The sequence below is a fragment of the Trifolium pratense genome, linkage group LG4 (assembly GCF_020283565.1).
Source record: "Trifolium pratense cultivar HEN17-A07 linkage group LG4, ARS_RC_1.1, whole genome shotgun sequence".
In the NCBI taxonomy this organism is placed as follows: domain Eukaryota; kingdom Viridiplantae; phylum Streptophyta; class Magnoliopsida; order Fabales; family Fabaceae; genus Trifolium; species Trifolium pratense.
This window is the reverse complement of record NC_060062.1, coordinates 26,770,875-26,842,963: the sequence shown is the minus strand read 5'-3', so window position 1 is coordinate 26,842,963 and position 72,089 is coordinate 26,770,875. Positions and strand designations below refer to the sequence as shown.

The 72,089-nt window shown below is 35.5% G+C and overlaps 1 protein-coding gene and 1 pseudogene across 1 annotated transcript; one reads left to right on the top strand and one right to left on the bottom strand.

The window, feature by feature from the left end:
* Positions 1 to 26,507: 26,507 nt before the first annotated feature.
* On the bottom strand, positions 26,508 to 51,875 carry LOC123922383 (annotated as a pseudogene).
* Positions 51,876 to 68,401: 16,526 nt separating this feature from the next.
* Positions 68,402 to 68,791, top strand: LOC123922382. The gene has a single exon (XM_045975104.1). The coding sequence runs from the start codon at positions 68,402 to 68,404 to the stop codon at positions 68,789 to 68,791; it is 390 nt and encodes a 129-aa protein (XP_045831060.1).
* Positions 68,792 to 72,089: the final 3,298 nt, after the last annotated feature.

The following is a 72,089-nucleotide window of genomic DNA, read 5'->3' as shown; positions in this document are numbered from 1 at the left end:
GTGCGCTATTGAATATTTTGCTATAAAAAGGAAACATCTTCATCATAGAAGTATTTGGAAAAGAGAGAAATTTATTTTTGAGATATTGTCAATTTACTCTGATTTCAAAGTTTTTCATATGCGCAATTTTCTCTCTAATTTCAAAGTTTTAGGACAATTTTAAATTATATTTTATTGATAAAATGACCACAACATAGTCTTCTCCATCATTTTTTGGAATGATCATGTTTTAAAAGAAAAAAGTTACCTCTACCCAAATTATTTTGAAACTTTTAGAGAATATTCATCTCATAAGATTTAGGGGGAGTTTTTCTAAATTTTGAGAAATTTTGTTTCTTTAGAACTTGCAATATCTTTGAGGTCAAAATTCTTTTTTTTAAATTGAGAATGTATAACATTATCTTTTAAAATCAAATATGTTTACATGTGATTTAACCATTATTCATGTTGTGATTGCAATATTTGATTAAAATGATTATTGATGATCATACATGCTATGTGCTTTAATGTTTAAATGCAAACTTGATAAGTTTGATATATGAATGAACTTCTCAACTTCATGCTCTATGTATGCAATGTTTCTTAATTTGAATCCTATCATTACCCCCAATACTTTTTGATAGATGACAAAAGGGGGAGAGATATATATGATGGGAGAGAAATGTTAGATGAAACTAATTAATGAAGAATGTTATGAATTAACCTCTTGCATGTATTTAGGGGGAGTTTAATTAGAATGATAAGAATTAAACCCTTGCATGTGTTTAGGGGGAGCTTAATTGCATATCTACGAACATTCTTGCATTTGTTATTATTTCCATCCATAAAATATAAGATTTATTCAAAAGGTTTGTCATCATCAAAAAGGGGGAGATTGTTGAGGCAAAATCCATTTTAGTGTTTTAATGACAACAAACCTTATGGAATAAATGTTAAGTTTTATGAATGGTGATCTACTGATGTTTGCACTTGAGTTTTTGTTGAAAGATAGGTAATGACAAAAGTGGACAATCTAGAAGCCACTCACATCAACAAGTGCATTTTATATACTCAAGCAATGAAAGAATCAAAGTAGCATCAGATGATCATAACAATAGCATCACAAGCTTCATGAAGATTTTTAAAGGATGTTGTTTGAATCATAAGAAGTTTCATTTGAAGATTCAAACAAGAAAGCAAGTTTCATGGTTAATAGTCTTCCTCATCACCACAAGGTTCACAATGAGCTTAAAGATTCAAGGAAGAATATGAAGATCATAGTTGATGGAAATACTTGCATCACAAGCTACACAAGAACATATTTGATGTTATCATGTCAAAACTCACATTGAGTTTTGTTACATGCTTTGAGGATTTACTACTACAATTAACATCAATGGAAATTATGCATATGTTGAAGATCTTCAAAACCTACTCAAAGTTTCATCTTAGCTTCTCAAGACAAGAATGATCTAAGAATGATTTTCCATGAATTTACAAAGGAGCTTATGCACCACAAGGCATAAAAGTTTCAATCATTGTCTAAGCTAGAACAAGCAACAATGTGTGCAAAACATCAAGAGGAATTGTGGAAAGTTTTGCAGCAACATGAAGATCCCTCTTTAAGAAAATCTTGAGATACTGTTTCAAGAATGATCTGAGAACATTCTTAACAGACAGACTGCACTTTTGAATATAAGCACATTTTGGATTAAGTGCTTTCTGATTTTATAAGTCAACTTTGGACAAAACAAATTAGCACTTTACAAAGGAAATATGGATCAAATCTCTACAGAAGATAATATCTTTTTGGATCAACACTTTTGATGGAAAATGAGCATATACCTTTCCTAGTCATAATTCATGCAATGAATTATAAGTTTGATCTTTTATGGTATTGATCATCCAATGAAAATACCTGATCATATATCATAGGCCAATCAGATTGCAACAACACATTATGAACTATGAGTTGTGATGTACTTGCAAAATGACTATGTTGGAACATTCTTCAATGGTGTTGTCATACAAGTACATTTTTGTCTCACATGCCTTTGTACTAATCCAGCTGGTTTATTCCCAAGCTAATGCTATCTCTGAAGTGTCCTCAAGCCTATTTGAACAGCTGCACATCACAAGGAAGGAAGGATGAAGGTTCATCACAATTGGCTGGTGCAGTCAAGACTGTTTCAAGACTGATGCAAGACTGATCCTGCACACAGTTTTTCAAAACCATTTCCAACTGTCATAAGTCCTTTTCTGAGCATCCAAACGGCTATATCTGATACATGACAGTGGAAGGAAGTAAGAAACAACTCATATGTACTTGGTAACAGCTCACACACATTTGGATCTTATGGATCAAAGCCAAATGGAAATCAAGACTGGTTCAAGACTGATTCAAGAACGTTCCTGCACACAGTTTTGCAAAACCATCTCCAACTGTCATGAGTCCTTTTACTGAGGTTCCAAACGGCTATATCTGACCTCTGACATTGGAAGGATGCAGGAAACAACTCATTTGTACTTGCTTACAGCTCACACATATTTGGCTCTTGTGGATCAAAGCAAAATGAAGTTCAAGACTGTTCCAAGACTGAACAGAGAACCTGTCAAATATGCAGAAGTTGTCTGCTGCTTGTGGAGCATTGAGTAACAGCTCTTTTTTGCCCTCTAACTGATATACTTGAAGGCAAAGCTTCAACCTCAAGCAAGCATCTATAAAAGGCAAGCAAATCCAAGAGAAAGAGCAAGAGTTCAAGCTACAAATCATCAAATACTTGTTTTTGTCTACAAGTCCTAAAGCTCTTCTTTCATCACTCAAACTCAGGCTCTTCATTTACATCATATTCTGAGTTTATTGAGTGTTTCTATTTGCTTCTCAAACAACCTTTGAGTTTCTACAAGCAAATTTCTCAAGAGACCACTTTTCAACATAACCCACTTTTAAGTGGTTATATCTTTGTCTCTCAATTTTACCACTCACACTCCAGCTCTCTATCAACCTATTGGATCACAATATTACTGAGTGTATTGAGTGTATTTTGTATAAGCTTCTCAAACTAGTTTTGAGTTTTTGTATAAGCTTAGATCCAGAACAACTTCCCTTTGTAAAAAGAAGATTGGCTCAAGTCAATACGTAACTATTGATTGAGTGACACCTCTGTAAGGTTGAGGTAGATCAAGCTTGTAGGGATTGGAGGTTTCTGATCGTGGTTTAGATCAAAGAAGATTTGTATTTGAGATCGGTAGTATCTCGAGATCATAGTGGAAAACTCACAGGCGTGGGGACTGGACTATAGCCCAGGATTTGGGTGAACCAGTATAATTTTTGTGTGTGAATCTCTCTTACCTTTAACTATTTATTTACTGCAAACACACATCACACAAACCACTTAATCTACATTCACTTTGAATTCTCACGCAGCAGAGAACATTCTCAGAACAAGCTCACGCAGCAGAGAACATTCTCAGAACAAGCTGTTTTATATTCCACTAACATTTATCCAAGTATACACTTGAGATTAATTTTGTAGAGTGCAGGATTAATTTTAAAAGGGTCACAATTCAAACCCCCCCTTTCTTGTGACTATTTCTTCCACTTCACCTCCTCTGTTAATATTCACCGTAGTTTGTATTTCCTATTTCCTGCTATTCCCAAAGAGATTTGGATCCTGACACAAAACAACCCAATTTATTATTTTTGTTAAAAATATATCTTCAATCTCTGTCCAAAAAAAGTTATTCTCTCACAAAATGCATTACTAGTACACTACTGCATGATTTACATCAGCAATATATCTATGTGGAGATGAGATGAGTAGTTCAACTGATTAAGCTACTTAAGCTAAGGGTTAAGAAATATGAAATCCAGGGCTCAAATTCTAACAAAGAAAAAAAAAAACATAACATTATAATACTAATAGTTAACTCTACTTATTAAAAAAACAATATATCCATGCGCACCGAAAAAAATAACAAAGAAACGTGAGATTTTTGTAAATTCACATGTGAACTAATTGTAGGATATTTTATATAATAATTTATTTTAAAGTTAATTTATATATATTTATTATTGTTTGAAGTTCAACATTGGCTAGAGATATGACATAGATAACATTTATAAGTGTAGTGCAAACCTTAGCTCTGAAGCTAGCTTTTGTGGTTGACTATATGCCTCCCAAATTTAAATATGGTATCAGAGCATATCCTAAATCCAATTGTTGTTTGTTGTGAAGACCTCCCATATTTGGGCCACCCATTATTGTTGATTTCACGTTCCAGCTTGTTAAGTCCTAAACGTTAGGGGATGTTAGAAGTCCCACATTGGCTAGATATATGATATAGATAGCCTCTATAAGTATAGTACAAATTTCAATTCTGAAGCTAACTTTTGTGGTTGAGTATAGACCTCCCAAATTCTAATAATTATTAATATTATTACTCATTATTTACATGTTTCCTAATTAAATGGTTGCTTAGTCATTTTTTTTTTTTTTGATAAGCTGGTTGCTTAGTCATTAGCCGTTGTTATTAGTTGCTACTAATTAGTGCCATAAAAAATCCTGATTAATAGGATTTATCGGTTATTCTTTGTATAATAATTAAATTTGCAACATTAACTTGGTTTATAAGAAGATAATCATGTCCATATAGAGGAAATAAGCTTAGCTGGGCTTAGGAGAAGAAAATAGAAACCGTGAGTTAGAGAGAAAGAAAACAATGTGTGTAAATAATATAATATAAGTTCATTTAGCATCCAAAAGTAGTTCGTTGAAACCTTGCTAATTCACGTGTAGTGCTAGCAAGAAGTAATTGTTGTATCCTGAAAGGTATTAGCTATGAGACCAACTGCACCGGTAACTTACTGGTGAAATATGTAAGAGTTTTAAATTAATATTAATCACATAAATCATGCTCAATAATAAAGATTATGTTGGATATTTGAATTGGCTTAATTTTGCTAAAACAAATATACTAACAAGATGTTGGAAAACATGTTACAACATCATATTTATTCAAGGAAATCTCGCGCATTTATGAGAGCATCTGCTATATATGGAAATCCACTTAAAGAGCACGCTCAATGAAGATTTGATCTGATCAGGAGCTTTAAGGATAAGACAAACTTAATGGAATAGCTGGATGACTTATCCTATCTTATAAAGTCCTTTAAACACTTTTGGAAAGTCTTGATATATCCTTAATGAAGATTGAAAAAGTATCAGATCATCCTTTATGATTCTCAAGGAGCGTCTGAGCATTTGTGAAGAAAGAGGAGCGTGCCTAATCATTATATATACGAAGACCAAGCTCAAGACTATGTATCTCATTGAAAAATATTAGTTACACATATTGAGTCTTTGTTGAGTATTTTATTGTTTGATTGTAATTCTTGCTTGTGGATTCTATAACACGAGTTAAGAAGTAAGTTTATTATTTTAAGGTGACTCCTAAGCTTTGAAGTACGGAGTTTACTGTAACGACCCGATTTTTAGTAAATCGATATTTTATATATTTGCATATATTTTGGGTTAGTGTTAAATATTTATTTACGCGACCTATAATTATTTATCGCGAACGTAAGTTTGTGAGCGAAACCTTTGCCATGTTAGTGGGCTTGGGGCGTGTGATAGAGCTTAATGGGCCTAAGCCAATTGGGCTTGGTTCATGACCGATAGAGAGTGGTATAAGTAGCAAGTCAAACTAAGGAATAGTATCACAATTCATTTTTCATGAGAAGTTAGAGTTTGTGAGCTTAGAAGCAAGAGCAAACCCTAGGAGAGCAAGGAGAAGAACACGAGCAAGGAGAAGAGGTTTAGAGGCCAAGAATCATCATTCAATCTAAGGTGAGAGTGGTTAAGCATAAGCTTGGGTGATCCAAGAGAGGGGAGGTGTCTAGCCTCCATTCCCAAACTCTCTCACCCAATTTCTTTGGGGTTTGGGTGAAGTTTCTTTATCATAAACATGTCTTTTCATCTTAGTATGCTTAATGAACATCTAGGAGGGAATATGTATATGTTTGATGATGGTTTTGCATGTTTATGCAACTTTGCTTATTTTGCAAGAAATTGACATGATTTTGATTGTTTGATGTATTTGGATGTTTGGAAGGGATGATTAATGTTCCTTGATACCATATATGCTTGAATTAGCTGTTTATAAGAATTTATAACATGTCTAGATGTATTTTTGAGTGGATTCAAGGTTAAACCGCCTTATTGAAACTCAAGAACAGATATTTTTCTGGTGTAGTTCGCTAAGCGACCAGTAGTTCGCTGTAGCGAACATGTTCGCTGAAGCTCGCCAATGCTCGCCATGAGCAGGTGACTTCCTGGTGAGGTTCGCCATGTCTCGCTAAGCCCTCGCTTAGCGAAGGCCTCAGTGACAGCTATTTTTGCTGATGTTTGTAAAGTGTGTATATCCATGTATTTGGTTTTGCTTTGGTTTGGAATTATTATATGTTTAATAATTGTGTTGTGTGATGGCATTTATATAAAATGTCAAAGAAGTATATGTATTTTTGTATATCGGGTTGTCCGATAAAGAAGAATATCAGTTTGTCTGATAAAGAAGTTTAATGGATTATGTTATCCATGTAGTGAGCGGTAGCTTCGTGCTAAGTGATTATCATATGTTTGGTAAATGCATGGCATTCATAAACTCATGCATTATTTAGGGATATCAGACTTGTCTGATAAAGAAGGATATTGGACTTGTCCAATAAAGAAGAATATCAATGGTAAGTTCCTTGATAAAGAAGATGGTACCACATGCATTAGTCGTGTCTAGGTTGGCATGACATTGAATGTTTGGCATTAGTCGCATTTGAGTAAATGTGCAATTATGTGTTATGTGTTATGTGAGTTCTTTGTGTTGTCCGAGACGACGTGAAACTATCTGGTTGTGTAATTGTGTTATGTGTTATCTGGTGTATTGCTTATTGAGGCATGTGTGTGAGTTAGTAATACGTGATAGGTTGAATATAGGTGCGTTTCTATATTCGTATGTATGTGATTATGTTTACTAACTCTCTACCTATTTGTTATGTGCTGGACCTTTGGGGGTTCAGGTATTCAGGTCGAGGTTTTCGACGAGCTTTAGCTGTAGATCGTTTTGGTGTGGTGCACTTTTGGTGAGGAGCTAGTGTAGGCTACCTTTGTATAGTTTTGTTAAGCTTAGTTGGGTTGTGATGTATATTAGTGCTCTGGTATTTTGTAACATCGAGTCGGGGATCGTTTGTATTCCGTCGTATATCGATGCGAACATCTTAACTTATGTTTTATGTAAATGAATTATCTTTTGAACTACTTTGTTCATTGCTTTGAAAATCCTTTATTAAAATGTTTTCCGCTGCGACGTTTCGTGTCACGTGCACGATCGTTTTATAAAATGTTTTCCGTAGCGCTCCGGCTACTTATCTTTGAAAAGTTTTTAAGATCACGTTTTTAAGGGTAGTTAGTTCGGGGTGTTACAAATAGTGGTATCAGAGCAGGTCGGTTCATGTGAGCCATTAGGATTTTCTTTCTCTTGTATGAAGCATGTGTTGGGTACACTGTTAATACATTCTAACGTCGAGTTGTGATTCGTTCAGGAATCATGGCTGCTGCTAGGACCAACGCTCAGATTGCACAAGCTTTGACTGCTTTGACTACATTGGTGGTAAGGGATAATGACCCGGGAAGGGATAGTGAGAAAAGATTGGAAAGGTTTATGTCGCATAAACCAACTCTGTTTACCGGAGGCTATAACCCGGAGGGGGCTATCAAGTGGTTAGACGAGGTTGAGATCATCTTTGAAGCAATGAGTTGTTCTGAGGAGAACAAGACTACTTTGGGAACTTATGCCCTTAGAGAGGAGGCAATCGTTTGGTGGAGGAATGTGAGACTCAGGATAGGAGTGGACGGTGTTGCTATCGTTTGGGAAACTTTCAAAAGGGAATTTTTAAGGAAGTATTTTCCGGCTGATGTGAAGAATAAGAAAGTGATCGAGTTCATGGAGCTCAAGCAAGGAAATTTATCGGTCGCCGAGTATTCGGCTAAGTTTGAAGCTTTGTGTGTGTTTAGTCCACACTACAACACGGTGGAAGCCGAAGAGGATAAGTGTGTCAAGTTCGAGAGTGGACTTCGTCCGGATATCAAGCTTTTGATTGGATTTTCTGAAATCAGGGATTTTCCGACCCTTATGACCAAGGCAAGGATATGTGATGAAGATAGCAAAGCCAAGACCAACTACTATAAGGTTCTGAATGATAGGAAAGGAAAAGGTTTGGATCGTGGTAAGCCGTATGAGAACAAGGGCAATGGAAGTGGAAAGAAGAAGCAAGGAAGTGGAAGTTGTTACAAATGTGGAGAGCGGGGTCATATGTCATATGATTGCCCGAGGAAAAGCGACAAGTGTTTCAATTGTGGACAGTTTGGGCACAAGGCCGATGCTTGTCGGGTGAAAGTGTTTTGTTTCAATTGTGGCGAGGAAGGTCACAAGAGTCCGGTATGCAAGAAACCGAAGATGCCGCGTTGAGGGTTCGTTCTCTGTTTTATCTCTTAGGTAATTTCGAGGGCGAAATTCTTTTAAGGGGGGTAGAGTTGTAACGACCCGATTTTTAGTAAATCGATATTTTATATATTTGCATATATTTTGGGTTAGTGTTAAATATTTATTTACGCGACCTATAATTATTTATCGCGAACGTAAGTTTGTGAGCGAAACCTTTGCCATGTTAGTGGGCTTGGGGCGTGTGATAGAGCTTAATGGGCCTAAGCCAATTGGGCTTGGTTCATGACCAATAGAGAGTGGTATAAGTAGCAAGTCAAACTAAGGAATAGTATCACAATTCATTTTTCATGAGAAGTTAGAGTTTGTGAGCTTAGAAGCAAGAGCAAACCCTAGGAGAGCAAGGAGAAGAACACGAGCAAGGAGAAGAGGTTTAGAGGCCAAGAATCATCATTCAATCTAAGGTGAGAGTGGTTAAGCATAAGCTTGGGTGATCCAAGAGAGGGGAGGTGTCTAGCCTCCATTCCCAAACTCTCTCACCCAATTTCTTTGGGGTTTGGGTGAAGTTTCTTTATCATAAACATGTCTTTTCATCTTAGTATGCTTAATGAACATCTAGGAGGGAATATGTATATGTTTGATGATGGTTTTGCATGTTTATGCAACTTTGCTTATTTTGCAAGAAATTGACATGATTTTGATTGTTTGATGTATTTGGATGTTTGGAAGGGATGATTAATGTTCCTTGATACCATATATGCTTGAATTAGCTGTTTATAAGAATTTATAACATGTCTAGATGTATTTTTGAGTGGATTCAAGGTTAAACCGCCTTATTGAAACTCAAGAACAGATATTTTTCTGGTGTAGTTCGCTAAGCGACCAGTAGTTCGCTGTAGCGAACATGTTCACTGAAGCTCGCCAATGCTCGCCATGAGCAGGTGACTTCCTGGTGAGGTTCGCCATGTCTCGCTAAGCCCTCGCTTAGCGAAGGCCTCAGTGACAGCTATTTTTGCTGATGTTTGTAAAGTGTGTATATCCATGTATTTGGTTTTGCTTTGGTTTGGAATTATTATATGTTTAATAATTGTGTTGTGTGATGGCATTTATATAAAATGTCAAAGAAGTATATGTATTTTTGTATATCGGGTTGTCCGATAAAGAAGAATATCAGTTTGTCTGATAAAGAAGTTTAATGGATTATGTTATCCATGTAGTGAGCGGTAGCTTCGTGCTAAGTGATTATCATATGTTTGGTAAATGCATGGCATTCATAAACTCATGCATTATTTAGGGATATCAGACTTGTCTGATAAAGAAGGATATTGGACTTGTCCAATAAAGAAGAATATCAATGGTAAGTTCCTTGATAAAGAAGATGGTACCACATGCATTAGTCGTGTCTAGGTTGGCATGACATTGAATGTTTGGCATTAGTCGCATTTGAGTAAATGTGCAATTATGTGTTATGTGTTATGTGAGTTCTTTGTGTTGTCCGAGACGACGTGAAACTATCTGGTTGTGTAATTGTGTTATGTGTTATCTGGTGTATTGCTTATTGAGGCATGTGTGTGAGTTAGTAATACGTGATAGGTTGAATATAGGTGCGTTTCTATATTCGTATGTATGTGATTATGTTTACTAACTCTCTACCTATTTGTTATGTGCTGGACCTTTGGGGGTTCAGGTATTCAGGTCGAGGTTTTCGACGAGCTTTAGCTGTAGATCGTTTTGGTGTGGAGCACTTTTGGTGAGGAGCTAGTGTAGGCTACCTTTGTATAGTTTTGTTAAGCTTAGTTGGGTTGTGATGTATATTAGTGCTCTGGTATTTTGTAACATCGAGTCGGGGATCGTTTGTATTCCGTCGTATATCGATGCGAACATCTTAACTTATGTTTTATGTAAATGAATTATCTTTTGAACTACTTTGTTCATTGCTTTGAAAATCCTTTATTAAAATGTTTTCCGCTGCGACGTTTCGTGTCACGTGCACGATCGTTTTATAAAATGTTTTCCGTAGCGCTCCGGCTACTTATCTTTGAAAAGTTTTTAAGATCACGTTTTTAAGGGTAGTTAGTTCGGGGTGTTACATTTACCGTGTGTGATTCACTTGAAGCTTTTAAGCAAAAGTGAAGTGTTGTCTTGGCAAGTTGTCGCCACATCTTTCCTAACATTGTATAATCAACACAGGTTGTGTTGTGTGAGTGGAAGTGAGATGGGATCTCATGTCTAGGAGTTCCTAGGCAGAAGTTGCATGAGTAGTGTCGAGGTTATAAGGCGTAAACCAAGGGTTTGCTGGAGGTCTTAGTTTAAGGCGTAAATCCTAGGGTTTGGTGGAGGTCTTAGTAACTAGAGCTATTAGTGGATTTCCTTCCTGGATTGGTATCCCCCAGAGTAGGCAGTTGGCTGAACTGGGTTAACAATTACTTGTGTCATTTATTTATTTTCTGTCAGTTTTTATATGTTATATAAGATGTGCCAACAATAGAAACAACGTTAATCATAAAGTAGTTGTTGGAACATCTTAGGCAACATCATTCTAGTGATACCAGAATTTCAGATTAAATTCATAATCTTACTTTAGTGCGGAAGCCAAACAAACATATGAGCATGTATATAAAACAGGATCTACGACATGTTGATTTATAAGGATTATAAGAATACCTGAGTAGATGAACCGTTAGATAGACGTAGAACAAACCGATCCTGAAACGTAAAGAGAGAGACGGACGACAAGTATCCGTTGGCTAGTGTCGTTCTTCCTCAACCGGTACTCCTTATGCCTTGAATTCTCTTCAGATGGGGAGAAGAGGTTATTTGCTTGTGTACGGTATATTGGGGACCATAGCCTATATATAGTGTGATGGCCAATTAGGGTTCCCATTATTCCGGAATTGGCCATCCTGGCATCCACTCATATTTTCGTCCATATCCACTAATTAGTTCATTAATTAATATCTTAATAGAAATCCATTCAGCCTTTTAACTTTATCTGATCACTTATCAACTAAGGCTCTTATTATGATAAATAGCTAATATAATTAATTTAAATATAAATGCCCACATAACAATTATTGGAATATAAAATATTCCAACAATCTCCCACTTGGGCAATGTATATTGATAATTATATCATAGTTCTTTAGGCGCGCTCTGAATGTTATTTATCTTTTAGATTTCAACTTTACAATCCGGTCTGTAACACCCTAACCCATACTACCCTTAAAAACGTAATTTTAAAAACTTTTCAACAAGTGTAAAGGCAGAGTGCCACGCGGTAATTAAAACACAAGCATATACACAGAGCGTCATGAAGTTTAACATGAAAAGCAACAGCGGATTCAATCAAACCAAGCATGCATATATATACATAAGCCATATTCATCCCTAAGGATGTCACTTATACAAGAACTAGCATATCAAAAAGGTAACACCGATATACGATGAAAGCCAAGCGAAATCCCAGACTCGATGTTACATTACCAGAGCATTTACTATTTACAACCTCTAGTCAAAAGCTAGTACTAAAAGGAGAAATCTATGCTAAGTCTTCTCACCAAAAGATACTTCAACAACCAGCTAAAACAGCAGTCTAAACGTCGGCACAGTCCTCAGCCTGAATATCTGAACCCCCAAAGGTCCAGCAAATAACACAAAGCAGAGAGTTAGAAAACATAATCGCATAACATACGAGCATAAGAAAGGTCTTACACTTTCGAACTACATCATACATATTCTAACTCACGCCAAAACATCTCACTAAACAATTATCAATTAATAAAGTTCAACACAATTCAACCAGATAATGTCACATACCATTTATCAAATATATGCGCATTTACCCTAAGGTATCTAATGCCAATCAATTCACTGTCATGCCATCCCTAGACATAACTAAATGCATGTGGTACCAAGGTGTCTCACCAACGGTGGACCAAGAACAGTTTTATATCTTGCTGGATATGTCGGAACTTACCGAACCATCTTATCTCCCTTGGATAAGCCAACACAGTTTTATATCCTGTTGGATAGCAACTCTGGACTCATGGATTCATCTAATCCGATCCTCGGCTTCATTATGGACACATAATCCATTTTCGTTATTGGAACCCAAGTTTCCAATGTTCACATACAATCATGAATGCATGTATGTATACACATATCAACCATATGATATTCTCTAGCTCGAAGCTACTCTTTTATGAATGCGGGAACACAATCCTAACACATTCACTTAACATTACAAATTAATGCCAAAACATCACATTGCTCACTTTAAGCTACAACTTATTGCATACACGTTTATCAATCATATAACGATTAACAATAAGCATTAACAGTATCAACATGTATCAACAATCATGTAATGATACCCTTAAACCATGTTACAAGTGTCTAATTACACTTACAAACATTAACAAAAATTGTTGTCACAGAGGCCTTCGCTGAGCGAAGGCTCAGCGAGACATGGCGAACCTCACCAGGAAGTCACCTGCTCATGGCGAGCATTGGCGAGCTTCAGCGAACTATTCGCTGAGCGAAGGCTTAGCGAGCCTACGCGAACCTCACCAGGGGATCACCTGCTCATGGCGAGCATTGGCGAGCTTCAGCGAACATGTTCGCTACAGCGAACTCCTGGTCGCTTAGCGAACTACACCAGAAAGAATATCTGTTCTTGAGTTTTCTAAGGCGGTTTAACATTGAATCAGCTCAAAAATTCATTCAAACATGTTATAAATTCTTATAAACAGCTATTTCAAGCATATATGATATCAAGGAACATTAATCATCCCTTCCAAACATCCAAATACCTCAAACAATCAAAATCATGCCAATTTCTTGGATTTTAAGCAACTTTCATAAACTTTTCAAACATGATTCAAACACATACATATCTTTCATGAAATCAAGCTAGTGATTAACACATACAAAGTGATGATGAAGAACATCACACTCACATACAAAAGCTTAATCAAAAGTCTAAAAGAAATTGAGTGGGAGAGTTCGGGAATGGAGACATAGACAATCTCCCCTCTCCTTGCCACTCAAGAATCATGAATTCTAATCTCTTACCTTAAGTTTGGTGATGATTCCTAGCCTTCTCTTGCTCAAGCTTTCTCTCTTGATCAAACCCTAGCCCTTGCTCTATTCTTGCTTCTAAGACAAAAGTCATGAAATGAGCTAAGTCTCATGACAAGGTTTCTTTAAATACCTCTCCCTAAAAGTCATGAACCAAGCCCAAGTGGCTTAGGCCCATTGCCTCTCACGCCCATTAAGCCCAAAACAAAGGTTCTCGCGTCTAATAACTTACGCTCGGCTAAATAATTATTCGTCGCTCACTAAAATAATAAAAGCCAATTAATAAATAAAATAACATTTAATAAAATATACGAATACGAAAAATGGGTCGTTACAATCCTACCCCCTTAAAAGAATTTCGCCCTCGAAATTACCTAGAAACAGATCGGGATAAGAATCTCTCATCTTGCTTTCCAACTCCCACGTTGCATTCTCACCAGCCGGTCCTCCCCACACGACTTTCACGGATGCAATCTCTTTGTTTCTCAACCTCTTCACTTCTCTTCCTTCGATTCTCAAAGGCACAGTCTCGATGGTCAAGTTATCCCTCACTTGAACATCGTCCGATTCAATCACGTGTGTCGGATCAGACACATACTTGCGCAACTGTGATACATGGAAAACATCGTGCAAATTCGCCAATGATGGCGGTAATGCAATCCTATACGCAACTTTTCCAACTCGCTTCAAAATCTCAAACGGCCCAATAAACCTCGATGTTAACTTCCTTGACTTCAACGCACGTCCTACTCCAGTAGTCGATGTAACTCGTAGGAATACATGATCCCCCTCTTGGAATTCAATGTCCTTCCTCCTCTTATCATGATAACTCTTCTGTCGACTCTGAGACGCTTTCATCTTCTCACGAATCATCCGAATCTTCTCCGTTGTTTCTTGTACAATCTCTGGTCCAAGAATTGCACCTTCTCCAGTTTCATACCAACACAGAGGTGTCCTACACCTTCTCCCATACAAAGCCTCAAACGGTGCCATTCCGATACTAGAATGGTAACTGTTGTTGTATGTAAACTCTACCAACGGCAAACAAGAATCCCAATTCACGTTTTGCTCCAAAACACAAGCCCTCAACAAATCCTCTAAGGATTGTATCGTCCTCTCCGACTGACCATCTGTCTGAGGATGATAAGCTGAACTCAACCTCAACTTCGTTCCTAAAGCTTCTTGCAAGCTTTCCCAAAATCTAGAAGTAAATCTCGGATCTCTATCCGAAATAATACTTGTTGGAATACCATGTGCTTCACAATCTGCTCCACATAAATCTCGGCCAACTTAGGCACCAAAGTACCTTTCCTGATAGCAATGAAGTGAGCACACTTCGTCAGACGATCTACCACTACCCAAATCACCTCGTTACCTTTCTTGGTCTTCGGTAAACCTCCCACAAAATCCATTGCAATGCTATCCCATTTCCATTCTGGTATAAACATTGGTTGTAACAAACCAAACGGCTTCTGATGTTCAATCTTCGATTTCTGACAAGTTAAGCATGAATAAACAAATTCAAAAATTTGCCTCTTCATTCCCGGCCACCAAAATAACTTCCTCAAATCCTGATACATCTTGGTTAGTCCAGGATGAATACTCAAACCACTTCTGTGACCTTCTTCCATGATCATTCTTTTCAATTCGGGTACATCCGGTACACAAACTCTTCCGTGAAATCTCATGACTCCACTTTCGTCAATCTTGATATTGGTCTCCTTGCCTTCATTGATGAGTACCATCTTCTCCATCAATTTCTTATCCGATTTCTGACGTTCTTTAATATCCTCGAGAAAAGGATTCGTCAACTTTAACATTCCAAGCTTCACACTTGAAGAAGTAACCTCACACACAAGACTCAAGTCTCGGAATTCCTCAATCAACTCTAACTCTCTCACCATCAATGATGACATATGCAAAGTTTTCCTACTTAATGCATCGGCCACCACATTGGCTTTTCCGGGGTGATAACTCAATCCAAAGTCGTAGTCCTTTAAGAATTCGAGCCATCTTCATTGCCTCATATTCAACTCCTTCTGGTCGAATAAGTATTTCAGACTCTTGTGATCACTAAACACTTCAAACCTCGATCCATACAAGTAGTGTCTCCACACTTTCAAAGCAAACACCACTGCGGCTAACTCCAAATCATGCGTTGGATAGTTCCTCTCGTGAACCTTCAGTTGCCTTGAAGCATATGCTACCACATTACCCCCTTGCATAAGCACTCCGCCAAGTTCTAACTTCGAAGCATCGCAATACACGACGAACGACTCTTTGGCATCGGGTAAAATCAACACGGGTGCAGTAGTCAATCTTCTCTTGAGCTCTTGGAAGCTCTTCTCACAAATACCATCCCAAACAAACGCTTGATCTTTCCTCGTCAACTTGGTTAACGGTAAAGCCAACTTCGAAAAACCTTCGATGAATCTTCTATAATAACCGGCTAAACCAAGGAAACTTCTAATCTCTGAAACAGATTCCGGCGTTCCCCACTGTGACACAGCGTCAACCTTCGCAGGATCTACCGCGATTCCTCCACTTGAAATTATATGCCCTAGGAAACTCACCTCTTTCATCCAAAATTCACACTTTGACAACTTGGCATACAACTTCTTCTCCTTCAAGACTTGCAAAACAATCCTCAAGTGCTCTTCGTGCTCTTCCTCGGATTTTGAGTAAATCAAAATGTCGTCGATGAACACCACCACGAATCTATCAAAAAATGAATGGAAAATTCGGTTCATATACTCCATGAAAACTCCGGGTGCATTGGTCACACCAAACGGCATAACTGAATACTCGTAGTGCCCATACCTCGTCCTGAATGCAGTCTTAGGTATGTCTTCCGTCTTCACTCTAATCTGATGGTATCCAGATCTCAAATCGATCTTACTAAACACGCAAGCTCCAACTAGTTGATCCATCAAATCATCTATCCTCGGAAGTGGATATTTATTCTTGATCGTCACTTTGTTCAACTGACGATAGTCTATACACAATCTCATGCTTCCATCTTTCTTCTTTACAAGCAATACCGGCGCTCCCCATGGCGAAACACTCGGCCGAACAAACCTCTTCTTAAGCAGCTCTTCAAGTTGCTTCTTCAACTCATTCAACTCTGACGCTGACATTCGATACGGCGCCATCGATATCGGGCTAGTTCCAGGTACTAGGTCGATAGAAAACTCTACCTCTCGCTTTGGAGGCACGTCAGATATATCATCCAGAAACACATCTGGGAATTCACAAACGATCGGTAACTCTTCTACCTTAGCTCCTCCTTCGAGTTTCAATGATGCAAACATCATGAACATCTCGGCATGTTCTTTCAACGCTTCCGATACTTCTTTCCCGCTCATCAATTGCAAGTTCTCCTCCGGCTTCGGAAAAACAACGGCCTTCTCACGACAGTTGATATGAATCCGGTTGAACATTAACCAATTCATACCAAAAATTACATCCATACCACTAAGTGGAATACACACTAAATCCATTCCAAAGTGCCTATCAAAAATGGTTACGGGGCAATTACGACATACTTGTCGAGTAATTACTGAACCATTAGCAGGAGTTTCTATTTCCATCCTACCCGTCATATCCGTTAAAGGAATACTAAGACGCTTCGCACAATCCAAAGAAATAAAAGAATGTGTCGCTCCCGTATCTATAATCGCAATTAAAGGAGTGTCATAGATGAAACACGTACCTCTAATGAGATTGTCCTCATGGCTAGCATCCTCTCCACTCAAAGCAAACACCTTGCCCATCACCTTCTTGGGCTTCTTACAAGTCGGACTCTTGTGGCCTTCCTCTCCACAGTTGAAACACACCACTTTTCCTCTGCAAGCTTCGGTCTTGTGGCCCAGCTTTCCACAATTCTTACACCTATCCCCTCTCTTCGGGCAATCATAAGACATATGACCCCGTTCTCCACAGTTGTAACAATTTCCATTCACCGGCTTCTTACCACCACTTGTATTCCCCTTACCGCGGTTGTCATAAGGTTTTCCGCGCTCTTGTCCTTTCCCTTTTCGGTCGTTCGCAGCTTTGTAGTAGTTCACCTTTGCCCTACCATCTTCATCACAGATCCTACTCTTGTTCACAAGGGTCGCAAAATCCCTTATCTGTGAAAATCCAATCATATGTTTAATGTCCGGGCGTAAGCCACTCTCGAATTTCACGCACTTGTCGTTCTCCGCTTCCAAAGTGTTGTAATGCGGACTAAACGCACACAAAGTCTCGAACTTGACGGCATAGTCAGCTACCGTCATATTCCCCTGTTTCAACTCCATGAATTCCACCACTTTCTTGTTCTTCACATCAACAGGAAAATACTTAACCAAAAATTCTCTTTTAAACATTGCCCATGGTATAGCCATACCACCGGGTCCTAGCCTCAACTTGGCGTTCTTCCACCACACGTTCGCTTCCTCGCGCAACACATATGTTCCAAGGGTTGTCTTCCCTTCCTCGGAACAATCCATTGCTTCAAAAATTATTTCAAGTTCCTCCAGCCACTTGTGAGCTCCATCCGGGTTGTAACCTCCGGTAAATGTTGGCGGTTTCTGCTTCATGAACCGTTCCAACCTCATCTCTACCTCTCTTCCAGGTTGATGATCTCTAACTACTATGTTGGTGAGTGCGGCCAAAGCCTCCGCAATCTGGGCATTCGTTCTCGCAGCAGCCATGATTCCTAAACGAATCACAACTAGACGTTAGAAAGTACTAACAGTGTTCCCTACACATGCTCATACGGGGAAAAGAAAAGTCCTAATTGGTTCACACGAACCGACCTGCTCTGATACCACTATTGTAACACCCTAACCCATACTACCCTTAAAAACGTATTTTTAAAAACTTTTCAACAAGTGTAAAGGCAGAGTGCCACGCGGTAATTAAAACACAAGCATATACACAGAGCGTCATGAAGTTTAACATGAAAAGCAACATCGGATTCAATCAAACCAAGCATGCATATATATACATAAGCCATATTCATCCCTAAGGATGTCACTTATACAAGAACTAGCATATCAAAAAGGTAACACCGATATACGATGAAAGCCAAGCGAAATCCCCGACTCGATGTTACATTACCAGAGCATTTACTATTTACAACCTCTAGTCAAAAGCTAGTACTAAAAGGAGAAATCTATGCTAAGTCTCCTCACCAAAAGATACTTCAACAACCAGCTAAAACAGCAGTCTAAACGTCGGCACAGTCCTCAGCCTGAATATCTGAACCCCCAAAGGTCCAGCAAATAACACAAAGCAGAGAGTTAGAAAACATAATCGCATAACATACGAGCATAAGAAAGGTCTTACACTTTCGAACTACATCATACATATTCTAACTCACGCCAAAACATCTCACTAAACAATTATCAATTAATAAAGTTCAACACAATTCAACCAGATAATGTCACATACCATTTATCAAATATATGCGCATTTATCCTAAGGTATCTAATGCCAATCAATTCACTGTCATGCCATCCCTAGACATAACTAAATGCATGTGGTACCAAGGTGTCTCACCAACGGTGGACCAAGAACAGTTTTATATCTTGCTGGATATGTCGGAACTTACCGAACCATCTTATCTCCCTTGGATAAGCCAACACAGTTTTATATCCTGTTGGATAGCAACTCTGGACTCATGGATTCATCTAATCCGATCCTCGGCTTCATTATGGACACATAATCCATTTTCGTTATTGGAACCCAAGTTTCCAATGTTCACATACAATCATGAATGCATGTATGTATACACATATCAACCATATGATATTCTCTAGCTCGAAGCTACTCTTTTATGAATGCGGGAACACAATCCCAACACATTCACTTAACATTACAAATTAATGCCAAAACATCACATTGCTCACTTTAAGCTACAACTTATTGCATACACGTTTATCAATCATATAACGATTAACAATAAGCATTAACAGTATCAACATGTATCAACAATCATGTAATGATACCCTTAAACCATGTTACAAGTGTCTAATTACACTTACAAACATTAACAAAAATTGCTGTCACAGAGGCCTTCGCTGAGCGAAGGCTCAGCGAGACATGGCGAACCTCACCAGGAAGTCACCTGCTCATGGCGAGCATTGGCGAGCTTCAGCGAACTATTCGCTGAGCGAAGGCTTAGCGAGCCTACGCGAACCTCACCAGGGGATCACCTGCTCATGGCGAGCATTGGCGAGCTTTAGCGAACATGTTCGCTACAGCGAACTCCTGGTCGCTTAGCGAACTACACCAGAAAGAATATCTGTTCTTGAGTTTTCTAAGGCGGTTTAACATTGAATCAGCTCAAAAATTCATTCAAACATGTTATAAATTCTTATAAACAGCTATTTCAAGCATATATGATATCAAGGAACATTAATCATCCCTTCCAAACATCCAAATACCTCAAACAATCAAAATCATGCCAATTTCTTGGATTTTAAGCAACTTTCATAAACTTTTCAAACATGATTCAAACACATACATATCTTTCATGAAATCAAGCTAGTGATTAACACATACAAAGTGATGATGAAGAACATCACACTCACATACAAAAGCTTAATCAAAAGTCTAAAAGAAATTGAGTGGGAGAGTTCGGGAATGGAGACATAGACAATCTCCCCTCTCCTTGCCACTCAAGAATCATGAATTCTAATATCTTACCTTAAGTTTGGTGATGATTCCTAGCCTTCTCTTGCTCAAGCTTTCTCTCTTGATCAAACCCTAGCCCTTGCTCTATTCTTGCTTCTAAGACAAAAGTCATGAAATGAGCTAAGTCTCATGACAAGGTTTCTTTAAATACCTCTCCCTAAAAGTCATGAACCAAGCCCAAGTGGCTTAGGCCCATTGCCTCTCACGCCCATTAAGCCCAAAACAAAGGTTCTCGCATCTAATAACTTACGCTCGGCTAAATAATTATTCGTCGCTCACTAAAATAATAAAAGCCAATTAATAAATAAAATAACATTTAATAAAATATACGAATACGAAAAATGGGTCGTTAAATGGTCCACCTCACACATTAATAATGGGACCACCGCGGCTCTAGTCACTGATGTATAACGTGACGGAACCCCGACGACCACCACATCAATGTGCTTGATGACATAGATCGATATGGATGAGTGGCATGGAAATTACATGCAATATGATCTCTAAATCATGTCAATTTCCAACTAGTCCAACTAAAAACTTTAGTGAGATCAAACTGAAGTTTGCAAATTCAATATTTGCACAAAAGGTACAGAACCGGTTATAACAATAATAACCTTAAACTTCATTTCTGCAGAAAACTTTAATAAAGTGTCAAAACCAAAGTTAGAACATAACGAAGGAGAGACTCCCACTAATCCAAGACATCCTTAGTGACAAAAATAATATGAAAGACCTTAGGTGTCACGTCTTTGATTAATGAGTCAGCTAGCATAAACTTTATCTCTATATGTTCTATCATTCAACAACAACTAATAAGTCAAGAAACTTTATAAAATAGATGTTGAAACATTATCCGACCGATGTATGTCACAATATAACTTGAGTTATCTTTCAAAATCTTTTACTTTATGCAACCAAGTGACATGAATACTTACAGTCATTTCTTGAGTTAGATTGTCCATTATATATAGACATTTAAAAGGATCGGAGTTGAACATCCATATGATCTCTAAATTGTTAAATCTCCGATATGTGAGCACAAATTATTGTCCTCTATAACAATCTTTATGGTTGCCTCATTTCAACAATTCAAATTTTTGAATTGCTCAAGTATCTGCCAAATGATCTTATTATATACACTATTTCCGGATGCGTATAAGTAAGATTATACATAAGTTTCTCAATGCTAAAGCATATAGGAAAATACTTTATTTTCTAAATTTCCAGATTTTCTTTTGGATAATGATTGAGACTAAACAATCTCCCTTTGTGATTAAGGCAATCCCTTAGTTTATTGACTTTCATGTCGAATTTACTTTCAACTTTATTGATACAACTCTTTTGTGATAACCGAATAATACATTGAGAAATCTAAGTATCAAAGTGCCTAATACAAAAGAGATGTGCCCAAGATCTTTTGTCACTAAACTTTTGTTAGTGATTTCTTGGTTTCACACAACAATCATATATCAATGTTGACTAAATAAAATAAAATCGACTCATTAAACTTATTAGAAATATAAGCATACTCCCACTGAATCTGTATAACCCACAACTCTCCATAATATGTATCTCAAAACCAAATGAGACAATCACCTTATGAGACTTTTGTGTAACAATATTTCTTAACAAATAAATGGATTTCTTTTGTTTGCACATTATCTACTTTGTGTCTATTGACATAAAGTTTAACCTGATTGCACTTTATTGTGTTTCTTAATGTTGCCATTAAAAAATCACTTTCTTGATATCCATATTATTTAGCTCCAAAAACTATAATAAATAACAAGTGTCGTGACTGTCCTAATGGAGTTTTCAAAACAAAACGAATATGATTTCTCTTTTCCGTCAATACTTTATGACACTTGATACTTTAATTCTTGAAGGTATTGAGTTTGATCTTAATGAATTAATCTCTTAACTTTAATTGAGAGGAAGAACGCTAATGTCCTTATGAGGATCCAAATTTACTATATAAATAGTAACTATATGAATTGATTTAGAACCAATTCTTCCTCACTCAATTTTGTTCTTTTACCATATCTCTCCCCCAAACTCAATATCTTCAAGAGACTTGTAGTTTTTGTCTCAAAATGTTCCTTAACTTGGGACCAAAGTTTATATTTCTCAAGATTTTCAACAATTATAGATTGTCACAAGTCATAACTGAATTGATTATAATAATATTTGAATTTAAAAGACAAATTGAATCTCTCGTTTAAAATAATAATAATAAAGAATTTATAACATTAAAGCAAAACTTAACTCACATGATGATTCACTAAATTGTCTTTTAAATACAAATATAAGTTAGTAACAACCAATCTAACAAATAGTTAAAAAACCATCAATCTTCACCGACTTATTTCCCCGTCAGATTGATATGTCTTTCAACATCATTGGAAATTTGTCAGCTTAGATCAAATTTTCTTATTATTCTTTATTTGCCTTTATCCTTTGAGGTATTTACATAACGAGCACTATTTTATTTTCTCTTGCTTCAATTGTTTCTTTATTGCACACTTTATGAAATGATTCTATTAAAGAATCATTTCTAACTTTAATAGTTATAAGACTAATTGTGCAAATAAAACACTAAATGCTAAATTTTCGACCAAGTGACCTGATTGTCGAAACCACAACGCTTTAGCAAGATAAAGTTACATAATGTGCTCCGAATATTTTCTCTACTTAATAATCTGAATGAAATATTATCTCTCCAATGAGAGATTATTTTTCGCCTTATTGCTTTAGAAGCACTTTAATTTAAGCAAAGAAAACCATGACAAAAATTATGTCATCTTAAATAACATCTCAAATGTCTCTGGAATTGAAAACTTTAAGATCACACAACCTTTATGATTTGGAGTATACTCACTTTATGAACTTGAGTCTCACTTTAAATTTACCTAATAGTGAGAGAATTTGGGTTTCTCCATTTTTAAGTAAGGTGTAGATCCAAGAACATAATGTTCTTCTTTATTCCTAAGAGTTAGAAAATTCTAACATGATTTTGCAGATATGTAAACTATATTAGTTTATAGAGAACAAAAAAAAAAAAAATTACTTACCAAAATACCTAGTGCACCATTGCTAGTGGTATTTCGTGACAATGATCAAACACTGACAATCAATATTGACAAACAATAATTCCTTATAATTGTCACATGCTTACCATTATAAGTGTCAATGCAATCCACTAAATAATTGTATGGATTACCAGCACCACTTTATTAGACATGTCAATAAATTATTATAGAGACATGTAAAGCTTTATTTGTAAATTAAAATACTCAAACAAGATACCAAGCGCACCATCAATCCCCAATCTTCGGATTGTAAGAATTAATTGCAAGCGGTACTCTCAATGCAATGATCAAACATTGGTGATAAGTCCTGTCAAATAATAGTCACCTTCGGGCATCCTATTATCCACATGGTAAATAACTTTATAATCACCACACATTTACCATCACAAGTATGCAATTATCCGGTCAAGTTGTGTCTTGCTTCGGCCCGACGACAGCTCACATGAATAATTTCACACTACATCTTTTGTAAGTTCAATCAAATCAAATCTACGCAACAGAGGTTACTTCGGCAAGATGTTGTTTCAACCAACTCAATTGTCATTACTAGATAATTTAATAAATTAAAATGGGAAAGTTCTTTAATTTACAAGGCACTACCCACAGAATGTAGGCCATTTTTCTTTATGATGTCGCTTGATTAAATGACATCCCTTATGTGAGAATAAAATCTCACTATTAAACAAACATTAGCATGAAATAAATTTGAAAAACATGGAAAAAATTATTGTAGAAACTTAATAACAATAACGTCAGACATCATAATCATGCTATAGTCCAAATATTCAATTTTAAATCAAATGAAAATTACATCTTTATGTAGCAAAATAATGTCATGCTAGAACTAGTTCACATATATATTCAATGATTCTTTAAATAAATAAATAAAATTCTATAATTATATTTTCCAAGACAAAAGGAAACAAAAAACTTCATAACTCTATATTTAAACAAATAATTATAGAATCTATACTTCCAAAAAATTTAAAGAATCGAAAACTTTAATTTTGTACATTCCAGATTGGATCATAATATTTTGAGAATCATTATCAATTGTCTTTTAACAATAATTGATCTTCTACAAAGAGGTATATATAATAACCAAATGTATAACTAAATCTTCATATGCCTTATTTCTCAAAATAAACTTTAAGTACAAAAAAATTGTGAGAACTAATAATTTCAAATAGAAATTCAAACTGCATGTTGATATTTGAAAATTAGGCCAAATTAAGATAAGTTTAATTATCAAATCATCAAAATCAACTCGACTTCAAAATGATATTCGTTATAATATAATTTAGACAATCCAGTCAAGCAGAAATTTAATATAATTTCAAATCCTTATTTTTAGGAAACAAAAGTACCGTATTTGTTATAAACCGAAAAATTATAGCAAACTTTATAGGCATGTCTGACTAAAAGATTAGATTTGAAAATTTAAACTCACCAAGTCAAATCTAAATCATTATTTTTAGTAACAAACTGTTTATAAAAAAAAAACTTCAATCCAAATTATTTGTTTACTAGCAATGACAAACTATGGTTGCTATAAACATTGCTACAAAATTGGTCGAATGAGCTTACAGAATACTCCTAAATGTTACCCCTAAAACTTTATTAGAACCAATTTAATGGTAAAATAAAACGAAATTAAGTAGCCAAACCGTGTTTGGTGTATATCCAACAAATTTTAATCATGATGATATACATATATTTAACCAAATATAACTACAACAAACTTTTTGTCAAAAAACTACAACAAACTTAACAAAAATTAAGGATCACCGAAATCAAATGAAAGGGAAGCTTTATTATTTTGGATTCAGATAGTGATGTAAGCCTTATTCACATCCTTATATTCTACAAAATTTCACATACTAGATAAAGCTTGATTTTAATTAAAATTCTAAAAAAAATCACCCGAATTCTTAATTTGCTATAATTGCTGACTGAAACCTTTATTCATGAAAATATTTTATAGTTTCAAATTTTCCAGAAACAATAGGAGATCAACTAAAAGGGTATGTGAAATTTGATTTTACTTTAAGGCCAAATATTTCTTATTCAAACCAACCGATAACAATTAATATCAATTCCAGATGGATCCAAGAAAAATAAAACGAATTCGTTTGCCGTCAAAAGTTGAAAAGAACTACAATAACATTCTTCAAAAGCTCACGGTTGCATGGAATACCAAATACGAATACAATTCAACCAAAATAGCAAACAATCCTAATAAATCAAACAAGAAGACCTGCTCTGATACCAATTGTAAGAGTTTTAAATTAATATTAATCACATAAATCATGCTCAATAATAAAGATTAAATTCATAATCTTACTTTAGTGCGGAAGCCAAACAAACATATGAGCATGTATATAAAACAGGATCTACGACATGTTGATTTATAAGGATTATAAGAATACCTGAGTAGATGAACCGTTAGATAGACGTAGAACAAACCGATCCTGAAACGTAAAGAGAGAGACGGACGACAAGTATCCGTTGGCTAGTGTGGTTCTTCCTCAACCGGTACTCCTTATGCCTTGAATTCTCTTCAGATGGGGAGAAGAGGTTATTTGCTTGTGTACGGTATATTGGGGACCATAGCCTATATATAGTGTGATGGTCAATTAGGGTTCCCATTATTCCGGAATTGGCCATCCTGGCATCCACTCATATTTTCGTCCATATCCACTAATTAGTTCATTAATTAATATCTTAATAGAAATCCATTTAGCCTTTTAACTTTATCTGATCACTTATCAACTAAGGCTCTTATTATGATAAATAGCTAATATAATTAATTTAAATATAAATGCCCACATAACAATTATTGGAATATAAAATATTCCAACAATACTCATATGCTCAATTGATTTGCAGCTCCAGTCAAATTCGATAAGTTCTTCTTTTCTCAATTTTATTTTATAGTTTGTATTATTTAATTGCACTTACAATTCTTTATACTCCATGAGATAATTCCATGTCATATTTTTCCAATAGTAATCAATTAGTGAAATTTCAACAAAGTAAATCATAAGGTGAAAACCCAAATAAAAACAAAGAGCTATAAATCTTAATTAAAGAAATGTATTTTATTTTTTTTATATTATTGGGGGAATATAAAAAGAATGTGCCGAATCTCAAGATAAAATTACAGAAAAGAAAATGCAATTGTTAAACAGCGGTAACTTTTGCATGGTAAGAATTTGTAATCTTTCTTCTCATTGCTTCAATTCTTCCAAGAATTCCTTTCACAGCTACATCAAATGCATCTTCAAGTGTCTCTAATCTAGAACTTGGATATCGATACAAAATCCTTGGAATAATTCTTATAATCTCTTCTCTCATAGCCAACACCTCACTTTTTGACACATTGAACAATCTCTTGTTAATCATTACCCTCTTCCTCTTGACATCTATTTCAGGTATGAAAACCGAGTAGCTAGAACCTTTTTTAGGTAAATGCCACAAATATTGTTTGTATGCAGATTGTGGATGAAAGAAAACCGGTATGCAACCCGCCAAAATCGAATCAAAAATTGATCTCCTAGTAAAAGAATCTCCCAGAGGTTGTAAACAAAAAACTGAATTCTGAAAAATATCCATAACATGAACCGGATCGCCACAATGTTTTTTATTTTGACCAAAATAACATCCAACAAGTTTGCAACTCTTAGAAGATTCACATTGTTTGATTAACTCATTTCTAATAGAAGATGTTAAATTAGGTCTTGGTGCACCAGCAAATGAAAACAAGTAATCCCTTTTCTTGTTTCTCATTTTCCTTTGCCACTCAATAATCTCATGATCATTTTTAGGATGAAAATAAGTTGGATATGGAATTGGAAATTCATTCTCATAACCACTTGATTCAATTAACAAAATTGACATGTTACTTGCTTCTGGCAAAAACATTAACTTTGTTCCCCAATCTTCATTATTATCACTTCTTCTTCTAAAATCATAACCAATTCTTCCACCAACCATAAAATAATCTTTTCCAGACATTTTTCTCCATTGAGGTGTTAGGATATTGGTTAGCTTGTATGATAAGAAATTGGCTGCAGCCTAAGCCAAGCCATGCCTGCTGGCCTGCAGATGTGCGCGCGCGCCTAAGCCTGGCCTGCCTTCCCTTGCCTGCAGGCTTGCACAGCCAACTGGTTGGCTTGGACTGCAAGCTGTTGTACTTTGCCTATAAAAGGCTTTATGATCAATGAATAAGATGAGCTGATTACCCTAAAAAACAACAATTGGTATCAGGTTCTCTCCTCTAGGGACCTGAAGAGAGAGAAATTGCAATTTCCTAACCAAAATCAGTTACAACCACTTTTGCAACCGTTTTACGATTCTTCTTCTTTCTTCCTCATCTGAAGCTTCTTCTTTTCATCAATGGCGGAAGAAACGAAGTACAATCACACAAAAGTTCCTAAATTTGATGGTTATTACGATCATTGGGCAATGCTGATGGAAAATCTCATACGATCAAAGGAACTTTGGAGCTTAATTGAACCAGGCATCACGGTGGCGCCACCTGATGCTACAGCTGAGCAATTGCAAGCAATTGAAGCACTCAAATTGAAAGACTTGAAGGTAAAGAACTACCTCTTTCAATCTATTGATCGTTCCATTATGGAAACGATTCTTGTTCGCAACACATCCAAAGACATTTGGGATGCTATGAAACGCAAGTACCAAGGATCCACGAAGGTGAAACGTGCTCACCTGCAAGCATTGAAACGTGAGTTTGAAGTTCTTGAAATGAAAGAAAATGAATCAGTGGAGCAGTATTTTTCAAGAACTCTTGTTATTGCAAATCGCATGAGTGCACAGGGTCAAACTCTGCAAGAAGTTGAAGTTGTTGAAAAGATCTTGCGATCTATGTCTTCAAAATTCAATTATGTGGTTTGCTCCATAGAGGAATCAAATGATGTTACAGCTATGTCCATTGATAGCTTGCAGAGTAGTTTGATTGTGCAAGAACAAAGGATGAAGAGACAGATTGCAGTTACAGATGAGCAAGCTTTGAAAATCTCCAATCCTGAGAGAGGTGCTGGTAGAGGGAGAGGAAGAAACAATGGTGGTAGAGGTCGTGGCAGAGGAAGGCAAAACAAAGAGTTTGTTGAATGCTTCAAATGCCACAAGCTTGGACACTATCAGAGTGAATGCCCTGAGTATGAAGGTAATGTTCACTATGCTGAATACAATAGTGTAGAAGAAATGTTGCTTATGTCTAGAACCAATCAAGAATCAAAAGTTAATGCAATTGAACCATGGTATCTTGATTCTGGGTGTAGTAATCACATGATAGGTCATCAAGATTGGTTCATTGATTTTGATGATAGTTATAGAGATTCAGTCAAACTTGGAGATGACTCAAGAATGGCTGTGATGGGAAAAGGTAGTGTGAGGTTAAAGATTAATGATCTAGTTCATGTGATTACCAATGTGTACTTTGTTCCTGGTTTGAAAACCAATCTCATTAGCATAGGACAATTGCAGCAAAAGAGAGTCACAGTTATCTTTAAAGATGATGTTTGCAAGATCTATCATGAAGAAAAGGGTTTGCTGTTCACTGCTGCTATGTCTAGCAATAGAATGTATATGATTTCTGCAACTGTTATCAACCCTAGATGTTTGATGTCTGCAAAGCAAGAATCAACTGTGCTGTGGCATGGAAGGTATGGTCACTTGCATTTCAAGGGATTGAATACCCTATCCAAGAAGCAAATGGTGAAGGGACTACCAGACCTTGAAGAAATATAAGATAATTGTGTTGATTGCTTAGCTGGTACGCAATCCAGAGACTCTATTCCAAAACAAGCAAATTGGAGAGCATCTGCAAAACTAGAACTGGTTCATTCAGACATCTGTGGCCCTATTACTCCTCAATCAAATGGAGGAAGTATGTACTTCATAACATTCACAAATGATTTCAGCAGAAAAACCTGGATATATGTGTTAAAAGAAAAGTCTCTTGCTCTTGAATGTTTTCAATCTTTTAAGGCCCTTGTTGAGAAAGAAGCTAAATGTGCTATACAATGTCTTAGGACAGATAGAGGTGGTGAATATACCTCTAATGCCTTTAGTGACTTCTGCAGTAAGGAAGGGATTAAAAGACAGCTGACTGCAGCTTATACTCCACAGCAGAATGGAGTATCTGAGAGGAAAAATAGAACATTGCTGAACATTGTTAGAAGTATGATTCATGCAAGAAATGTTCCAAAGAGATTTTGGCCTGAAGCAGTTAAATGGGCAACCTATGTGATGAATAGGAGTCCTACACTCAGTGTGAAAGATATGACACCAGAGGAAGCATGGAGTGGGAGGAAGCCATCTGTGCATCATTTTAAAGTTTTTGGATGTGTGGCTCATGTTCACATTCATGACAGTCAAAGAAAGAAGTTAGATGACAAGAGCAAAAAGTGTGTTTTGCTTGGTGTTAGTGAAGAGTCTAAAGCATACAAGCTTTTTGACCCTGTTGAAAATAAAATCATAATCAGTAGAGATGTGATCTTTGAAGAATCAAAGAGCTGGAATTGGAACAAACCAAAGAAGCCAGCTAGAAATGATAATGACTGGGAAGAGATTGAATCAGCAGATGGAAGTATTGATGAGGATCCAGTTGGTACTGATGAACAAGCTACAGCTATCAACAATGAAAATGTGGTAAATGAAACATCTAGTGATAGTGAAGCTGAGAGAAGTTCACCTCTTGGTCCAAGAATAAGAAAACCATCTGTAAGATTGAATGACTATGTAACTGGTCAAGCTGCAGAAATTGATGAAGATGAGTTGGAACTGCATAATCTTGCAGTGATTAACACTAACAATGATCCAATTACTTACAATGAAGCAGTGAAACATGAAGTTTGGAGACAGGCAATGGATGTTGAAATGGAGTCAATCAAGAATAATGATACCTGGGAGCTCACTACTCTACCAGCTGGCTGTAACTCCATTGGTGTGAAGTGGATATATAAGACAAAGTATAATGAGAAGGGAGAAATTGATAAGTACAAAGCAAGATTGGTGGCTAAGGGATACACACAGAAACATGGCATAGACTATCATGAAGTCTTTGCACCAGTTGCAAGATGGGACACTATCAGATCCATTCTAGCATTTGCAGCTAATAATGGATGGAAGATTTATCAATTAGATGTTAAATCTGCTTTCTTACATGGTGAATTGACTGAGAACATCTATGTAAGTCAGCCATTAGGGTATGTCAGTAAGGATAAGTCCATGGTGTATAGATTGAAGAAAGCCTTGTATGGATTGATGCAAGCTCCAAGGGCTTGGTACAACAAAATTGAGTCTTACTTCAATGCAGAGAAGTTTGAGAAATGTCTCTATGAGCATACCTTATTTGTCAAGTATGGTATGAAGAATGAGATTTTTTTGGTAAGTTTGTATGTAGATGATTTGATCTACACTGGAAACAATCAAAAGTTAATGGATGAATTTAAGTCATCTATGAAGAAGAAGTTTGCTATGACAGATTTGGGAAAGATGAGATTCTTCCTTGGTGTAGAAGTTAATCAAGATAGCCATGGAATTTTCATTACTCAGCAGAAATATGCAGCAGAAATCTTGTCTAGGTTTGGTATGGAACATTGTAATCAAGTGAATAGCCTTATAGTTCCTGGTTGCAAACTAGTTAAAGATGAAACTGAGCAAGGGACAGATGCAACTGTCTATAAGCAAATGATAGGGTGTCTAATGTATCTACTAGCCACAAGGCCTGACTTGGCTTATTCAGTATGTTTGGTGGCAAGGTTCATGGAAAGACCAACTAAGATGCATGTTACTGCTGTGAAGAGAATTATGAGATATCTGAAAGGTACTTTAGGGTTTGGAATTTTGTACAGGTCTAATTCCAAGTCTGATTTGTGTTTGAAAGGGTGGTGTGACTCAGATTATGCTGGTGATTTAGATGATAGGAAGAGCACTACAGGTTTTGTGTTCATGTTGGGAGGTAGTGCTATTTCTTGGTCCTCTAAAAAACAGCCAATTGTGACTTTGTCAACCACTGAAGCAGAGTATGTCTCAGCTGCAGCCTGTGCCTGTCAAGGAATTTGGTTGAAGAATGTGTTGAATTACTTGAAGATGAAGCAATCAGAGTGTATTTTGATCCATTGTGACAACAGCTCCTCAATTAAGCTTTCAAAGAATCCAATTATGCATGGAAGATCAAAGCACATTGATGTTAGGTTTCATTTCCTTAGAGATCTCACTAAGGATGGAACTATAGAGTTGGTTCACTACAGAAGTGAAGAACAGTTGGCAGACCTGCTCATTAAGCCTTTGAAGCTGGATTCCTTTTGCAAGTTAAGGGAGGGCTTAGGGATGTGTGATGTTAATAGCTTGATACATTGAACATTTGTTTTGTGTTTTGTGTTTGTATGTGTTCAATTAAGGGAGGGTATGTTAGGATATTGGTTAGCTTGTATGATAAGAAATTGGTTGCAGCCTAAGCCAAGCCATGCCTGCTGGCCTGCAGATGTGCGCGCGCGCCTAAGCCTGGCCTGCCTTGCCTTGCCTGCAGGCTTGCACAGCCAACTGGTTGGCTTGGACTGCAAGTTGTTGTACTTTGCCTATAAAAGGCTTTATGATCAATGAATAAGATGAGCTGATTACCCTAAAAAACAACATGAGGTTGTTGTGATAACCATTTTGTTGGGTTTTTGAGATTGGCTAAAATTTTGCAAACGTCAACCAGCCAGATGCTGGATCGCGATGCTGTAGCATCATCGTACAGCATCCTGATACTCTGTTTTGCGCAGAATTTCTTTTTCAAATCAAAGGAAGATTTAAGTCGTTTTTATATTTAAGCACGTGCGACTATTCAAGACGTGACTTGTTCTACAAGTTTTCCTGAAGGCGGTTTGAGAATTATTATTGAAAACAAAAATATAACTTGTTATATTTTTGAAAATAATAATTTATATTTTTTTTGTTTGGCCACACATGAAACAAAACAAATTATATTTCTGGAAATAATATAGGGTTGACCGCAATTTTTACAGCTGTGTTTGTCTGAAGACCTAGCTTGGACATCAAGACAATTGAAGACTATAAATATGTGAAGTCTCAAGCCATTCTACTCATGTATTCTAAACCGTGTTTTTTACAAAGTGTGAGTTTTTAAGGTTTAGAGTTTGTGTCTCTTGTGAGCCTTTCTTGTGTCGATTTGATGCAAGTTTAGGACTGGGTTTTGGTTGTTTATTGTAAGCTACTCTTAAGCTTTGAAGCACGGAGTTAGTGTGTGTGATTCACTCATAAGCTTTTAAGCAAGAGTGTGGTCTAGTTTCTAGGAGAGTGTCTCCATCATGATTATTATTATTGACAGCAACATAGTACGTGTTGTTAGACGAAATTTGGGACGGGGTCTCATTATCTAAGAGGTTCTTAGGTAGGATTGCACGGGTAGTGTCTAGGTGATAAGTCAAGTACCGGGTGTTGGTCGAGGGCTTTGAACTAGAGCTATTATAGTGGATTCATTCCTGGATTGGTATCCCCCAGAGTAGGTGACGTTGCACTGAACTGGGTTAACAACTATCTGTGTTATTTATTATTCTGCAATTTATTTATTTATTTACTGTGTTCTGCGACTGTCTTGCTGCAACATATGCTATAGCATCTTGTGCAATATTGTGTTCACTGCGTGCCAGATTTCAATTGGCATCAGAGCAGGCACCCTTTCTGGTTATAGGGTGAGCTCCAGGGAGAATGTCTGGCAACATGGACAAAGAAGGAGGGCTTGTAAGCAGACCACCGCTTCTCGTTGGTGTCTCCAACTATGATTATTGGAAATCACGCATGATTGCTTTTCTAAAATCTATGGATAGCAAAACTTGGAAAGCTGTTCTGAAAGGATGGGACCCCCTTGTGGTCATGGACAAAGATGGAAAGCCAACACTTGAACTAAAAGCTGAGGAGGACTGGTCTAAAGAAGAAGATGAGCTTGCTTTGGGAAACTCAAAAGCATTATATGCATTATACAATGGGGTAGACAAACACATCTTCAAACTGATCAAAAAATGTGTCTCAACAAAGGAAGCTTGGAAAATTCTTGAAACTGTTCATGAAGGTACCCATAAGGTAAAAATGTCTAAGTTACAGATCCTTACTACTCAGTTTGAAAATTTACGTATGAAGGATGAGGAAACGATTCAAGATTTTCATATGACTATTCTATATTATGATAATGGCTTAACTACACATTTGGTCCCTTACGTTTATTTTAGGTTTCAAGTTAGTCCTTTCCGTCAATTTTGTCACATGTGACAGTCAATTTGCACATGTGGACTGACACGTGGCACTTGGACACACTGACACGTGTACTGTTCAAACGGTGTTAGTGACAAAATTGACGGAAAGGACCAAATTGAAACCTAAAATAAACGTAAGGGACCAAATTGATACTTTTTAAACGTAAGGGACCAAATTGAAACCTAAAATAAACGTAAGGGACCAAATGTGTAGTTAAGCCTATGATAATCAATTTGATTCTTTGGGGGAGAAAATTCCCGAAGAAAAGTTAGTAAGGAAAATGCTCAGATCTCTTCCAAAGAAGTTTGATATGAAGGTCACAGCTATGGAAGAAGCCAAAGACATATCTCAGATGAAGCTGGATGAACTGGTTGGATCACTCCAAACTTATGAAAGTACTGCAAATGAAAGAATTGAAAAGAAAAATAAGAGCCTTGCCTTCTCATCTAAAAATAATGAAGAAGAACTGGAGGATGAAGAAGAATCTAATGAGAGTATCTCTGAGGCTATGGTGTTATTGGGAAAATAATTCAACAAAGTTCTGAAACGAATGGATAAAAGTCCCAGATCAAATTTCAAAAATAATGCTCCAGGCACTATGCGCAGCAATGAAAATCAAGGAAAACCAAATAGTGATGAAAAATCAAACTTAAACAGGAACATTCGATGCCATGAATGTGAAGGATATGGTCACATCAGACCTGAATGTCCAACATATCAGAAGAGAACAAAGAAAGGGCTAACTGTCAGTTGGTCTGAGGATGATGATTCAGAAGATGATACAACATCTATAACTAAACATATCTCAGTCTTAACAGGTATTGTTACATCTGATACAGAATCTGATGATGGAGAGGTAACCTATGAAGAGCTTGCTGACTCCTACAAGGAACTTTGTCTTAAGAGTGAAGAAATATGCAGGGTCATTGAGAAACAAAAGGTAACCATCAATGAGTTAAAAGCAGAAAAATTTGAAAATATATCAAAGATGGAGGAACTTCAAAAGAAGGTAAATTATCTATCCTCTGATCTTGAAGAAGCTAAGGAAGTCATTGAAAAATTAAATGCTGACATTTGGCGACTGAGAAAATTCTCTGACATGCTGTATAAAGATGATGATCATCTTGACAAACTTCATAAAGCTGATGGTCAACTGGAAGAAATCTTAGAGAAAAATGTTCGAAAGCCTAAGAATATTGGGCTTAGCTATGAGAATGTCAACAAATTCACAAAATACAGTCCTGACCTCATGTACATGGATCCTAGAGAAACTCAGAAGCAAAGGATGCCTTACCAGAAGCCGCAACATCATCAGCAGCATCTCCTGTCAAGAAACAGAAGAAAACACCATTCTTGGAGATGTCACTACTGTGGTAGAAAAGGGCACATAAGGCCTTTCTGCTACAAACTATTTGGGTACCCTAACAGACGTCCTCAACATAAACCTGTTTCCACAACTCCCTCCACTCAACAAGAATGGAAACCTAAAGTTGAACATGAGAAGAAAAGTGATACAACTCAACCTGAGAAAGAGATTACTGCTCTAATTGCTCACACATCACTTAGAGCCTCATCAAGGGAAGACTGGTACTTCAATAGTGGCTATTCAAGACACATGACCGGAATAAGTAAATTTCTTGTCGGTATAAAGTCTTATTCAACCAGCTTTGTAACTTTTGGTGATGGTGCTAAAGGAGAAATTGTTGGGATAGGGGAGCTCAAAAGTAATAGCTTGCCTAAACTAAACAATGTGCTGTTAGTAAGTGGATTGACTGCAAATTTGATAAGCATTAGTCAACTATGCGACCAAGGAATGAAAGCAAACTTCACCAAGTCTGAATGTTTGGTTACAAGTAACGAAGGTGAGATTTTGATGAGGGGTGTCAGATTGATGACGAATCGTCACACTCTCTAATCCAGGCCTATTTTAGCAACATTGGATGCATTTTAGTAGGTTTTTAGCAATAAAGATAAGAGAAATCTAACCATAAGCTTGATTACTTGTTTTGCAAGAAAACAGGAAAAATTGCAGGAAATGGACGTTTTTAACTACGCTGGGGGCGTAGCCCATCACGCGCCGCGTGATGGAGCTCACAGGGAGCCAAGATTTTTACTCCGATCACGCGCGGCGGGATACCTGACCACGCGCGGCGTGAAGCCTTGTTCAAGAAGAAGATTGCTCTCTGACTTGATCACGCGCCGCGTGATACCGTTATCACGCGCGGCGTAGTTGATGGATCTGCAACCACGCGCGGCGTGATAGATCTGGCGCGCGGCGTGGTTGCGTTCAGTATATATGGTTTCTGCATAATTCTGTTTGAGGGTTGGAAAATTCTGCAAATTTGATCTACATTCTGGGTTTGGAACTTCAAGATTGGGATTCAAGACTCCAGAGGATAGCTCCAAGCACATCGATAGCATGGATTCACAAGCCATGACATTGAAGCTAAGACGCGAACAAAGGGAGATGAGGAGCTAAGCTTCTTTGGAGGTAGGATCTAGGATAGTCTAGGATGTAGATAGATCAGTTGTAATCTGCTATATGTGTAAGAATCTACTCTGTTCATAGTGTTGATTTAATGCAATTCGATGTTTAATGCTTTATAATCCTTCATTAGTGTTGTAATGATTTGAGTTAAGTCACGTGCGAGAGTATTGATTTAATTTCTGAACTGAATTGCATTGAGCGCTCGAGTGTTTCCGGTCGAGAGATTGAGACATAGAGCGTAGCGAACGATTGACGCGCGTTAATATCATTCGTTGTAGGTAGCTTCCGCCCGAGAGATCGGGGGAGTATCGACAACGAATAGAGTGGATTTTGACAAGAGATTGCGATTCACTAATTTGTCGATCTAGTTGTGAACACTTGAGTAGATTCCTATGATATAGTAGATTGCATGTGGTTTAGCTATAGACTAGGCGATTCCGATGATTCTACCTCGCTTTTCCATTATATCAAAGCACGTTTTCTAACAATTCATCACTCAACATACCCCCAATTTATGTGTAATTCTTGCATAATGTTTATGAGCACTATTGGACTGGTTTGATCACACAATCCCTGTGGATCGATATTTTTATTACTACGTGGTAATTCGTTCACTTGCGAAAATTATCCATCAAGTTTTTGGCGCCGTTGCCGGGGATTGTGATTGATTCGACAAGGCAATAGTGTTCATATTTTCTGTGTTTCCTTTATTTTTTCTGTTTGATATTTTTTCTACCGGAGCGTTCTACTTGTGTGTTTCATTGTGCATGCGGAGAACAGGTCCCACGGAGCTACATTTCGATCCCGAAATTGAAAGGACAGCTCGCGCAATTCGGAAGGCAACAAGGGAAGCTCAAGCTTCAAGGGGAACAGCTTTGCCAAGAGATACACCGGACTGTCAAGGACAGACTTCAGCCACAATGGAAGAAGAGCAGGTTCCACCGGTTCCGCAACCGCAAAGGCGTACCCTTGGTGATTATGGGAGGAGAGACAATGACGCGTTGGCAAATCAAGGCTTTCAGCCGGCGAATCCTGTTTCATTCGACATCAAGAACACGGTCCTCTCCGCCCTAAAAGAGAATCCTTATTCAGGATCGGAAGCTCAATGCCCGAACTTACACTTGTCTCACTTCTATGAAGCCTGCGACTATACCGATCCACCGGGGGTGAGTGAATCAGACAAAAGACTGAGGTTATTCAAGCATTCTCTCACCGGCCGTGCTAAAGATTGGTTGGACACGATACTCGCCGGAACGATTGAGACTTGGAGACAGCTGGAGCGGAAGTTCTTAGATCGTTACTTTCCCATTCACAAGTTTCTAGAAAGAAGGGCTGAAATTAGCAACTTCGAACAAGCGGATGGTGAAACGTTGTATGATGCTTGGGAGAGGTTCAAAGTTTGTCTTAAAAGGTGTCCGAATCACGGTTTCGATGGCCACAATCAGATGCAAATGTTTACCCAAGGTTTGAGGGCTCAAACGCGAATGATACTTGACGCATCAGCCGGTGGTTCGTTGAAGAACCGTGACGAAACTGAAGCAAGAGAATTGGTGGAAAGCATGGCTCAAAACGAGTATAGAGCTACTAATGATAGAGGAGCCAAGAAGAAAGGCGGAGTGTTGGAATTGGATACTCAAACAGCACTATTGGCGCAGCAAAAGCTAATGACTAGCCAAATGGAAGCAATGATGAAGCTGCTGTCCAATCCACAAGTTCAATCTTCTCCAATAGGTAAAATTGACAATGTGCGCTGTGATTTTTGTTTGCAGGACCACCCAAATGGCGGATGCTTCCCGGAGGGTTCAGAGGAGGCTCGCTACTTAGCCAATTTCCGGAAGCCGTACAACAACAATAACAACGGTTCCGGGTGGGGGAACGGTATGCAAGGTCAAGGTGCACCGCAACAGCAGCAAAGGCCTCCATCAAGGATGGAAGAGACTATAAATCAGTTCATGCTCATGACCCAAAGCAACTTTGAAGCGATGAAATCGAGTCAAGCAACCTCTAACAAGAATCATGAAGCTTCTATAAAGAATCTTGAGGTGCAAATGGGTCAGCTGTCAAGACAGTTTTCTATGTTGCAAAACCAAGGAGGTTTCGGTGGAAACACTCATGATAATCCTAAAAATGAAACTTGCAATGGAATCACTTTGAGGAGTAGAGAGATACCTGAACGGCCAGCTGTGGAGAAGCCCTTGAAAAAGAAGGTCAATGAGGGAGAGGTTGAAAATAAGCAAGAGGTTGTAGTTGAACACGAGAGACATGAGGGAGAAGTAGGAAATGAAAAGATGTCTAAGGAAGTGGAGATTAGTAAGGATGAGGAAGAAGAAGTTGAAAAACAGAGGGAGATAAAAGAAAAAGAGAGTAAGAAGATTGAGAAAGGTAAAGGAGTTGATGAATCGCCATATGCTAGGATGCCTTTTCCTAGGAGAAAGAAAGTTAAGAATCTTGAGCGAGAGAAGGAGTTCAAGAAGTTCATGAAGGTGTTGAACAAGCTTGAGATGGCTATACCATTGGTTGAGGCATTGGAGCAAATGCCGAGTTATGCAAAGTTTTTGAAGGAGCTGCTCACAAAGAAAAGAAAACCATTAGATGATGAAATGGTTAGTATGACGGAAGAATGCAGCGCCCTCATTCAACGGAAGCTACCTCAAAAAAAGAAAGATCCGGGAAGCTTTACAATTCCTTGTTCCATTGGGGATCTTACTATTGGAAAGGCTTTGTGTGACTTGGGTGCAAGTGTAAATTTGATGCCGTTATCAATGATGAAGAAGATACCGGGAGCCGTAGCAAAGCCGACAAAGATGAGTCTCTCTTTGGCGGATAGATCCATCGTGTATCCGGAAGGCATCTTACATGATGTGCTGGTTCGAGTTGGCGGATTTGTGTTCCCAGTTGACTTTGTTGTCTTAGACATGGAAGAAGATAAGAATTGGGAACCCCTGCTGCTAGGAAGACCATTCTTAGCTACCGGACGCGCCCTTATCGATGTGGAGTTGGGAGAACTAATGCTCCGAACTGATGGTGAACAAATCCTTTTTAATGTGTTTGAAGCTATGAAACAACATGACGATGACACTCAATGTTTCAGAATTGAATTGGTTGACGAGGTCATTGAAGATATTTTTAAGGTTCAACATTCCTCCTCCACTCTTGAAAAAGTGTTAGTTAACTCCATGGATAATTTGGAAGACGAATGGGAGCGAGAAATTGAGTTATGTCTTAGCAATTTGAATGCTAATTGGATTGATGAAAGTCCTAAGTTTGAAAACCTCCTTGAAGTGAATAATACTGATCAAATGGAAGACGAAAGGAAAGCTCCCGAACTGAAGCAACTCCCTTCACATCTAAAGTATGTGTTCTTAAGTGATGATGCTTCGTTTCCAGCCATCATTAGCAGCAAACTCACTCATTTGGAAGAGGAAAAACTGTTGAGGGTCTTAAAGTCCAACAAAGCCGCAATGGGGTGGACTATCTCTGATCTAAAAGGAATAAGTCCCACTTTTTGCATGCATAAAATCAAGTTGGACGCTGAGTTTAAACCAGTTGTGCAACCTCAACGAAGACTCAATCCTACCATGAAGGAAGTTGTGAAGAAAGAGGTGCTGAAACTCTTGGAGGCCGGCATGATATACCCTATTTCCGATAGTGCTTGGGTATCCCCGGTCCATGTGGTGCCAAAAAAAGGGGGAATGACTGTGGTGAAAAACGATAAGAATGAGTTTATTCCATCTAGGACTGTTACGGGATGGCGTATGTGCATCGACTATCGCCGACTCAACACCGCTACCAGGAAGGATCACTTTCCCTTGCCATTCATGGATCAGATGTTGGAACGGTTAGTGGGGCAGGAGTTTTACTGTTTCCTTGATGGTTACTCAGGTTACAATCAGATCACCGTCGATCCGGAAGATCAAGAAAAAACCGCTTTTACTTGTCCCTTTGGGGTGTTCGCATATCGAAGAATGCCATTTGGATTATGCAATGCCCCAGCAACATTTCAAAGATGTATGCTTGCCATCTTCTCCGATATGATGGAGGACACAATGGAGGTATTTATGGATGACTTTTCGGTTTTCGGTAAGTCCTTCGATTTTTGTCTTTCTAATTTGAATGATGTGCTGAAAAGATGTATAAGTACCAATTTGGTTTTAAATTGGGAAAAATGTCACTTCATGGTAAGAGAAGGGATTGTTCTCGGCCACAAAATCTCCTCAAAGGGGATTGAAGTAGACCAAGCCAAAATTGAGGTAATCAAAGAGCTACCTCCACCGTTAAATGTAAAGGGGGTAAGGAGTTTTCTCGGACATGCCGGGTTCTACCGGCGGTTCATTAAGGATTTTTCAAAAATTGCAAAACCCTTATCATCTTTACTAGTCAAGGATACGGTGTTTCTTTTTGATGAGGCTTGTGTGACTGCGTTTAATTGTCTTAAAACTAAGTTGGTCACTGCTCCCGTGATCGTTGCGCCACAATGGGATCTCCCTTTTGAATTGATGTGCGATGCAAGTGATTACGCGGTTGGAGCGGTCCTAGGCCAACACCATAACAAACTTTTCCATGTGATATACTACTCTAGCAAGGTCCTTAATGAGAATCAAATTAACTACACCACAACGGAGAAGGAATTGCTAGCAGTGGTATTCGCTTTGGAAAAGTTTCGTTCCTATCTAATTGGGTCAAAAGTGATTGTTTTTACAGATCATTCAGCTTTGAAGTACTTGTTGACAAAGGGCGATTCCAAGCCGCGATTGTTGCGATGGATGTTGCTCTTACAGGAGTTTGATTTGGAAATTCGAGACAAGAAGGGGGTAGAGAATGTGGTGGCTGACCACCTCTCAAGGCTAAGCAACCCGGATGTTACTAATAAGGAAGAAGCTATTAAGTGTGAATTCCCGGATGAAAAATTACTTGCAATATCTGAGTTTCCATGGTTCGGTGACATTGCCAACCTCAAAGCTAGTGGATTCATTCCGGAAGAAATGACGGCACAACAGAAGAAGAAGCTCTTCGCGGACTCGCGACATTATTTCTGGGACGACCCATTTTTGTTCAAGATGAGTAGTGATGGCATGATTCGTCGATGTGTGGCTGATAGTGAGATCCGAGGTATTATGTGGCATTGCCATAACTCACCTTGTGGAGGGCATCATAGTGGCCCAAGAACAGCCGCGAAGGTTTTACAATGTGGATTCTTTTGGCCAACGATCTTTCAAGATTGTATGGAGTTTGTAAAAGCTTGTGATGCGTGTCAAAGATCGGGGAGTGTTTCTAAAAGAGATGAGATGCCTCAGCATGGCCTAACTGAAGTCGAACCATTTGATGTATGGGGGATCGATTTCATGGGACCATTTCCTTCGTCCCAATCTAATGTGCACATTTTGGTTTGTGTGGATTATGTTACGAAGTGGGTCGAAGCTACAGCCTGCCAAGCCAATGATTCAGCCACTGTGGTGCGGTTTCTCAAAAAGAACATATTTACAAGGTTCGGGGTACCAAGGATCTTAATCAGCGATGGGGGAAAGCACTTCATTAATCAGCATCTTGAAAATTTGTTGAGGAAGTATAATGTTAAGCACAAGGTTGCTACTCCTTATCATCCTCAAACTTCCGGACAAGTTGAAGTGTCCAATCGTCAGTTGAAATAGATTCTTGAGAAGACGGTTTCTTCATCAAGGAAGGATTGGTCACTCAAACTCGATGATGCATTATGGGCATACCGTACTGCATTTAAAACCCACCTCGGGTTTTCCCCGTATCAGTTGGTTTATGGGAAAGCATGTCATTTACCCGTAGAGCTTGAGCATAAAGCATACTGGGCTGTTAAGCAACTGAACATGGATGCCACACTCGCCGGTAGAGCTCGGTTGTTGAAGCTCAATGAGTTAGAGGAGTGGCGCGAAAGGGCATATGAGAATGCAGTACTGTACAAGGCAAGGACTAAACACTATCATGATGCGAAATTAGTTCCAAAAGAGTTTCACGAAGGACAGTTGGTGTTACTGTTCAACTCCCGATTCAAGTTATTCCCCGGTAAACTCAAGTCCAAGTGGTCTGGTCCTTTTATAGTTAAGGAAGTGTTTCCACATGGGGCTGTGGAAATCTTCAAATCAGGGGAGGAGAATCAGAGTTTTAAGGTGAATGGTCAAAGGTTGAAAGTTTATCGTGGTGGAGAGCTCGTTCGGCACAATGTGGCTCTTTTCTTCCAAGACCCTTAGGGGCATGGAACGTCAAGCATCGGGACGTTAAACAAGCGCTGGTTGGGAGGCAACCCAACGGTTTCTAATGTTTAGTTGTTTGTTTTGCAATATGTAGGAAGGTGCGCAGCATTCGGCAGCAAACAGAGCAAGAACAGAGGACTGTTGAAGTGAACTACGCTGGGGGCGTAGTGCAATCACGCGCGGCGTAGTATAAGTTGAGGAAAGGGGTGCCTCTGGAGTATCGATCACGCGCGGCGTAAAGGCTTTCTACGCGCGGCGTGATGAAGGAAATACAGTCTGGTGTTTGGTTGTAGGCCTCAGATCCATCCATCTAATCTCTGCTCTGCTGCTACTTTACTACTCTTTCTATACCTTTTACTTTCGTTTATTTTACTTTCGTTGGTTTGTAATAATATTTTGATGTTGCTTGGATATTGGCTGGATGTTTTATTTGTGTACTCTGAATTTGAATTTTGTCTTGTATTATTGTGGAATGGTTTTTACTTCTAGAGTTTGTTTCAATATTTTGGCATGTTCCTTCTAGTTACTTGAGTATCAATTGCATGATTTTCTCCGTGTGTGATTTGTGAAACTTGCAGTGCAATAGCTTGTTGCACTCATGTGATCAAGAGGCAAAGGAAGGGAACGCACACTTTTTGACCGGTTCTTTGATTCGACCCAACCGAGAGGTATTGAGCCAAACACTCCTTTTCCTTCTATGTGTGATATCCACTCATGTATTGTCTCTCGATTTTGCTTGTCGTCTTTTTATTTGATTGGTACTTTTGTAGCACACACGAGGCATGTTCCTTGGTACCTTTGAGCCTTTCTATCCGCCCTTACATATAATTATCCTTTGCTTAACCAATTTGAGCTGAAAAAGAAAATGTTATTTTGCACAACCTTAAGAACATTTTTGAAAAAAAAAAAAAAAAAAAAAAAAGGAATGACTTTCTTGGAGGTTAGGCACCTAATTAGTGGTTGATGCGCATTGCTCACCGCTAAGTTTGGGGTTGCTCTTTGGAATTAGCAACAAATAAAGTTTGGGGTGAGGGTACTAGAGATTTTATAAAAGTTTTGATTGAAAAATTTCAAAAATTGCAAGGCAAAGAAGAAAAAAAAGAAAAAAAACAAAAAAGAAGAAAATGAAAAAAAAAAAAACAAGATGGATGAATGTGAAAAAAAAATATATGGAAAAGAAGTGATAGCCTTGAATTCAAAAGAATTGAAAAACTTTGTTTGATGATGTGAAATATTTCTCTAGTCCAATATATTTCAAAAGGGTTTGGTTTATGGAAATGTTCTTTGACTAATAGGGGGATCTAACTCCAAGTTTTTCTACTACTTATCCAAAATGTCACCATCCACCTTAGCCAAGCCACGTTATAACCCTAAAAGACCTCTAATGTGTGTGCACAAAGTGAACCGAATGAATTCTTAGATTACTTGCAAAATTATTGTTGACTTGCATTGATGTGTTGATTTGAGTGAATTACCAAAAACTGAAGAGTGCATGTGAGTAGTGTGATGAAATCATAGAGCCTTGGTCGAAAAGTGTGAACTACTTGAAAATGTCTTGCGGGAACGGTTGTGCAATTGAGCATTGTTTGCAGGTGGATCATTGATCATCAGGTGAGTCTCACGTATGTATGATTCGAGTGAATTTAAGGAAAATGCCAAGGTCTTGACACAAAAGCTTGAGGTAAAAGTTGTTTCCTTGAGGACAAGGAAAGGTTTAAGTTTGGGGTTGTGATGACGAATCGTCACACTCTCTAATCCAGGCCTATTTTAGCAACATTGGATGCATTTTAGTAGGTTTTTAGCAATAAAGATAAGAGAAATCTAACCATAAGCTTGATTACTTGTTTTGCAAGAAAATAGGAAAAATTGCAGGAAATGGACGTTTTTAACTACGCTGGGGGCGTAGCCCATCACGCGCCGCGTGATGGAGCTCACAGGGAGCCAAGATTTTTACTCCGATCACGCGCGGCGGGATACCTGACCACGCGCGGCGTGAAGCCTTGTTCAAGAAGAAGATTGCTCTCTGACTTGATCACGCTGCGCGTGATACCGTTATCACGCGCGGCGTAGTTGATGGATCTGCAACCACGCGCGGCGTGATAGATCTGGCGCGCGGCGTGGTTGCGTTCAGTATATATGGTTTCTGCATAATTCTGTTTGAGGGTTGGAAAATTCTGCAAATTTGATCTACATTCTGGGTTTGGAACTTCAAGATTGGGATTCAAGACTCCAGAGGATAGCTCCAAGCACATCGATAGCATGGATTCACAAGCCATGACATTGAAGCTAGGACGCGAACAAAGGGAGATGAGGAGCTAAGCTTCTTTGGAGGTAGGATCTAGGATGTAGATAGATCAGTTGTAATCTGCTATATGTGTAAGAATCTACTCTGTTCATAGTGTTGATTTAATGCAATTCGATGTTTAATGCTTTATAATCCTTCATTAGTGTTGTAATGATTTGAGTTAAGTCACGTGCGAGAGTATTGATTTAATTTTTGAACTGAATTGCATTGAGCGCTCGAGTGTTTCCGGTCGAGAGATTGAGACATAGAGCGTAGCGAACGATTGACGCGCGTTAATATCATTCGTTGTAGGTAGCTTCCGCCCGAGAGATCGGGGGAGTATCGACAACGAATAGAGTGGATTTTGACAAGAGATTGCGATTCACTAATTTGTCGATCTAGTTGTGAACACTTGAGTAGATTCCTATGATATAGTAGATTGCATGTGGTTTAGCTATAGACTAGGCGATTCCGATGATTCTACCTCGCTTTTCCATTATATCAAAGCACGTTTTCTAACAATTCATCACTCAACATACCCCCAATTTATGTGTAATTCTTGCATAATGTTTATGAGCACTATTGGACTGGTTTGATCACACAATCCCTGTGGATCGATATTTTTATTACTACGTGGTAATTCGTTCACTTGCGAAAATTATCCATCACAGATCAAAAGACAATTGCTACCTATGGGTGCCCCAAGAAGAAGCAAATATGTCAACATGCTTAATCACGAAAGAAGATGAAGTAAAACTATGGCACCAAAAGCTTGGTCATCTTAATCTAAGAAGCATGGAGAAAGCAATATCTAAAGAAGCCATCAGAGGTCTACCAAATCTCAAAATTGAAGAAGGAAGCATATGTGGTGACTGTCAAATTGGAAAACAAACCAAGATGCCACATCCAAAGCTGCAGCATCTTACCACCACCAGAGTGCTTGAGCTTCTACACATGAATTTGATGGGTCCTATGCAAACTGAAAGCTTAGGAGGAAAAAGGTATGCTTATGTTATTGTTGATGACTTCTCTAGATACACCTGGATAAACTTTATTAGGAAGAAATCAGAAACCTTTGATGTGTTCAAAGATCTATGTATTCAACTTCAAAGGGAGAAAAATAATGTTGTATTAAGGATCAGAAGTGATCATGGTAAGGAGTTTGAAAACTCAAAATTTTCTGACTTATGTGCCTCTGAAGGTATTATGCATGAATTCTCATCCCCCATTACACCACAACAAAATGGTGTAGTAGAAAGAAAAAATAGAACTATACAAGAGTCTGCTAGAGTAATGTTACATGCAAAGAAACTTTCTCATGGTTTTTGGGCAGAAGCTATGAATACTGCTTGCTACATTCATAATCGTGTCACCTTGAGATCTGGAACTACATCTACTCTGTACGAATTGTGGAAAGATAGAAAACCCACTGTTAAGCATTTTCATGTGTTTGGAAGTAAATGCTATATCTTGTCTAATAGAGAACCAAGAACCAAAATGGATCCTAAAAGTGATGAAGGCATATTCCTGGGATACTCAACAAATAGCAGAGCCTACAGAGTATATAACTGTAGAACCAAAACCATGATGGAATCTATAAATGTGGTAATAGATGATACTTCAAGTGAAACTGCTAAAGATGATGCAGAAGATGCTACAGCATTTATCCCAAGTGGTGAAGATTCTGAAACTTTTAAGGAATCCAAGAATGATACAGAGGTTACCATTTCTGAACCAATCTCTGCTACTCCAAAGAAAGGTCCTTCCACTCGTACTCAAAAGAATCATCCTACAGACCTGATTATTGGTAATCCTAATCAAGGAATTACTACTAGAAGGACACTTGACTTAGTTTCTAATGCTTGTTTTGTGTCTAAGTTTGAACCCAAAAATGTGAAGGAAGCCCTCACTGATGAGTTTTGGATAAATGCTATGCAAGAAGAGCTAAATCAGTTCAAGAGGAATGAAGTTTGGGACTTAGTTCCTAGACCAGAAAATGCCAATGTGATTGGTACCAAGTGGGTCTACAAGAACAAGTCTGATGAAAGCGGGACTGTGACCGGAAACAAAGCAAGGCTGGCTGTACAAGGATATTCACAGATTGAAGGGATAGACTTTGATGAGACTTTCACTCCGGTTGCTCGTCTCGAATCCATCAGATTACTTCTAGGAGTGACATGCATTCTAAAATTCAAGTTATTTCAAATGGATGTGAAAAGTGTCTTTCTCAATGGGTACTTAAATGAAGAAGTATATGTGGAACAATCAAAAGGGTTTGTTGATCCAAGCTTTCCTAATCATGTTTATAAATTAAAGAAAGCTCTATATGGATTAAAACAAGCACCTCGAGCATGGTATGAAAGATTAACTGATTTCCTTATTAGTCAAGGCTACCGGAAGGAAGGAAACGACAAGACTCTATTTGTAAAAGAAGATCAAGGCAAATTTCTGATAGCACAAATCTATGTTGATGACATTGTCTTTGGAGGAATGTCTAGTGAGATGGTACAGCATTTCGTGCAGCAAATGCAGTCTGAGTTTGAGATGAGTCTTGTAGGTGAACTAACCTACTTCCTTGGGCTCCAGGTAAAGCAGATGGAAGATACTATTTTTATCTCCCAAAGCAAGTATGCAAGAAATATAGTGAAGAAGTTTGGTATGGAAAGTGCTGCTCATAAAAGAAACCTGCAGCAACCCATTTAAAGCTTACCAAAGATGAAAAGGGAGTTGATGTTGATCAAAGTCTTTATAGAAGCATGATAGGAAGCTTATTGTATCTTACAGCCAGCAGACCTAATATTACTTTTGCTGTAGGAGTATGTGCTAGGTACCAAGCTGAGCCAAAGATGAGTCATCTTGCTCAAGTGAAAAGAATCTTGAAGTATGTGAATGGTACATGTGACTATGGAATCTTGTATACTCATGGTGAGAATTCTATGCTAGTGGGGTATTGTGATGCTGATTGGGCAGGTTGTGCAGATGATAGAAAAAGCACCTCAGGAGCTTGTTTCTTTTTAGGCAACAATCTTATATCTTGGTTCAGCAAGAAACAGAACTGTGTATCTTTATCTACAGTTGAAGCTGAGTACATAGTAGCTGGTAGTAGCTGTTCCCAGCTATTATGGATGAAACAAATGTTGTTGGAGTACAATGTGGTACAAGATGCTATGGCATTGTACTGTGATAACCTTAGTGCAATCAATATTTCAAAGAATCCTATCCAACATAGCAGGACGAAGCATATTGATATTAGGCACCACTTTATTAGAGACCTAGTTGAAGAAGGTATTGTGACTCTTGAGCATATTGCAATTGAAGAACAATTGGCTGATATTTTTACCAAGGCTCTAGATGCGGTCCAATTTGAAAAATTGCGAGGCAAACTTGGGATTTGCCTATCTGAAGAGTTATAGCAATTATTGCAAGTGTGGCGTGCAGTTTTCTTTTCAATTTATTTAGTAATGCACGCTATTATGGGTAATGTTGAAACATCTGAAGATTTGGTAACAATTTTGTGTCTGTTGATGATAAAGATGTTTCTTGTGGTGAGAAAGTATTTGTCAGAGAAAGTTATGTGGTGTTCTCCCCTGCTGTGTTTAACATTTGTTGGTAATGATATTAGCGCTCCAACTGAGGTCAAAGATGACTCTGTGTTGGAACATGTCAAGAAGAGTGTTCCTGAGAAAGATGCTGCACATGATGCTACAGCATCTGCAGCACGGGAAAATTTGGATAACATCGTGATACCCGAGTCTCCATATGATGTTATTGTTCCTGACAAAGAAAAGGGTTCTGAAGCAACTACTACTGATAATGTTTTTGTTCATGATATCTATGTGATTCCTTATGTTGATGATAGTGGTAAAACTATGTCTGTTCCTTTGAATGTTGATGAATCTGCTGAGAAAGATTCAAATGTTATTTATGTGGACAATCTCAACCTTACTTAGAGGACTCCTGCTTCTAGTACTAGGAGGTTAAGGAGCAATGCTGGTAAAGGTGTAGCTGTTTCTAATGTTCCTGTCAAGACTACCAAGGAAAAGAAAATCTATAGTCTTAAAAGACAGTGGAGTAAGATTACTGGGCCCTCTGAGCCAAAGAAGAAGCTTTTGAGGAGGAAGACTATTTCCTCTAGTGATTCAGAGTTTGAGGAAGACCAACATGCTACTGCATCGCCTGCAGCATCCTCAAAGAAGTCTGTGAAGAAAAAGAGGATCCCTCAAGATGTATCCCATGTACCCATTGACAACATTTCCTTTCATCGTTTTGAAAATGTTGACAGGTGGAAATTTGTGATAAAAAGAAGGCTTGCTGTGGAAAGGAATTTAAGTGAAGTTTTTTTTACAATGCCAAAAGCTTGTTGATTTGATTAATGCAGCTGGATTGATGAAAACTGCAACTGGGCTCCAACTACTCATTCCAATACTGTGGCTACAGGTTTGGCTAGGTTTATATATGTTGTAGGGACCAGATCACCTTTTGCCTTTGGTTCTTATATTCTTGATGAAACTGTTCTGCATGGTAAGTCATGTACTGTGAAGATGCCTATAGTCTTTCCTACACTGATGTGTGACATTATTCTAGCTCAACATCCTGACATTTGTACTAAGGCTGGTGTTCCTAGTAAGAGAGGTTGTGATTTGTCTTTTGATTTTAGACTGTTTGAGGGTACACATGCTGCAGACTGTGCTGCATCATCTGTCAATCAGTCAAACTGATGTTTTGCCTAGGAAGCAAATGACTGTTGACCTCAAGGTGTTTTCCAATGTCAATCCTGGTGTTCTCGATGATAATACTGAGGTAGAGGAGGAGGACTCTGATGCAAGTCCTTCTATATGACCTGCTTATGCTTTATTTGCATGCCCTTTTGGATTTTAATTTGTTGGGCTACGCCCTGATGCTCTCTGGATTGTAACATGCATAATCCATGTCTTTTGGGTCCGATACTCCAGGTTTTCTATGCCCTGATGGTTTGTATATGCACTTTATGAGTTCCTATGCTCTGATTCTCTCTGCACTCTATGTTCTCTATGATCTGATAACTCTGTGGAAATATGTATTTTGCTCCTACTATGTGATACTGACTTTATTTGTCATAATTTATGGCTAAAAAGGGGGGAGTAATATGTTGTGCATGATGTGATGCATAATGCTATAGCATACAGTATAGCATGTCTGTTCTATGTGATATGCAAGTTTTGAGGGGGAGTGAAGTTTATGCATATATTGATGGGGAGTAGGTAGAATTTATTTTTCTACTACTTATGATATGCATGCTTATATAGGAATTTACTTTTCCTATCCTCTGTGGCATTGATTAAATATGAAGGAGTTTATTTCTCCTATCTTGAATCCACTATGTGAGAGTTTATTTCTCGCTATCTGTACTTTAAGGCTAGATGTGTTATGTTCCGCTGTTGCATGCCTCTGATGCTTACGTGCTAGCTATCCTTTCATCTGATGAACTTTTTACTTTCTTTCTTAGTTGTGTGCTTATGTTGACTCGAAGGAAAGTTTAAATAGCTTAGCATCGTTCTACTTTCTTTCCTAGTTGTGTGCTTATGTTGACTCGAAGGAAAGTTTAGACTGTATCTCTCTATGCACTGGCCTAAGGTTGTTTTAGCCAAAATTTGCCAAAGGGGGAGATTGTTGGGTTTTTGAGATTGGCTAAAATTTTGCAAAAGCCAACCAGCCAGATGCTGGATCGCGATGCTGTAGCATCATCGTACAGCATCCTGATACTCTGTTTTGCGCAGAATTTCTTTTTCAAATCAAAGGAAGATTTAAGTCGTTTTTATATTTAAGCACGTGCGACTATTCAAGACGTGACTTGTTCTACAAGTTTTCCTGAAGGCGGTTTGAGAATTATTATTGAAAACAAAAATATAACTTGTTATATTTTTGAAAATAATAATTTATATTTTTTTTTGTTTGGCCACACATGAAACAAAACAAATTATATTTCTGGAAATAATATAGGGTTGACCGCAATTTTTACAGCTGTGTTTGTCTGAAGACCTAGCTTGGACATCAAGACAATTGAAGACTATAAATATGTGAAGTCTCAAGCCATTCTACTCATGTATTCTAAACCGTGTTTTTTACAAAGTGTGAGTTTTTAAGGTTTAGAGTTTGTGTCTCTTGTGAGCCTTTCTTGTGTCGATTTGATGCAAGTTTAGGACTGGGTTTTGATTGTTTATTGTAAGCTACTCCTAAGCTTTGAAGCACGGAGTTAGTGTGTGTGATTCACTCATAAGCTTTTAAGCAAGAGTGTGGTCTAGTTTCTAGGAGAGTGTCTCCATCGTGATTATTATTATTGACAGCAACATAGTACGTGTTGTTAGAGGGAATTTGGGACGGGGTCTCATTATCTAAGAGGTTCTTAGGTAGGATTGCACGGGTAGTGTCTAGGTGATAAGTCAAGTACCGGGTGTTGGTCGAGGGCTTTGAACTAGAGCTATTATAGTGGATTCATTCCTGGATTGGTATCCCCCAGAGTAGGTGACGTTGCACTGAACTGGGTTAACAACTATCTGTGTTATTTATTATTCTGCAATTTATTTATTTATTTACTGTGTTCTGCGACTGTCTTGCTGCAACATATGCTATAGCATCTTGTGCAGCATTGTGTTCACTGCGTGCCAGATTTCACATTTCATTAATTCTTTTGGTGATTCATCTCTTATTGAAATATTGAAACCTCCCCAAAGATATTTGCCAACATCAAGACCAGCATAGTATGGTACATAAATTGCTGAAGCCAATGATGAATCATTGGTTAAGCACTTGTAATTTTTCATTGTGTTGTGGAAAATTAGTTCAAGTGAAAATTGATTTGTTGCTTACCAATTTTCCTTTGATAGCACTTTTTTATTTGATTTTTCAACAATCTTAGATCCTAAACCTAAGTTTGATAAGTGAGGACACATATTTTCCCACTTCATGAGAGTGTCACACCCTTTCAACAAATCCTCGTTGAATCTAGCGGGGAGATCATAAACATAGATATATTGGCCTAAACAAGGATCTAATTTTTTTGGTGCCAACTTTGTAAAAACTTCATCAACATTGGCTTGAATCAAAGGAGGAGTAGGGGAATTAATAATATATTTTCTCCTATTCCCTTCATCATGGATCGTAGAAACATTTTTTGCTTCATTGGTTACACTATTATTTTGGTTATAAGTAGTGTTACAACAAATAATTTCACTGAAATTGGTAGAAAAATTCAAGGGTGTATTGGCTATGATCTCTACTTGCTTTGGATTATTCATGAAAGGAAGTAAGTATGTGATTCTAGTATTATTGGTAGCCAAATAAGAATAATCTCGACTAAGGAAGACCGAAAAAATAAAGAGTGTACTGAGTAATACAAACCGGAATCTAATCAAGTGTTTCCTCAACATTGATATGTCCATCTTCAACTGTTGGCCCTATTTTCAAGATGAATATGTAACAAGTTTTTTTCATGATTTTGAAAGGTAAGAGGAATTATTGTATAAGAATAAAAAGAGTATAAAAATAAAAAGAACAAAATTTAAGTAGGATTTCATTAAAAGAAATAAAAAATATAAAAATAGAATAGGGAAGATATTTTCTATTTAAAAATATTAATGAATATTCTATTATGTTTAAAAGGAGAAAGAATATCAACACAAAATTTTCACGAACGGGTAAACACGCACCAGCAATTTGTTACCATTTTGTTTGTCAAATACTCCTAACTCACAAAGCCACACAATTATCAATTATTACTTTCTCAATCAAAAAAAAAATCCAAATATCTGATATGCTTCAAAATATTCTAGAGTAAGAATCATCCCTATCGGTTCCCGTGTGCTTAGTTTAGTTGGTAAAATATTCAATTATATATGTAGGGTTGGGGTTCGAACCCCAGACACCTCATTTAACCACTTTAAAAGTTGAATTTCTAGACACTAGACTATTTGACAAAAAAAAAATCCCTACCGATCGCCATCACTGTATACTTCGCAAATAAAAAACGGTTATATTTTTAAGAAGTTTTCTCTCCCGACCCCCGTCTTTCTTTTATACCCCAAAAATCTCATTTTGCCCTTTGTGGTTTGAAAAATTTGGCCAACTTATTTCGGTTTCTACGAACCGAAATTTTAAACATGGGAAAATCGGTTTATATAAACCGAAATAACATAAATTTACCCCCCAAAAAGAAGAAAAATTTATGTGAAAATTCGTGTAGAACTATCTGTGGTAAATTTAGCATATCTCTCTGAATATAAGTCGTATGCTAATGATTTTTAAACTTGTGTAAAGAAGACAAAATTTACTACAAGATTGACACCGGAATTGTTAAATTTCATTAAGTATGGTATGAGAAAATCTACCTACAATTTTAAGAAAAGTTTCTGCAAAATGTTGTAGAGATACCTGTGGTAAATTTATCATAGCTCTCTGAATATAAGTCGTATGCTAATCATTTTTAATCTAGTGTAAAGAAGACAAACTTTACTACAGGATTGACACCGGAATTGTTAAATTTCATTAAGTGTAGTATGAGAAAATCTACCTGCAAGTCTGAGAAAAGTTTTTGCTCTGTTTCTGTACCAGTACCCATTATTTGGTCAAACTGAACCAATTGGATAGTTAACCCTAAAAAAATTATATTTGTATTCTTGACACCCTAAGTTTTCCAACGAGTGATCGTTTACTCAATTCGGACGTCGTTTAGTATTTCAAATAAATTGTGGAAGTTGAGGGTCTAATGCAGAATTTATGCAGGAAATCTGGAAAAAATTTGGAACACAATATTTCGGTTTATATTAACCGAAATTTTTTAGCATGACAAAAAAATTCGGTTCGTATAAACCGCAGTACCCCCAAGGGTAAAAACTGAAATTCAGGGGATAGAAAAGAAATGCGGGGGGTCGGCAGAGAAAACTTCTGTTTTTAATCCTATAAAATGAGGATCTTTAAAATTTAGTTTTTATTAAATTTTTAGTTTCTATAAAAAATTTCTTGCATATAATTTTAGTCCCTACTAAAACTAAATTTCTTTGTTCCCGTGAGCGTAGCTCGGTTGGCAGGGACATTGTAAATTATTGCTGGGACCGAGGTTCGAATCCTGGTACTCCCGCTTATTCATCTAAAAAGGTGAAATTCTAGCCACTATGCAATGCAACTTGACAAAAAAAAACTAAATTTATTTAATTATCATTAACCTCTTAATTTTTTGAATGATTTTTTATAGGCATGTTTAAGATAAAAGTAATAAAAATCATATCTTAAAAAATAAATTTTGAGCTCATTTTTTGTGGAGAAACTTTATATGATGTTCTAAACATACATGAAAAAAAACTCATTTAAAAATACAAGTTATATATCTTAATAATAGAGACTAAAACTAAGTGCACGATAATTTTTTAAGGACTAAAAATTTATTAAAAATTAAGTAAGGAGTAAACTTAGAAAGTTATAATTTTGTATTTAACTCTAAAAAAATTTGCAAATAGAAAATAAAATTATGAAGTCCAATTGTAATTTAATAATCATGCAAACAAGTTAATTAACAAGGTACTATGAAATACTTGCAACAGTAATTGGAGAGAGAAGCGTTGGATAAGAAACAAGGCGGATAAGAGAAAACAAGTTTGCCATGTCCTTCGCAATTACTTCGTGAAACTTACCTTCGCTACAATTAGCATTTTCCCAAAATTATTTCTACACAATAATGTCAATGAAGTACAAATATTGAGTGACCCCAGACACAACACTGAGACGTAGACCATTGTAATAATGTGGAACGTAATACTGCTCCTTCGATTTTCGTCGGCAGATGGATCCACCTAGTTTTTGGATCAATGGAAGTGTCTGATAGTGAAATATTAGATGGATGAACTACTAGCAGTTGCAGAGGAGAGTTGAAGGTCAGAAGAAGAGGAAAGACATAGTCAAGCAAGTGATGACTAACAAGCATTCTCGTACATCATGCTTCGCCAAAGAATAAATGTACCGATGCTTCGAACAAATGCATTCTCCATCTGCCCCAACACCTGCTATTTCCTAGTTGCTTTCTTTCTTTTATTTTAAAAAGTTAGATTTGAGAATGCAGATTGGGGGTGGTAAGAATTGCAAATTAAGTCATTTCGACCTTCATTTCAAAGGAAGGTTTTGTTCATGTGAAATCTCAACTGGCTGGCTATGAGGTAACAACTTTTCTTTTGAAAACTCAGAAGCACAATTACAAAGCAAAAACAAACAACAATAGCAACTTGAAGATATCTACTAAATCTTGTTTTGCTTTGTATTTCACTTTTATATGATACCAGTTATAATTAGATAGAATTTAATTTATATGCACTGTTAGTGTAAAGTTATTTTACACATGCATCTAATAATATAGTGACACATCATGTATGGTATTTAAAAACACATATGTGTCACATTCATTAAATGATGTGGCAATGCATCATTGGATGTATGTGTAAAGAATCTTTACACCGACAATGCACAACAATTAAACTTAATTAGATAAGAGTAATAATTTACTATCTTTGTACCCAAAGAAAACATAATTTACTATCTAATACTTGTTTTAGTCAGTTTAACGGAAGCAACAACCAGGTTAGAGTGGAATGAATAACCATAATTGGTATTAGATGGAGTGTCACGTGAAATTCAAATAAGTAAAAACCGAATTACACCAAGCTCCCAAATCAAAATCAAAATCAACACAGAAAAGAACAAAAGCTATTTGCAAGTAAAAACTTCCAAACACAAATCCCTGCTCTGACACAGCATCAAACAGCCCTCTGCAGAAGACGACATTGACAGCAGACCAAACAAGCTGATACATTGGTAGAGCAACACACCACAGACCAAACCTCACACCTTCTTATGTTAATAGTGTAAGATTGAAGAAACTAGCAAAGAATAACTGTAGTAGGGCTTCAAACAAATGTGTATAATGTAAAAATCTGGATTCTCAAATGATTTCCGAACAAGGCTTTGTAACTAATTAAGAGACCTCATAAAATGAAAATTTACAGAGAAATTGTTCTTAATATTGAAGAAGGTGACTCAACTATTTTTACGAGGTCACCAAAACACTCAATAACCAACTTATAAACAGAATCATAATCAATTATCAATTTACAAAAAGTATGCAGAGTCTTATAATCAGAACAATTCATTAGGAGTTATTGTTTACTCCTTCCTATTTGCTTTTTTTTTTTTTTCTTTCAACAAACTAGCAATATTCATTCCAATGACAGCTTACATGCAGGAGAGATCCTTGGGCAGGAGATTAAATCATCTATGAACTTGGGGCTCGCCATTGCTTTTGGGGTAAAGGGACAATGGATTTCCATAACTTGTAAAAGTCTGGCATTCTGCAAAATATATGTTGCAAATCGAAAATCAGCTTCCACAGGTTCATAGTCTAAAATTTTACATGTTGTTAGATGCGAGGAAACACATTCAGGAACATGATTTGGGTATTTCCAATCCTCTGTAGTTGTTGAATTCCTGCACTGGTAATCAGAGACACAATAGGATTTGTAAAAATACTCGAAGAGAATAGAAGAGAAGAACCAACAAAAATCAACAAATGTACATCGACGTGACCAACAAACCTTTGAAATAGAAAGAGTTTGAAGTTTGGGACAATTTTGGAGCATTGTCACTACGTCATCCCAGTCATGAATGCAATGATCAAACCAAAATAGTTGAAGTTTAATTAAGTTTTCAAACACAGAAAAACCTTTGTAATATGAGTCATGAATGCAATGATCAAACCAAAATAGTTGAAGTTTAATTAAGTTTTCAAACACAGAAAAACCTTTGTAATATGTATTGATTTCTTCATTGGGAAGACTTTGCCCCATTTGCACACAAAAATTAAAATAAATCCATATTATAAGATACATCCAAACAAAATTGAACACAAAAATAGGCCATGTTTGGATAAACAACATAGAGCTTGTTTGTTTCAGATTTTTCAACAAAAAAATCTATTTTTTTATCTTACTTGTGTTTGTTTCAGATTTTTTCAAAAATCATTTTAATAAAAAAATCATTTTTTTCATCAAAATGAGAATCTATTTTCAACAACTTTTATCAAAATCCATTTTGTATCACTCATTATCCTTCACCATCTTAAAAAAATAAATTTTTATGATCGTAAACAAACGGCAAATAGTTTTAGATTTTCTTAAAGAAAATCTATTTTCTTGAAAATGATTTTTTTCAAAACAATCAATCAAGGGTTTTAAGCAAAGGAAGATCAACAAAACAATCAAACATATACTCTTCAATTTGAGAACCACAAGTGTTTTGCAGATGAAAATTGTAGGAACCAAAGGGATACCTAATAAAAAGTATTTGTTTGCATAAGCTCAAGAATAAGCTAAGTCAAACGGACCCTACAAATCAAACTTTGAAATAGAGAAAGCTGAGAGATGAAACACAAATAAGAGGAACTCTCGTTGTAATAGATATCTCATTTTTATACTACTATTAAATTAATTTTATTTACTGGAATTTTATTTTCAATTTTTTTTCATTTTAGTTGTATAATTGTGCAAGTGCATTGTACTCTTGTGTGCATTTACTAGACTCTTATTTTTGTATTCATTTTCTCTCCTCTTTTACATAGGGTCTGTTTGGCAAGAGTCGCAAGACTAAAAATCTGATTTATGGTATGTTTGGAAAGACCAATAAACTTATATTATTATTAAATTAATTTTTATATGCCAAAATTTAATTTTAATGTAATATATATTCATCGTCAAAGTGTACATGTACGATAACAAAAAAGACATTTTGTGGGGTGTGCACACAAGACACCGTCTCAAAATTCGAGTTTGGTTTTCTAGAGTTTGGAATGACATCTACTATATAAGAAAAGAAGATACTAATGAAATTCTCAATTTGCCCCTTATTCATTTTTTGACACATAATCAATTCAGGGTTAATTTTTGTCTTTATCAAATCTACTATATAAGAAAAGAAGATACTAATGAAATTCCCAATTTGCCCCTTATTCATTTTTTGACACATAATCAATTCAGGGTTAATTTTTGTCTTTATCAAAAAAAGTTAGTAGAAAAATGCTAAAAAAAAAATTTCAGTAGGATTCGAACCATTAACCTTTTAGTTACACTTTTTATTACATTTACCACTAAGCCATATAAATTAATTTGTTATATTTTTGGAACCAACATATAATCAATATGAGTTAAATGGCCAATTATAACCACAAAACTCCACTTTATTTGTTACTTTTTTCACGCTTTTTTTCTTTTTATATAAAAATTCAATTTTTTGTATGTAACCCAAATTCAAATACCTCACTTTATACAAATTCAATTTTTTAGTAAATAAAAATCAATTATTAACTGGACATCGATATATCCTATACATATTTATTAAATGGGCATCGACCATCTTTCCACGTTTTTGTTAATATAGGTAGATTACACTTTTTTTTCTTTTTACCTACAAATCCAATTTTTTGTATGTAACCCAAATTAAATTACATCACTTTATTTTTATTTATTTTTTAATCTAAATTTATTTTTTGAAAAGTTTTATATGGAAAGTTTTCATCAATAAGCCAACAATACTAATTACTTAAAAAGAATAAAATATTAATATTATATTTGTCCTTTTATTTTATATTTGTCTACACATATATTTTTGAATTTTTTTTTAATATCAAATTCATTTATGGACTTCAAGCCAATATTCAATTAAGTTAATTTTTAATTCAACTAAATATATTTAAGAACAAAACTTATAAACAGTAACATAGAAACTGTTTTTTTTTTTTGTACAACCATAGAAATGGTTTTTACCGTGACCAATTGAAACATGACACATGGGTTAATTTATTCCATATCACTAATTTCAATTTTAATAAAATTCACGTTGTCAATTCGAATTTCGTCGAGCAAGTGGAAGAGAAGAGTAAAGCGATGGAGATCACCACTACTCTTTCCTTCAATTCATCCGTTCCTTTTTCACCTTCCCAACTTATGGCTTAACAATGGGAGGACTCAAACGATTTTTTAACTTTGTTGGCATTTCATCAAAGCCTCTCCATGATTGGGGGTTAATGGCATGTTTATACTGTTGTTATTGTTGATTTCACTTTCAATGATACAATCAATGTTGATAACAACTGTGAAAATTAAAAACCCAGTTTCACTTTTAGATAATGGTGAACTGACGGAGTTTAATAAATTATTAATGTCGAATAAATTAATTCAGGTGTCGCATTTTAATTGGTGAACAGTATCAACAGTACCTATGGAACTGTTTCTAAGTTTTGTCCTATATTTAATTAATTTAATATGAGAATATGGTGGGAGAAAAATGGAACCGTTTCTAAGTTTTGTCCTATATTTAATTAATTTAATATCAGAATATGGTGGGAGAAAATTTGAAAAACTCCCGAAAAAATATTGAGATTAAAACAATAAGAATTCTTAGTCATCTCGAGGGGATTGGTCTCTGCAGGGTTGTGCGGATGATACTTTTAGTTTTAAAAAAAAATTAAATACAAAGTTAAAAAATAAATGACATTTTTTTAGAAGTTTTTTTTGGAAGATATTTTGTTGTTGATATAAGGACAAATTAATTTTTTGAGAAATAAATTACCTTTTATTTTACCGGAACAAAAAAATTCACTTGTCATCAATATATTGGTCATTCTTTTGAAATAGATTGACCAATACATTATGCAAAATTTATATTTAGTCTCACGGAACTTGTGTTTTACTAATATAATTGAAAAACTCCCGAAAAAATGTTGAGACTAAAACAATAAGAATTCTTAGTCATCTCGAGGGGATTGGTCTCTGCAGGGTTGTGCGGATGATACTTTTAGTTTAAAAAAAAAGAATTAAATACAAAGTTAAAAAATAAATGACATTTTTTTAGAAGTTTTGTTTTGGAAGATATTTTGTTGTTGATATAAGGACAAATTAATTTTTTGAGAAATAAATTACCTTTTATTTTACCGGAACAAAAAATTCACTTGTCATCAATACATTGATCATTCTTTTGAAATAGATTGATCAATACATTATGCAGAATTTATATTTAGTCTCACGGAACTTGTGTTTTACTAATATATTATGTTGTCTATTTTTTTTTTAATAATTTACAGGTTATATTCATATTAATATGGGAACATAATTTTTTTGGTTATATCTACGGGCCTTATATTTTTACTCATATATTAATAAAGTTGTATATATTTTTATTAATTTTACGAGTTATACTCATATATTAATACGAGGACATCATCTTTTGTGTGAATTCTGAGGGACCTATATTTTTCTTCTTATTAATAAGGTTTCCCGTTCTTTAATAATTTATGTAGCACGTATATTTATACTCATATATTAATACCAGAACCTTTTTTGTTTTTAATTTCTACAAAATTTATATTTTTAATCATAATTTAATAAAAAAAATTAATTTTTTATAATTTTACGGGTTATAATAGATCATATATTAATACAGGGACCTAATTATTTTGTTGATTTTTACGAGACCTATGTTTTTTATTAATATATTAATAAGGTTGTCAATTCTTTCATAATTTCTACATGACATATATTTATACTCATATATTAACACAAGGATATAATCTTTTGTCTGATTTCTGCAGGGCTATATGATTTTACTCTTATTAATAAAGTTTCCAATTTTTTACTATTTTTTGTGAGATCTATATTTATACTCATATGTTAATGTTTTGTGTAATGTTTGTGAGACCTATGTTTTTTACTCATATTAATAAGCTTGCATGTTCTTTTATAATATATGCGGAACCTATATTTATACTCATATATTAACATGAAAACTGTTATGAACTATTCCTAGAGAATAACAAGAATAGAGAAGAAGAGATGAAAGGGAGAAGAGAAAGGAATAGACTATTGTATTGTTCTATTCAAGGTGTGTATTTTACATTGTGAGATAGTCATATATATAGGAGATTACATGGGCCAAGAATATGGGCCTAGACAAATGGACATCCACATCTATATTATTCATAACACTCCCCCTTGGATGTCCATCGATGATATGCCTCATTAAAACCTTACTATTAAAAACCCAGTGGGAAAAATCATAGTGAAGGAAAAAGAGTACAACATCTTTTGTGTGTGAACTGCCTCATTAAAAACCTTACCAGGAAAACCCAGTGAGATAAAACCATGGTGAAGGGAAAAAGAGTGCATAACATATTTATATCTCCCCCTGATAAATACAAATATATCTAAGAAGAAAAATGTCAAATAATCTTCAATATTAGTTGCTCCAAAGCTTTGACGATTGGTGATGACGTGTTGACAATCTTATATCTTCGTTATTATATTCTTCAAATTAGTAGTGTTTGTGATATGATCTTCATGTTGAATTGTAGCAAAAACCCTTTATTAGAAAAATCACAACCCCTTGTATCTGTTGAATAGCGTACTTCAAAACAAATCACATTCTTGATCTATTTCATATAGTGCTAAACTTTCCGCATCATTTTATTTTATGAGATTGTTATTATAGTTCTTCATCATTTACTCGAACTCTAAAATGACATTTGTTTACATCGGTGATCTTACAAAACGTAACTGATTTTATCTTTCATATAGAATCATTTTAGAACCTTCTGTATATAAACTTCATGATTCACAAAATATTCTTCAAATACTTATTTTGTAAGAAATGACAATATCTCAAGCTCTTCAGGAGTCTCTTGATCATATTTTTATCATCGACATAAATCTTAAATATATGAAATTCATTGCCAAATATTTTCTTAAAATGAACAAATTGTCATTTTCATATTTCTCACTTGGAAATATTCAACAGGAATATTATACAACATGCATATAGATGTTGCTCGAGTATATAAGGAGACTTATTCATGTTTATTAAGTCATCTCTCCAATATATGTGTCTTACGAAAATTAAATCCTTCTGGGATTTTCATATAATCATCATTATCCAGTGAGCCAGTCAAATACGTTAAAACACATATTTCACATAAATTGAGTATTTCATATGCTACTCAACTTAATTAATTACAAAGAAGTTTTGGAATTCACTTTAAGTGAATATGCTTCTTGAAAATCAATGATAGACATTTATCAATATACTTGAATAACAATTCAAACTCTAAATATTTGATTTTCATTATTTTTCTCTTGAAAATTTATTCATATCGAATTATTTTCATCTGCAGATGGAATGGACTATTGGTCCAAAAACGTTCCGCTTTGCAAAGCTAGTTTAATTTTGTATCAATTATGTCTATCTATTTAGTCAATCATTTCATTGTCTATAATCCTTAATAGACTTTGATTTATGATCCTCATTATTTCTTATCATATATAGCGCTATATTATATAAATAAACACCGTCAACGTTGATTTTCTTTCGGTTTCATCGGATTCCATTCATGACATAATTTGTCGAGATCTCTTTATTTTCATAAATTTCAGGTACCTGATAAGTTCTTATGGAACTAGAAAATTAATTATGTCAAATAATCTTTTTATATCCTCACTTGGGTCATCTTTCTTTTTAGCTCCTTTTCTTATTTGAGGATTTTTATCTTTGGAACCGACCGACCTACCACGCTACAGGGTGGTTAAAATTCATTTGCAATATAAGATTGTCCAATAGGGACATCCATTTTGATTGGAGCATTAGCAGCTGATAGTTGATTTCATAAACTTTGCAAATGATACATCTTTTGAACATCTGGTTCAATCTATTTTATATGAGGATCAAGATGAGATAATAATAACTATTTATTTCAAGTGATTCATTTGAACTTCAGGTTCATATTTTTCAGCTGCTTATTCCCTCCCCCTAATATTGGGAAAACTAATTCATCATCACTTGAAAATTATCCTTCTGGGCTATAAACAAGTCCCTATTGGCTCAATATAATTTATAAGGGATGAAGAGTTGTATCAAATATATTTTCCCAATATTCTTTAATAATTCATCGTATTGCATTATATTGGAGCAATTAGAACATACCAACACATCCAAAAATGCTTATATGAAAAATATTAGAGTATGAAACTAAACTTAATAGAAAATTAAGGGGAAGACGTTCGTATAATAACTTATTGGCTTGAGCGAATCAATATCTCAACATATATATTTAAATGTTCCCAAAATATAAAATAGAACATAGAAGTATTGATCTCATAAGTATCGATCATGTAATTAACTTTAGACGTCTAAAGAATGGATCTTCAAGTCCATTATTATTTTTGTTTGTATGAACATATTCTACAAGATGTTCGGTATAAATTTCAATTAACATACGATACTTATCAAATACTTTCTAGAATAATATATACATAATGAGCTCTCAAAAATAATCTTACAAACTTTTGGTTGTGAGTTGATAACTAACATACATGTGACCATTTAGTTGATGCATCAATTAAAATTATAGAAATTTAATTGGTCCACATGATCGGTGTATTGATTTATAAATATCACCTTATATATAAAATAAGAGACGCTCGTTTACTAAATTTATCAATTTTCTTCGGGAACTAGTAATACACAAAAAGTGTTAGATTGAATGAACTTCTGGCCATTCAATACATATTCATAGAAATTTTTCGCTTCATAATAGACCAGAAATGACCCAACTGATCTTGCCAATGATAAAATTAATATGATTTATTTGTAAACTTCTGGTTTACTTGAACATGTGCTTAAATTGCACTAATATCATAAGTACACCACAAACTAGAGACAAAAGTTGATAATATGTCTCGTAATATAGAGATAAAATATTTCTGTCGTTTCTTGTTTCAATATGATATTCATTTATGTGAATATCCTTCGGTAACAAATTTCTTTAAGACTTAAAATATAAAATACATTAGCAAAGTGCAACTTTGTTTCTCGATATAACAATGCATTGTCTCTTCTGGAACCTTCAATAATTTTCGTACTACCAAATATAAAATTTAATTTTTCATGAATAGTAGTATCGATGAATATTTTCAAGCTAAACAAATATGTTTCTACAAAAAAAATCTTTTCGGTGGAACACAATAAAAAAATAGTAATAATTTATTTGTATGACAATTAAAAGAGTAAAAATAAAGTATAACAAAATAATGTTTATGTGGATTTCAGTAGAATTAGAAATTAAAATATATTAACAATTAAAAGATTTTAAAATTAAAATCAATCAATTGATTTAAATATGTAACCGAATAATTAAAATCAATTTATGTTTGCAAGGAATAATTTGTTTTTTTTTTTAAGAGCAAAGAATAATCATTATATGAGAGGAAGAAAAAAAACGTTTGAACCATGCATTCAATCACGAGTTTAATATATCAATAATATCCATCCAATGTATGTACAACAATATGGATATACAAAATATTCTTGAATTTTTTTTTTTTTTTTTCAAAGTTGCTACTTCAAGAGCATATTCAAGAGACATAAATAATTCTTCTCTTGATTTCCTTTTAATTTTGGTTCACCTTATGCCAAGATCAAATATATCATATAGATTGTAATCATGTTGTAAAATTTTGTAAGTTCTTCAGGAACTTAAAAATATATCTCTATCAACAATGGCTATGGAAAATTACAATTTTCCAATCCTTATGGAATACTTAATATTAAATTTGTGCTTATTCAAGAACTATATCTTTAGGGAAATTAAAATATTAGTTCTTCAAGAATTATACCACCAATATTTATAAACATTGATTATGAAGAATTGTTCTTGAGCGATACTACAAGAAATGCTTTAATATTGAATTTTAAGTTCTTCAGGAACTATACAAATAATTTTTCATTAACAATGGTTCGGAAATTCATATTCTTTGAGTAATCCATCGGAGATCATTATTATTAAAGCATTAGTTCTTCAAGAACTATATCACAAGTGATCTTCATAATGATTAAGAATAATTTATTCCTTGTGCATTCAATTGGATTTTCCATTTTTCTTCTTTAGTTCTTCAGGAACTAATTTGCCCACTTTTTACTCTTTTTTTTCATTATTTTTTTTTCACTTCTAGTGAGAAGCCGAAATTTTAAAATTAACACAGTCATGACTATTACCACGACCATGACCACAAATTTTTTTCATGGTAATCGTGTGTTACTACATTCACTTCTGGGAATGGAGTAACATCAGTGGGTTAGATTTCATTCACTTCTGGGAATGGTTTTTCATTCATTTATCATTGATATATACTATCATTAAATAATAAAATTAAGCAAATAATTATATAAACATAGTAAACACAGTCTAATAAAAAATTCCAATTATCTTTATTAATATTAATATAATGTAACATAAAAGTTTATAATGCAAATTAAATAGTAACATAATGAAATTAATAATAATTATAATGTAACCTATAATAATAATTATAATGTAACATATATTAATTAGTAAGTTATTGAAAAAAAATTGGCATATGCATAGAATAGGTAACATAAATTAGCATATGATTGTACCTTTTTTTCTTTTTTTTTTGTTAACTAAAAATTCTAACATGATATGTATAGATTATGAGCAACATACATGAAGTATTCTAAAAAAAAAATGGCGCATGATATATGTATGTTTAGTTTGTTTTTATTATTATTACAGTAAATAAATAAATCCAATGAAAATTATAAATTGATAAAGCCATCCTTCAGGGATGCATGTATAGGAAGTTCTTCAAGAACTATATAATATAATGTAAGAATAATCTTTCTTTTTTTTTGTGTACAATCCTTTAGGATGCATATATATTGAATCATTCATAAGTTCTTCAAAACCTCTATAATAGATCTTATCAATTATTTTGTACATCCTTCAGGGATGTGTCGCAATTGAATTCATCAAGATTTCATGGAGGACAAAATTTGAATTTTTAAGTTCTTTGAGAACTATATAATAGATCTAATTGTACGATCCTTCATAGATGTATCCGTAATGAATTCTTCAAGAATTATGGAGAATAAAAATTGGTTCTTAAATTGTTCAAGAATTGTATAACAAATCAAATCAATTATTTATCCAATCCTTCAGGGATTGATGTTTTTGAATTCTTCTAAAAGATTAACAAGATATTGATTTTACTTATATCTATGAATCTTCGGGATTCATATTTTAAAATTTCATCATATTATATCTATGAATCTTCAGGATTCATATTTTAAAAGATATTTTACGTACTTTTATAAGCGTATGCTTATGAATCTTCAGGATTATATTTTAAAATTTCATCATACTATGAATCTTCAGGATTCATATTTTAAAATTTCATCACACTATGAATCTTCAGGATTCATATCACCACGATACTTCTGGATCGTAGGTTTGTGAATTAATATAAAAAAAATGAGAAGAACAAAATGATCTGAAAAAATAGAATAAAAAAAAATTCATACATAAAATAAAATTGTTAATTCCCATTGTGTTATACCTTTTTTTGAAAGAGGAGAGACTATCGTGCTGATAACGTGTTATGAACTATTCCTAGAGAATAACAAGAATAGAGAAGAAGAGATGAAAGGGAGAAGAGAAAGGAATAGACTATTGTATTGTTCTATTCAAGGTGTGTATTTTACATTGTGAGATAGTCATATATATAGGAGATTACATGGGCCAAGAATATGGGCCTAGACAAATGGACATCCACATCTATATTATTCATAACAAAAACTTATTTTTTATGTTGTCTATTTTTTTTTTACAATTTTACGGGTTATACTTGATGAGACAAAATCCTATTTTGATGTTTTAAAGATAACAACCCTTAATTAAATTTTAATTTGATTCTGATCATTTTGTGATCTAACAAGTGCTCTTGAGTGATTTAATTTAAGAACAGATGCAATGGATTAAATTAACCTTGTTTCACTCATAAGAAAAGAATCAAGCACGTTTTAGACAAATCTGCCTCAAGAGAATGATCTCAGATTGGTCTCCAGACTTATGTGTTCTAAAGCATAAGCACTTATTCAAGTCAACTGGTACAAGACAAGAAAGAACTTTTAAGTTGGACTTATTAAAGGATCATAACAGTGCAAATAAGTCATTTAAGGCAAGGAATTGATTTTGGTTCTTGAGCTTACTCGAATAAGCTTCTTTAAGGAATAATAACTTCACATCTTGCAACAAGGCTTTATGTTCTCCAAGAACATCATTAAAGAAGTTAATCTAGACCAATGAGAACTCAGCAACAAGTACATACAGCTTGCAATGAAGTTTCATATCTGATCCAAAGTACAAGCTTATGACATGGGTAGCTACACTCTCCCATAAAATAGTACTTATCTCACTATTCATGTGTCCTTTGAAGGACAAGTGAACAGTGGCTACTCTATGCCTTTGATGAAGAGTTTACAGCTGGTTGACAACTTGCAACAACTTGCAACAGCTATATTTTCGTTGGACCTTATCCACACCATCTCAGAGAATGGTCTCCAACGTCCTGGAGAATGATCTCCCAATTTCTGCACTTAGGTGGCAATCTTATCCAAATGAATTCAAATCTTATTTTCCCACATGGGAAATACATTTGCAAGGGATATACACTCAGAGACAACTCATTGACAGTTGGTGGAAGAATATTTCTGACCAACAAGTACAATGTGACAGTCAGAGACCATTAGAAGAATGATCTCCTGGAGCATCTCAAAGACAAATTCACATGGGCTGTTTTGTTTCTCTCACAACGGCTAGTTCCTCACTCACAACGGATATGTGTGATGTCCAAGCAACAAAGGAGCATCTCCATCTATAAATAGCACGTTGGTTTAATTGGAAGAGCAAGAACTTCAAGCACACAAAGCAATCTAATACATTAAAACAAGCTCTCCTTTTCACTCTTACTCTAAAGCTCTTTAGAAATCTAGGATCATATATTTGTAGAGTACTTTGAGTGTATCAATTTGTAAGCTTCACATCCGGTTAGGTGTATAAGCTTAGATCCAAAGAAATCATTGAAAATCTTAGGATTCTCTCAAGTCAATTGGGTATAATTGATTGAGGTAGAGCAGCTGGTTATAGCTGGTTACTTTGTGATCTTGGTTTAGATCATAAAGGGTCTTTGATCTGGGCTTAGATCAAAGGGAAGTTTTTCTGTAATCTTGGTCTAGATTATAGTGGATAATCTCACGCAAGTGGGGACTGGAGTAGCCCATACTATTAAGGGGTGAACCAGGATAAAATCTTTGTGTTATCTTCTCTTCCCTTACTCTTTTATTTGTGCAAACACTAACACACTCAAATCACTATATTGCACTCACATTCAAGGAGAACGTTCTCCAGCTAGTCTAACCATTTACTTTTATAGTGTGTTATTGTGTTTAATCTATTTTGCAGTTGAAATTTTAAAGGGTCACAATTCAAACCCCCCTTCCTTGTGACAAACATTGTTACTTCAATTGGCATCAGAGCACTGCCTCTAAAAGCTAAGCATCTAACAAGTGCTTGAGGAAAAGATTCAGGAAGGAAGTAATGTCTAAACCTGCAAAATTCATCTCAGAAGGAGGATCATTAACTAGACCACCTCTTTTTGAAGGAAATGACTACTACTACTGGAAAGACAAGATGGAATTATTTCTTAGGTCACAAGACATCAACATGTGGGCTGTAGTTGAAGTTGGAGACTATGCTCCACTGGTCAAAGATTCATTCACACCAAAACCACAACTTGAATGGACAACTCAAGAATCTGACAGGGTACTACTAAACACTAAAGCTCAATTATTTATTAAAAGTGCTTTGTGCAGGGAAGAATATGACAGGATCATGGAATGCAAAAACGCCAAAGAAATGTGGACCACTCTTCAAACACACCATGAAGGAACCAGCCACATAAAAGAAACAAGGATTGACATAGGAGTAAGAAAGTTTGAACTGTTTGAAATGAGCGACAGTGAAACTATAGATCAAATGTATGGAAGGTTTACAGTCATCATAAATGAGCTAAATTCTCTTGGCAAAAAGTATACCACACATGAGAGAATAAGAAAGCTACTAAGATGTCTACCAGAAGAATGGAGACACATAGTAACTGCAATAACTGTAGCAAAAGATCTCAAAACAATGGATCTAGAAGATTTCATTGGATCTTTAAAAGCTCATGAAGCAATACTTCAAGAAAAGAAACCAGCTAAAAACAAAATGATTGCTCTATAATCACAAGCAGAAGAGAATCTAAAAAGGGAAATAACATGTGATGAAGAGAATCATCTTCAACAAGATGATGAGGAGGAAATGGCTTTTCTCTCAAGAAGAATTCAAAAGCTAATGATGAGAAGAAATCAAATCAAAAGATCATTTCCACCAAGAAGAAATGAAACTGATTTAAGTCAAGTAAAATGCTATGGATGCAATCAAACTGGACACTACAAAAATGAATGTCCAAAGCTGAAGCAAAGAAAGCCTCCCTACAAATCTATGATGGCTACATGGGATGATCTAGAAGATTTACAAGAAGAAGAAGAAGCAAATGTTTGCCTAATGGCCAGAACTGATTTTGATGAGGTAAATCTTGAACCTTGTTCATCATGCATAAAAACTGAAAAATTGTTTGATAATCTTTTATATGACTCACAAATTACTGCTCAAAAATATGATCAGCTTAGAATTGAACTTGCTAGAGTAATTCAAGAAAAGGATGAATATAAAACTAAAAATAAAATTTTAGAAGAAACCTTGGAAAAAGTTCAACATGATCTAGATAAAGCATGTAAGTTAAATACAGAAAACTTAGGATTAAAAAATAATGTCTCAGAAAAGGACATAATCAAATATGTAAAAGTTAATGAAACCTTTGAAAGTATTCAGTCAAAAGTTATTGATAAAAATGAAATAGGTTCTAAAACTCATCAAACAAACTATGATAAAGTTTTCTCACCTAAAAAGGATCAAAAAATAAGAAGACTATTTTGTTCCTTCTATCACAAGCATGGACATATAAGATACTTTTGTTTTAAGAAAAGATCTATACATCATGTAAAAAATCATTCTCCAGATAATACACAAACATATTTTCAAAAGAATTCATACAAAAGATCATCTCATAAGAAAACACCTTTTAAATACACTAACCATCAAGGACCCAAGACACTATGGGTACCAAAAGTCTTACTAAACTCAAATACAGGAATGTCTGCTAGCAGTCAAGAAAAAGCCATGGTACTTGGACAGTGGCTGCTCGAGGCACATGACTGGAGACAGACACAGCTTCCTTTCCCTTGAGGAAAAGGAAGGAGGAACCGTTACCTTTGGTAATAATGAAAAAGCTAGTATCAAAGGTAAAGGTATAATAGGTAAAATTAATTCTGCTAAATTAGAAAATGTTCATTATGTAGAGGGTCTAGAACATAACTTAATAAGTATTAGTCAACTATGTGATAATGGTCTTGAAGTTATTTTTAAAACTCATACATGCGAAATTAAACAAATATCTTCTGGAAAAACTCTTTTTAATGGATCAAGAAAAAAGAATGTATATGTCATATATCTAGATGAACTGCCTGTTGAGTCATGTTTTGTATCTCTTGAAAAGGATAAATGGATTTGGCACAAAAGAGCAGGACATGTAAATATGAGAACAATTGCAAAACTTTCTCAACTTGATCTAGTAAGAGGATTACCAAAGATAAGTTTTGACAAAGATAAACTATGTGAAAGTTGTACCAAGGGAAAACAAACCAAAAGCAGTTTTAAACCTAAAGATTTTATTTCAACTAAAAGACCTCTTGAATTACTTCACATAGATTTGTTTGGACCTGTCAAAACTACTAGTCTAGGTGGTAAAAACTATGGTTTTGTTATTGTTGATGACTACTCTAGATACACATGGGTTTTATTTTTAAAAAGTAAAGATGAATCTTTTGAATCTTTTAAAATCTTTTGTAAAAAGGTTCAAAATGAAAAAGGATCAAATATCATTTCCATAAGAAGTGATCATGGTGGAGAATTTGAAAACTCCTATTTTGAATCATTCTTCAATGAAAATGGTATTTCTCACAACTTTTCTTGTCCAAGAACTCCTCAACAAAATGGAGTTGTTGAAAGGAAAAATAGAACCTTACAAGAAATGGCGAGAACTATGATAGATGAATCCAATGTTGAAAAATACTTTTGGGCTGAAGCTATCAACACTGCTTGCTATATCTTGAATAGAATGTCTATAAGAAAAGTTTTAAACAAAACACCTTATGAACTTTGGAAAGATAAAAAACCAAATGTTTCTTATTTTCACATTTTTGGGTGTTATTGTTACATCTTAAATATTAAAGATAATCTAGGAAAATTTGACTCTAAATCTGATAAAGGAATTTTCTTAGGATACTCTCTAACCTCTAAAGCATATAGAGTTTATAATCTAACATCAAAATCTTTAGAAGAAAGCATGCATGTAAAATTTGATGAATTTGATGATATATCATGTGTAAGAGAAATAGATGATGAAGGTGAGCAAAACTCATCAAAAGAACAAGTTATAGAACAGGAATCACCAACACAAGAACCTCCTAGAACTTGGAAGGTTGTAAGCAATCACCCTCAAGAACAAATAATAGGTGACACTGCAGAAGGTGTAAGAACCAGAAGATCATTTCAAGTTGATGAGAACAATCTAGCTATGATCTCTCAAATTGAGCCAAAATCCATAGAAGAAGCAATCACTGATGAATCATGGATAATTGCTATGAAAGAAGAACTTTCACAATTTGAGAAAAATGAAGTTTGGAAGCTAGTACCAGATCCTTTAGACCATTCTATCATTGGAACTAGATGGGTCTTCAGAAACAAAATGGATGAAAATGGTAAGGTAATTCGCAACAAAGCAAGACTTGTTGCTCAAGGTTATAATCAACAAGAAGGTATAGACTATGATGAAACATTTGCACCAGTAGCAAGGTTAGAAGCAATAAGAATCTTACTTGCATATGCATCTCATAAATGTTTTAAACTTTTTCAAATGGACGTAAAAAGTGCTTTTCTAAATGGATTTTTAAATGAAGAGGTTTATGTCCATCAACCTCCTGGTTTTAAAGATGAGCAAAAACCTAATCATGTTTATAAACTTACCAAAGCTCTATATGGACTTAAACAAGCACCAAGAGCATGGTATGATAGACTAAGTTCTTTTCTAATTAAAAATGGTTTTTCTAGAGGAAAAATTGATACAACACTTTTTAGAAAAACAAATGAAAATGATTTGTTAATTGTACAAGTATATGTTGATGATATTATATTTGGTGCTACTAATGAAAAAATGTGCGAGGATTTTTCAAACCTTATGCAAAGTGAATTTGAGATGAGCATGATGGGAGAGCTCAGATTCTTTCTTGGCTTGCAAATCAAGCAACAAGATGATGGAATTTTCATTAGTCAAGAAAAATACATCAAAGATCTTCTCAAAAAATACAACATGAATGAAGCAAAGATCATGACTACTCCAATGCATCCATCAACAAATTTA

Coding starts and splice junctions, on each gene's coding strand:
- LOC123922382 (XM_045975104.1), top strand. CDS start 68,402: ATGGAATGCAAAAACGCCAAAGAAATGTGGACCACTCTTCAAACACAC.